The 72,089-nt window shown below is 35.7% G+C and overlaps 2 pseudogenes; both read right to left on the reverse strand.

The window, feature by feature from the left end:
- Positions 1 to 21,345: 21,345 nt before the first annotated feature.
- Positions 21,346 to 21,438, reverse strand: LOC125165062 (uncharacterized; annotated as a pseudogene).
- A 23,668-nt stretch (positions 21,439 to 45,106) lies between these two features.
- LOC125164505 (dnaJ homolog subfamily A member 1-like) lies at positions 45,107 to 46,281 on the reverse strand (annotated as a pseudogene).
- Positions 46,282 to 72,089: the final 25,808 nt, after the last annotated feature.

The following is a 72,089-nucleotide window of genomic DNA, read 5'->3' on the forward strand; positions in this document are numbered from 1 at the left end:
ACCAGTTCATGATGTGGTTCATTGACAGATTGGGAAGAAGACTGGTTTACAGGAGAAGGAAGGGCAGAATTCTGGCCTTCAGTATTTTAAGTTTCTGGAACAAGCATTCACAAAAGAGTGAGAAGCAGAAAAAGAGTGAGAAAGGCCATCTGAACGAGCAGGAAGCCATTTTTCTGGTTTATTTCATAAGCAATGCACAAAGACTGGAGAAGTGATAGCATCATCAATAGGAAAAACAGCTTTTGATGTTCTTGTTTTCGTTTTGTATTGCTGCCCTGTTTCAGTAGTGTGGTTAGTTTTAAAATGTACAACATAACTTCTACTAGATTCTTTCAGAGAATGGCATTTGAATCATTTTTACCCTCTAATAAAAGACATTTGCAATGTCATCTGCCCCAGACCCTATATAGGTTTCAATATAGAATAGTTTAAGATGACTAATTTTTATTTCCCCCAGATCTCCATGTCTCTGTTTCCCTAGTGCAACTCCCTAGTGTGAGTTCTGCCTGGTGACATAGCTTTTCTATTATCTCATCATGAGGCATTGTCTGTCCTCTGCCACTTGGCTAATGTTATTGTCTCTTGCTGTGGAATTGCTTATGCCTGGGAAACTTGCCTCCCAGAAAACTTTGCCCCCAGTACTCATAACTGTTTCTGCTGTGGAATTTCTCCCAGAAGATCCCTAAATTGAGAGAACTCTTAATCCGTCCAAAGGTGTTCCACTAGGGCCCAGCAGTGAACAATAGCTTTATCATGTATGTCTCAAGACACTGTCTTTTCCCAGCTTTGGATGAGGTGGACCTTGTTTAGAATTCCAATCTATACCATTATTCAGTAGTAGAATATGCCTCTAGTCCGGTGCCTCTGGACTCTGTCCTTGGAAAACAGTAGGCTAGCTCTTTAAAAAAAAGCCTCACTTCCCGTTTTTAAAACAATAGATCTGAGCTAGCATAGGAGCCTTAATTATTATTTAAAGTACCCTAGGTACATGAGTATGTGCAGTGTTAAAAACCACTTCCCTACTCCTTTAGGAAGGATCAAATGATTGTTCTTAACATCTTAACCGGCTCCTTAGGTTGATTCTTTTCCTTTTCTTAACACATGCAAGGATATTGTTTACTGGAATTGTGTGCCTACTTTTGATTTACATTTTCTTCACTGTATGTTGGTTTGTTTTAACATACTTTTCTAGATTGTTAAAGTCTCTTTTAGTGAGAAATATAGGCCTGTGAAATATATCCACTGCTCAAAAAGTCTTGTTTCTCTGACTCACCCTAAATTGGTTAATCCTATCTGTAAGCTATTTTCCCATCAAACTAACATCTACTTCAAGCTTGAATTCTATTTACTATAGTTCTTCCTGACTTCTTTTTGGTATGGCTAATTTCAGAACTGTTATGTTTATTTTTTTACATGGTGAGCTGCAAAAGGAGGTATTCAGTCGGCATCCCCATCAGAAAGCCGTGTGCCCTTATATGGTACTGTCTAGCTGAAACACAGAGCAACATATTTTAGTTGCACAATTTTGCCTTATGGGATAGTAATGGCCCTGCTTAAAGTTTTCTCTACCTTTGACTGGGGTTCTAATTCAATACACTTTTCAGTTATGTGTCCAGGGCACAGGTAATCCTGTACTTCACCCACTAGTAAAGGAATCACTTTAGAACCCACTCAGTTATTCTTGTAGCATATTATAGTAATCTTTCTGGTCGTCTCTAAAATCTCCTCAAGTTTTCTGCAAACACATTGTATCCCTGTAGCAATCCTTAGGTGCAGGTTTTTAGTTACTCTTATCTCAGCCAATTTAACTGCATGTAATGGTGGCAAATTTCAGTGTTTCCCTGGACCCTGAATCTTGTCTGGTAAGTCATTCTAGTGTTTCTGTGATTTTTAACATTTAGGGGCCAAAACCTTACTGCCTGGTTGATCACAACTTAGAACAACATTTCTCTCTCCTGATCCTCTCTTCAAGAGCAGTTACATTCAGCTATACCTCATTTTTCCTTTTGCATCTCTCTATCCTGGCCTAGCAGATCATTTTCCAATTTATATCTGTTTAATATCTTTCTGAGATTGTTTTTTTCCCTGGAGGAAATTTCTCTTTTCAGAACAATTGGTGTTTCTTATGCTTTAATTATTTTGCTTTTTTTTTTGTTTACCTAATGAGAGAATTAAACTGTGATTTTCCAATCATCCAGTTTCTCATTGATCCTCTGAACAAGTATTATTTCTAAACTCGAAAATCCCAAGCACAGATTTTGTAGGAACTTCCTCAGTGTTTGGATTTCCAATCATTTCATTGAGTTGTTTATCTACTAAAATACAAGTAGGTAGGATATTCTTATAGGTCCCCTTCTTTATTATTTATTAAGAAAAGTATGGCACTCATTTGAGAATGAAGCTATATTTTACTACTGAAAAACTAATGCTATGATCAGAGCATATTTAACCAAATTTAATGATCAATTGAGATGAAGGACAAAGGGCAGGACTTCTGCTGCCACGCAGATCCCAGATATGGAGAAACTAGATGTTATAGGTTTATCAAATTCCCTGAAGTCCTGTAATCAGATAGGTCAGATATTTGGAGAAAAAGTGAGTATATACGTGGCTAGAGACTGTTTCTGTAATGGATGATCATTTTATGTGGAAAAAAACTTTAGGAAAGAAACAAATGTGTTTCCACTTCCTGATGCCTAGTACTAAGTCAGTGGGGTTTCTTCCAAATGAATGGGATGAGGAGTACATGGTTAGGGGAGGGCAGTGCACCATATTATTAAATGTCTCAAAGTTATTCTGAAAATGATCCAGAAAGATTGCTTTGTCAGAGATTAATGAAAGGAGGATCATATATATGACTGTTGGTTAATTGGGTTTTTCTTCTGTCGGACAGTTCACAGTTATCTCAATTGTTATGATAAGGAAGATTGATAGCAAATCAAGTATATGCTGAATATGATAATATTTACAAATATACTAGAATGCATGTCCTTTAATTGTATTTCAAATTACTAAATATGTATAGAAAATGTTTAGTAATATTGAAAACTGGAAATAATATCCAATCCTAGAAAAAATTAGAATAATGCAGTTGATAAGGTCCAAAACAGAGTGAGTTAACTGTGAAAAAGTGTTGGCAGAATGTAGGGATATAGGAATCCATGTGCAGCTGATAGGGTAGGGTTTACACAAAGCAACGTGCTAAATATTTAAAGCATATTTCTGAATGAAGCATGTAAAAACTGACTTATTTTTGTAGCATAGCACTAAGTATATAAATGAATACAAATACACATGAAGCAGCCATACATAAAAGCATATACTCCAGAAGACTTATAATATGCCAGAATAAAATGGTGCAAATAAATAAGTCCAAAGACAATTCTTGAACTCCCAATAGAGGTTAATGAACAAAGAATGTGTGATTAATGCAATTTCTTTTATAAAATCCCTAATAAATAAAATAAATAAATAAATAAAATAAAACATATTAACCATGTATTTTCATTTGTTTTTAAATTTTTTTTCTGATAATAAGAGTAATAATTTCTTTTAACTGAAAATGGATAGATGTTTTGAGAATTGGGGCACCTGGGTGGCTCAGTTGGTTAAGCAAAGGACTTCAGCTCAGGTCATGATCTCATGGCTCGTGAGTTTGAGCACCGCATGGGGCTCTGTGCTGACAGCTCAGAGCCTGGAACCTACTTCAGATTCTGTGTCTTCCTCTCTCTCTGCCCCCCACCCCTGCTTGTGCTCTGTCTCTCTCTCTCTTTCTCTCTCAAAAATAAACATTTAACAAAAAAAGTTTTGAGAATCAGAAAAGAAAACTGTAGTCCCCTACTGCTTCCACATCCTTGCAATTTTGGTATATTTTCATTCAGGTTTTCTTATAGATATTATTCTATGCTTTTCCCATAATATTAAATATTCTCCAACATTAAAAAAATACTCAACATTAAAAATAGTCTCTAGAAATACATAATTCAATAGCTACATGATATCATAGCTTCAATTACTAGTCTCGGATCAACCTCTGTATAGTCCAAATAGAAGTTACCTGTTAATTTTTCTAAGAAGCTGGTGATTCATAATTTTGAGTTTGGACGTCATATGATCATATATCTGTGGCAAAGGAGAATGTGACTTTATAATGTAAAGTACAATTACATAAAAAAGGAGGCTTATGAACAGGTATAATAAAAATGGAATTTTTCTATTCTTTCCAGTGTGGTTAGCATGTGAGATTTGTTCACAGTTGCAAGTGCCCCTGCCTTTTACACACACACACACACACACACACTCCAACCAGAAATGCCTACTTCCTTTGAACCAGAAGGAAAAAAAAAAAGAGCTGTAAGAACTCAGGCACAAAATATCTGTTGAGATATTAATTTTAATCCTGAATGCACTGTTAAGCTAGTGACTAGAGTATACCAGATACTAAAATAGTGGAAAAATTGCTCTCTACTGACAGGAATGTGATTACTTGGAAAGAAATTCAGTTTGTGTAGGTGGGAAATGACAAGAGGAAGTTGAAATAGATTTTTTAAAAGATGATTTGTGAATCATCTACTTAGTGGTAACCACTAAGAAGATAGAATCAATGACTCATAGAGAAAGTCCTGAGAAAAAAGAGATATTATAAAACAGATAATGGCTTTGGTGAGAACTAGGTGTTCCTTTAGTTAAATTTCAGAATGAAGAAAAGAAAAGGAAGCATTAAAAACAAGAAAAATGACCTAATACCGGAGCAGATGCAGTAACGTGTAGCAGCATAAAATCAAAGACGATGTTGTCAAGGCTGTCAAATATCAAGGAGAAATCAGAGAGTGACTTAAGTAATGTTCCCTGTATTTTAAGATCAGTTTTGAAAATGCATGGACTCTGATGCTTAACATTGTAGAATACAGCAAAATAAATTATACTGGGAATTGGGACCCAGATTCTACTATTAAAACGCCCAGATTTCTGAGACTTGGGGAAAAAAGTCCCATAGCCTGGCTATGTATCTTTGCTTTTCATTTGTAAAATAAAGAGTTTAAAATATTGATTTCCAAAACTCTTTTCAGTTGTACAATGTTAGAATTCTGAGTGTGAAAAATACAGGAGAGAAAAAATTATATATGGTAATATAAATGAAATAACTTTGACTCCTTATGCACATTAGATTGAAAAAAATACAGAATATGATTTATGATTTTATTAAGGCATTTATATTTACGTTTACTTATGTTATTAAATATATTGTTTATGATTTTATTAATATTATCCCATTTCATATATAAATATAGACTTATACATATTCTATAAAATTATCTATTTATACCTTTGTATCTTTTACCTATAATTAAAGAATACCTTAGAATGTAGACCAAATTAAAGGGAGAGACTTTTTAGTGCTGCATACTTTATCTATTGAGAAGTAGCCAAGGCATAGAATAGGGACATTGTCCTGGGATGAAGCCAGAGGATATGATTGCAAAGGGCCCTAAGTCTCTCCTAAGGTCAGACATACATAAGACATGTCCTTCTTCCATACATTTCTATCAAAATCTGGGGAAAGAGGTAGATAGTTGAGATATTCTTGAGCGACTGAGCAGTTTTTCTAGTGAGAAGACTATTATCTAAATGCAGTCTTTAAATCATGGATTTGAATTTAAATTATTTAAATTATTAAATAGACTCTAACTTATTGAATTGGATTAAGTTTTTTTTGTTAAAAATTTTTTTAATGTTTATTTATTTTTGAGAGAGAGAGACAGAGTGTGAGCAGGGGAGGGGCAGAGAGAGGGAGATGCAGAATCTGAAGCAGGCTCCAGGCTCTGAGTTGTCAGCACAGAGCCCATCACGGGGCTCAAACTCGCAAACCATGAGGTCATGACCTGAGCTGAAGTTGGACGCTTAACTCACTGAGCCACCCAGGCATGCCGAATTGGATTAAGTTTTAAACCAAAAACATCCAGAGTGAAAGTGTATCCTCATACATGTGAATGGAATCTCAGGGAATAAAAATCATAGATTATAGGCAAACTAAATTAGGCATATTTTTCTTGGTACATGTGAAATACTGTGTTAAATTTTGACATCCACATGTGCCATTTTATATATCATAAATCTCAGACTGTATTCTTTTCCTGTTGTGTACAGGTATATTGCTGCCTTCTAGAATACAGGTTGTGTAAACAGAAATTGTTTCTTATATTTGTCCAAGCTGTGAAGTTCAAGGGAAGGGACCTCAGTGACATCAATCAAAGATTCATTAATTAAGATTCACAAACAGGCAGTTTGAACAACATGGCAGTGCATTCTGATAGCTTATATAGCTGCTTCATTTTATGCTGAGAAACTTTTTCTTAAATTCTTTCCTTCATTTATTTTTGGTTAGACACTCTCCATTTCCTAAGAACCACCCTAGTAATAGAAGATAGGAATCCAAGGAGGTGAAGGTATAGACAACAAGGTATAAGTAAGTCACGTGTAACCCTCTATCAAAAAAAAAATATATATATTGGTCACCTACCAGATGTCAGGTATTGCTCTGGGTGGTGGGGATAAAAGAATGAACAAGAGAAATACTGCAATGAGGGGAAATAGAGGCAAATAAGATAATTTCAGATTGCAGTAAGTGCTGTAAAGAAAATAAATTCATATGACCAGGAGTCTGTGGGGTATGGGGGTATGGAAACTTCTTTGGAACTAGTGATGAAGAAAGGACTCTGTGAAAAGAAACCATTTTATTTTAAATGAGAATCATACAATAGATTCAGTCTAGGACAAGGGGGTCAAAGAATTCAGGCAACAGAAATAAAGCCATATGGATCAAACTTGGCTGTAGGTTAGTTTGGCTATGGTGAGGGTTGGGGAGGAGAGCCATATAAGATGAGGTTGCAGAAATAGGGCTAAATCTCAATAAGCCATGGTAAGTAGTTTGGATTCTTTTGTAAGTGAGAATAGTATAATGGAAAATATTGGTCTCAAATTCCCTGGGATCTGTCTGACCATTTTTGGGCATATTTCAACTTCAGTATGCTTTTCTTCTAAGAGCCAGTGCCTGCCACTCCTTTTTGGAGGAATGCCTTTCACTGGCTGGAGCCCGCCTTGTCCCTACAGCAGAGAAATATCTGACAATTTATGTCTATTACCCCTCAGCCAATAATTAGGTAATTCATGAGTGCAGCTTCAAGTTGAGGAAACCCTGAGAGGTAATTTCCTCTCCAGAGTTTTTCTGTTGAGATTAGGTTGAAACAACCCTCAGCCCTCTCTGGGATTTAGCCTGTGATCACATCCTTGCCTGTATCTCTCTTTTTCTGTTCTGGTCTCCCAATTTCCCCTGGGAACACTTCCTCATTAGTTCCCCTAGGAATTTTTTCTTACAAAATCACTTGCATACCAAACCTCATCTTACACTCTACATCTGGGAAACTGAAACTCTGACAGTTGGAAGATTTGGGAGGAATCTATAAAGGAGGACAAAAACTGACTAATGTTTCAAAAATATCACTGTGGCTGCTGTGTGAGGAAAGATAGTGGAGGATGGGGCGAGGGGCTGGAGAGTGAGGGACAAAGGTAAGCAGGTTATTTCAATAATCTGGACTAGATAGCAAGCTATAATTTGCCTATACAAAAATTCTCTAAACAAATGTATGTCCATTGGAGGAATGGTCATAAGTGATGCATTGAGGTATAAAAAGAACATAATAAATCCTATTTGTGTTGGTCTAGAAAAAAAAATGTGCCTCGCTATTGTTTATCAGTTGACAGAGGTACATATGCTTATACTTTGAAAGAAGTTTATATATGTGCTTAAGATTTTGTACTGAGGATATAGGCCATCAAAAATGTTTAGAGAATGCTGGTTTTAGACACCAGCCAAATTTATGGTCTCTATTAACATGCTGTTTATTCTGGGTAATCTTACGGAATGCTTTTCTTGTGTATGTGTCTCTTGTGAAATGTCTTTGCCTTTAATTTTTCATTTTTAGGGAGGAGGTTTAATTATTTGGGCACTTCTCTAGCTTGGCTATTATGAAGAATGAGACTATTCAATTTCTTCTGAAGAAATGCATAACTAGTTGTAGGGGCAAGTCTGGTAATTCTCTATTATTTTCTGAGTATAAGAAAATTAAAAGTGCTCCAGATGCTTTAAGTGTAATTTTCTATCTACCATAAATTCACTTCAAAATGCTTTCTTCAAACAAGGTCAGGGCATTAGTGCTCATTAAGGACTATATACATGCACAGCTTGAGAATTCATCAGAAAACCAATCAGTTGTTTGAACTCAAAGAAATTCTATAAAAAATTGTGAGCTTCTTTTCCACTCACTCAGCAATCTACTGCCACCTCTTACATCAGATACCACAATTCTAAAACGTAGATGTTATTAATCAGGTATTATCAGGCCAACAGATCAGGAGGCAACTGCCACTGAAGAGATAGTTTGCTACCCACAGGTACCAAAAGGAAAGACACTCCATGCTATACAGGACCACATGGGGAAACACCCGGGTCAGGCAGGAGGCTGAAGGGGCAGGAAGAAGATGTAACAGTGGCCTTTCTTGTGGTTTCTTCAGGAAAAGCAAGGGAAGACAAGTCAATAGGTTTAGGATTGACAAGTTTGAATAATTTCACCAGGTTCTGAGGCATAAAGACTGTCTCTAGGTGTCTGTCACCTGTCCTGAGGTGATTAGGACAGGGAGATAATGTCCTTCAATATTGGAGCTCTGTGAGAACTAGACAAATGAGATGGTTAGGATACAGGCTTTGGACTTGTTGATTTGCAAGTGAAAGACCCTCTCCCAGGCAAGTCCATTGCTAGCTGTAGAAATTGACTAGACTCAAGAATGTCAGTTTCTTTGTGTCAGCAAGGGCCCAAGATGTCAAAACATCAGAAAATACAGAACATAAAAAGCATGACCAATGTAATTACAAAGAAGGAAAATGTTTCTATGATAGAATAAAAGAAGCAAAGAAAGAAGAAATAAGTGAGAGAGAAATAAAAGGCAGTAAATGAAAGAGGAAAAGAAAAAGAGGTAATTGGAGAGAAGGAACAGGGAAAACAGGATAGAGGAAGAATGGAGAATATAAAGAAAAATTGTTTCCTTTAAACTAATTCTTAAGCCGGAATGATTTTAACATGATATTCCAATAACAGTTATAAAAGTTTCTTAACTACTTTTATTATATATTGACTCATTGAACAGTAAAGAAAAATGCAGCTAAGTTGGTTTGAGACAACTGAATGACTACATATTTCATAAAATAACTTCATATTAGAAATCTATTGAATGTATTTCAACTTAAGTTTTTACATAATATTTTTTTTGTAAATCGTGTACACTTGAAGATTTATTCCTTAAATTAATAGTGGGAATTTCTAGTAGTCAGAAATTGAGAACTTGACAGGTATTTGAATGGGAAGCTGGAATTCTTGCTTCTAATAAAATATGGATAACTTATAAAAGCCATATATTTTCTTGCTGATACTATTTTTTCCCTTTTTTCTTGTTAGACCAAGACCGTGTACTTTGGTTTTAATAAAGCATTATTTAATTATAAATATTCTAGGTATTATAGGCATCACAATTGGCTTTTGAGGTCACCTTGGAATTTGGATCTTATTGAAACTTTTCCCACTACATAAAAAACTTGTAGTGTGCTCACTTTCTCACATTTATTCTCATGTGAAATCTCTATTTTCCATATAATTGTGAGGATGAGTATACAACAGACCATATGTGACAGTTGAACTTGAACCTATAATGTCATAGTCCAAGACGCCAAATCACAGCCTTTGAAACAGGACAGAATATTCAGGACTTAGTGACTGACATCTCCCCCAGTTTTTGTGTCTCAGGATCAACCAAAAAAAGCTGTGTATGCTCCCAAACTAATCACATAGGAACATGCAATGCCCCACTTCTAGGTAGCCCTCATCAAGTTTCCTATGCCAACAACTTTCATTCACAAAACACCTTGAGCCTTATTCTTTTTTCTTTTCTTTTTGTCACTCTAAAGCTTTTCCACTCTCTTCCCTGAATTTGAGTCTCTGTCAAAAGTAAGTGACAGTGGCTGACTCTCTTCTACAGCAAGCTCTGAAAATCTAGCCTCTGTTTGTTCTCATTTGAATGGTGTTCATTGTTTCCACAGGCTTTTTACTTCTTTTCCTGAGACTGATTTGTTTTCCTTTCACTAGTCTTTATAATTTTCCTTATGATAAGGAAAGTGATTTTGTATTTCTTCAGTAATAAGTATTTTTTCTTGTCTTAATTAAAACATAATTGACATATGCTAATTTCAGGTGTATGCCATATTGAATTGATAATTGTATATTTTGCAAAATGATCATCACAATAAGTCTAACATTTATCATTATATGTAGTATGTTGCAATTTTTTTTCTTGTGATGAAAACTTTTAAGATGTACTCTTTTAGCAATTTTCAAATACACAATTCAGTATTAACTATTGTCACCATGTGACACCATACTTTCTATATTACATCTCCAGGATTTATCTATGTTATAACTGGAATTTTGTATTTTTTGACCCACTTCACCCATTGGGCCCCCACTTCTGGCAATAACCAATCTGTTCACTGTATCAACAAGCTTTTTGTTGTTGTCATTTAAAAATTCCACATATGAATGATAATCATACAGTATTGGTTTTTCTCTGACTTATTTCACGTAACATAATGCCCTCGAGATCCATCCATGTTGTCACAAATAGCGAGATTTTGTTATTTTTTATGGCTGAATAATATTCCACTGTGTGTGTTTGTGTGCGTGTGTGAAACACGTTTTCTTCTTTTTTTTCTTTTTTTAAATTTTTTTATATGAAGTTTATTGTCAAACTGGTTTCCATACAACACCCAGTGCTCATCCCAAAAGGTGCCCTCCTCAATACCCATCACCCACCCTCTCCTCCCTCCCACCCCCCATCAACCCTCAGTTTGTTCTCAGTTTTTAACAGTCTCTTATGCTTTGGCTCTCTCCCATTCTAACCTCTTTTTTTTTTTTTCCTTCCCCTCCCCCATGGGTTCCTGGTAAGTTTCTCAGGATCCACATAAGAGTGAAACCATATGGTGTCTGTCTTTCTCTGTATGGCTTATTTCACTTAGCATCACACTCTCCAGTTCCATCCACGTTGCTACAAAAGGCCATATTTCATTTTTTCTCATTGCCACGTAGAATTCCATTGTGTATATAAACCACAATTTCTTTATCCATTCATCAGTTGATGGACATTTAGGCTCTTTCCATAATTTGGCTATTGTGGAGAGTGCTGCTATGAACATTGGGGTACAAGTGCCCCTATGCATCAGTACTCCTGTATCCCTTGGCTAAATTCCTAGCAGTGCTATTGCTGGGTCATAGGGTAGGTCTATTTTTAATTTTCTGAGGAACCTCCACACTGTTTTCCAGAGTGGCTGCACCAATTTGCATTCCCACCAACAGTGCAAGAGGGTTCCCGTTTCTCCACATCCTCTCCAGCATCTAGAGTCTCCTGATTTGTTCATTTTGGCCACTCTGACTGGCGTGAGGTGATACCTGAGTGTGGTTTTGATTTGTATTTCCCTGATAAGGAGCGACGCTGAACATCTTTTCATGTGCCTGTTGGCCATCCGGATGTCTTCTTTAGAGAAGTGTCTATTCATGTTTTCTGTCCATTTCTTCACTGGGTTATTTGTTTTTCGGGTGTGAAGTTTGGTGAGCTCTTTATAGATTTTGGATACTAGCCCTTTGTCCGATATGTCATTTGCGAATATCTTTTCCCATTCCGTTGGTTGCCTTTTAGTTTTGTTGGTTGTTTCCTTTGCTGTGCAGAAGCTTTTTATCTTCATAAGGTCCCAGTAATTCACTTTTGCTTTTAATTCCCTTACCTTTGGGGATGTGTTGAGTAAGAGATTGCTACGGCTGAGGTCAGAGAAGTCTTTTTCTGCTTTCTCCTCTAAGGTTTTGATGGTTTCCTGTCTCACATTTAGGTCCTTTATCCATTTTGAGTTTATTTTTGTGAATGGTGTGAGAAAGTGGTCTAGTGTCAACCTTCTGCATGTTGCTGTCCAGTTCTCCCAGCACCATTTGTTAAAGAGGCTGTCTTTTTTCCACTGAATGTTCTTTCCTGCTTTGTCAAAGATGAGTTGGCCATACGTTTGTGGGTCTAGTTCTGGGGTTTCTATTCTATTCCATTGGTCTATGTGTCTGTTTTTGTGCCAATACCATGCTGTCTTGATGATGACAGCTTTGTAGTAGAGGCTAAAGTCTGGGATTGTGATGCCTCCTGCTTTGGTGGTCTTCTTCAAAATTACTTTGGCTATTCGGGGCCTTTTGTGGTTCCATATGAATTTTAGGATTGCTTGTTCTAGTTTCAAGAAGAATGCTGGTGCAATTTTGATTGGGATTGCATTGAATGTGTAGATAGCTTTGGGTAGTATTGACATTTTGACAATATTTATTCTTCCAATCCATGAGCAGGGAATGTCTTTCCATTTCTTTAAATCTTCTTCAATTACCTTCATAAGCTTTCTATAGTTTTCAGCATACAGATCCTTTACAGCTTTGGTTAGATTTATTCCTAGGTATTTTATGCTTCTTGGTGCAATTGTGAATGGGATCAGTTTCTTTATTTGTCTTTCTGTTGCTTCATTGTTAGTGTATAAGAATGCAACTGATTTCTGTACATTGATTTTGTATCCTGCACCTTTGCTGAAGTCCTGTATCAGTTCTAGCAGACTTTTGGTGGAGTCTATCGGATTTTCCATGTATAATATCATGTCATCTGCAAAAAGTGAAAGCTTGACTTCATCTTTGCCAATTTTGATGCCTTTGATTTCCTTTTGTTGTCTGAAGTGAAACACATTTTCTATATCCATTCATCCATCGATGGATGCTTAGGTTATTTCCATACTTTGGCTATTATAAATGATGCTGCAGTGAACTTGGTGGTACATGTATCTTTTTGCATTAGTGTTTTTGTTTTCTTTGGGTAAATACCTAGAAGTGCAAATCCTGAACGATATGGTACTTCTATGTTTAATTTTTTGAGGAACTGCCATTTGCTTTCTGTGGTGGCCGCACCGATTTACATTCCCACTCCCAGTGTATGAGAGGTCACTTTTCTCCACATTCTCACCAATACTTGTTATTTCCCGTCTTTTTTATAGTAGTTATTTTAACAAGTGTGAGATGATCTCTCATTGTGGTTTTGATTAACATTTTCAGATGATTAGTGATGTTGAGCACTTTTTCATGTACCTGTTGGCCATTAGTATGTCTTCTTTGTAAACATGTCTATTCAGAACTTCTGCCCATTTTTTAATTGGGTTGTTATTGAATTGTATGAGTTTTTATATGTTTTGGATTTTAACCCCTTATCAGGTATATGATTTACAACCATGTTCTCCCATTCAGTAGGTTGTGTTTTCATTTTGTTGATCAATTCCTTTGCTGTGCACACACCTTTTAGTTTGATGCAGTCCCACTTACTTACTTTTGCTTTTGTTGCTTTTGCTTTTGGTGTTAAATCCAAAAATTTATTGCCAAGACCTATGTCAAAGAGCTTATTGCCTATGTTTTATTCTATGTGTTTTATGGTTTAAGGTCTTATGCTCAAGTCTTGAATCCATTTTGAGTTAGTTTTGTGTATGATGAAAAAAATTGTTCCAGTTTCATTCTTTTGCATATGGCTGTCCAGTTTTCCCAACACTGTTTACTGAAGAAACTATCCTTTTCCATTGTGTCTTCTTGTCTCCTTTGTCATTAATTAATCCTATATACATAGGATTATTGCTGGGCTCTCTATTCTATTCCATTGGTCTATGTGCTGTTTTTATGCCAATACCATACTGTTCTTATTACTGTGGCTTTGTAATATAGTTTGAAATAAGGGACCATAATGCCTCCAGCTTTGTTCTTTTTCCTCAAGATTGGTTTGGGTATTGGGGTCAGCACTAGACATTGTTTTTTTTAAAAATTAATGTTTATTTTTGAGAGAGAGACAGAGACAGAGCATGGGCAGAGGAGGATCAGACAGAGAGGGAGACCCAGAATCTGTGAAACAGGCTCCAGGCGTGGTGCTGTCAGCACAGAGCCTGAAGTGGGGCTCAAGCTCACAAACCGTGAAATCATGACCTGAGCTGAAGTCAGACACTCAACCAACTGAGCCACCCAGGCACTTCCTAGACAATTTTTTTTTTAAATGGGATTATATTATATCAGGCAGGGAGGAGCACATGTAAAAGTATGACCTTAAATGGATGAATTTGTTTTCAAGACCCCCAGACTTACAATTATTCATTCTTACCTGAATTTTAACATTTTAATCTTTTCTTTCTTTCTTTCTTTCTTTCTTTCTTTCTTTCTTTCTTTCTTCCTTCTTTCCTTTCCTTTCCTTTCCTTTTTTTTTTTTTTTGCTTTCTAACTCTTAATCAATGGTAAAACCTTCCCCTACCCTCTCCTCAAACCAAAATATGTTTCCAGAACTTTTTTACGATAGTAGAAACAACACATAATTATATATGAAAGATCCTGGAAAAAATGGAGTTTTTCCATTTAAAAATCGACTTTACTTCAGGCAATTTATTTAACTGCTCTGAGTTTCAGTATTTAATCTGTTAATGAGACTAGTATTACCTTCTTTGTAAGATCAAATATAAAAAGCAATGCATAGAAGTGTTTTGTAAATTAAGTGACTCACAAATATCTCCCCTTTTTTGATTAAAAAATTTTAATTCTGGTAAAATAAACATAACATAAAATTTACTATCTTACCTTTTTTTTCAAAAAAAAAATACAGTTAAGTAGTGTCAAGTACATTCACACTGTTGTGAGGTAATCTCTAGAACACTTTTTATCCTGGAACAAAACTATATATTTATTAAGCCACAACTCTTATACTTCCTATATTTGTATATTAGTGTATGCTAAGTCCTTAAAGTCAAAGGATGCTCTTTTGACTGTAGATTCAAAATTCAATCTGTAGGAAGATTTTGATTGCTATGAAATAACTTTATATTGGTCCAAAAAATGGCCTAATCTGGCTTTATTTATTATTCATTTGGACTATTACTGTCTCACAACTACTCTTGTCCTATTACACTAAAACCAAAATGACATTTCCAAAACTAAACTGAGATCATGTGTCTCTCAGTCTGAAATCTTTTGGTGGCTTCCTGATATTCTGAGAATAATACAAAAATCTTTAATACAGGCATATCTCATTTTATTGTGTTTCACTTTGTTGTGCTTTGTAAATATTGTGTTTTTTTTAAACAATGAAGTTATGTGCCAACCCTGCATTGAGCAACTGTGTTAGCATGATTTTTCCAATAGCATTTGCTCTTTCATGTCTCTGTGGCACATTTTGTTAGTTCTCACAATATCTCAATGTTTTTTTTTCTCTTTATCCTCCTTGCTAATTTATTGGGAGCAGTGTTTCTTTTTCTTTATAGGGAAAGAGACAGTATTTCAAACTTTTTAATAGTTACTATATTTTTATGGTGAGCTGTATCGGTGATCTTATATGTTACTATGTTAACTGTTTTGGGGTACAATGAACTGCACCCATATAAAACAGTGAAATTAATCAACGGGGTGTGTTCTGACTGCTCCATCAACTGGCTATTCCCACATCTCATTCCTTCTCCTCAGGCCTCCGTAATTCCTGAGGTACAACAATATTAAAGTGAGACTAATTAAAAACCCTACAGTGGTCCCTAAGTGTTCAAGTGAAAGGAGCCACACATCTCTCACTCTAAATCAACATGTAGAAATTATTAAGCTTAGTGAGGAAGGCACGTCGAAAGACAAGATAATGCCAAAAACCTAGCCTTTTGTGCACTTACCCAAGTTGTGAATGCAAAGGAAAAGTTCTTGAAGGAAATGAAAAGTGCTGTTCCAGTGGACACATGTATGATAAGAAAGTGAAACAACTATATTCTTGATATGGAAAAAAATATTTTGGGAATCTGGACAGAAGATCAAGCCGGTCACAACATTCCCTAAACCAAAGTCTAATCCAGAGCAAGGCCCTAACTTTCTTCAATTTTATAAAGGCTGAGAGACTTAAGGAAGAAACTACAGAAGAAAAGTATGAAGCTAGTAGAGGTTGGTTCATGAAGTTTAAGGGAAAAATCCACCTCCCTAACAAAAAAGTATGAGATCAAGCAACAAATGCTGATGTAGAAGGTATAGTAGGTTGTGCAGAAGATCTAGCTAAGGCAACTAATCAAGGTGGCTCTACTAAACAACAGATTTTCAATGTAAACAAAATAGCCTTCTATTGGAAGATGCCATCTAGGACTTTCATATCTAGAGAGAAGTCAATTCCTGGTTTCAAAGCTTCAAGGGACTCTCAAGGCTTCAAGGCTGACTGTCTTGTTAGGGGCTAATGCAGCTGGTGACCTGCAGTTGAAGCCAGTGCTCATTTACCATTCCAAAAATGCTGGGGTCCTTAAGAATTATGCTGAATGTCCTCTGTCTGTGCTCTATAAATGGAACAACAAAGCCTGGGTGATAGCATATCTCTTTACAACATGGTTTACTGAATGTTTTAAGCCCACTGTTGAGACCTATTGCTCAGGTAAAACAAGAAGTCTGTCAAAATATTACTAGCTGTTGACAATGTACCTGGGCACTCAAGAACTCTGGTGGAGAGGTACACCGAGATTAATGTTGTTTCATACCTAACAAAACATCCATTTTGCAGTCCATAGATCAAGGAGTCCTTTTGACTTTCAAATATTGTAATTTAAGAAATGTATTTCATGAAGCTATAACTCCAATAGATAGTTATTCCTCTGATGGATATGGCCAAAGTAAATTGAAAACCATCTGGAAAGGATTCACCATTTTAGGTGCCATTAAGAACATTCTTAATTCCTAGAAAAAAAGTAAAAATATCAACATTAACAGGAGTTTGGAAGAAGTTGATTCCAACCCTCATGGATGTCTTTGAGAGGTTAGAGAGTTCTGTGACAAAAGTAACTGCAGATGTGGTGAAAATAACAAGATAACTAGAATTAGAAGCAGAGCCTGAAGATGTTACTGAATAGCTAGCTGCAAACTCATGACAAAACTTGAACATATGAGGCGTTGCTTCTCATGGATGAGCAAAGAAAGGGGTTTCTTGAAATGTAATCTGTTCCTACTGAAGATTCTGTGAGGATTATTGAAATGACAATGAAGGATTAATATATCCCCTAAACTTGGATGATAAAAGTAGTGGCAGGGTTTGAGAGGATTGACTCCAATTTTCACAGAAGTTCTACTATGGGTGAAAGAACAGCATCTCATGCTACAGATAAATCATTTGTTAAATAAATAATCAATCAATGTGGCAAGCTTCATTGTCTTATTTTAAGAAATAGCTACAGCCACTCCAGCCTTCAGCAACTACTACTTTGATCACTCAGTGGCCATTGATGTTGAGGCAAGGTCCTCCACCAGCAAAAAGATTACAACTTGCTAAAAGCTCAGATGATGGTTAGCCTTTCTTAGCAATAAAGTATGTTTTTAAAATAATGTTTGTATATTGTGTTTTAGGCATAATGCTGTTGCATATTTAATAGACTACAATATAGTGTAAATGTAACTTTTGTATTTACTGGGAAACCAAAAAATTCATTTGACTCACTTTATTGTGTAATTTGCTTTATTGCAGTGGTCTAGGACCAAATCCTGACATCTGAGGTTTCCTTGTATGCACTGTTAGATCTTGCAAGCTCTGATTCCAGCTTATTTCTTTAGTTTCATCTTATAATAATCTCTGTCATATACTGGTTCAGCCTCATAAACTTTTGGTTCCTGGGAGAGAGGTCATGCTTTCTTCACACATCCTTCTTTTGTACCTGTATATGCTGTGAGGGGTTTTGCCAGTCCCCTTCACTTAGGGGCATTTCCAGAGAACCCAAGAGATGGATTAGAGCATGTCATGATGCCACTTTGAGATCATTTTGTAACAATAACACTCCAGTGTTCCATATTCCATTATGAGTTGGGTTCAAAATAGCTAATAAAACTTCCATGGAATGAGGTGTTAATGGAGGAGAGAGAGACAATACGACCTATTACAAAGCTTAAAAGTATCAAATGACAAGAATGAAAATAACACCTAAAATATGAAATAGCTTTATATTTTAGCATAGGCTAATGCCTCAGACTTTATCAGAACTGGAGAGTTAGCTGCAAGTCCATAACACTGTGCTAAAATAATAGCGATACAGGTGATCAGCTGAGGAAAACTTTCAGTGTACAACAGAACAATGAACAATTATTTTAACTCTCTCCTTTGTTAACAGACTTGACTTTTTCATGTTAATAAGTATCCCAGAAGCCAAGCTTCTTAAGTCATAAATAATACCACTTATTTTGCGATTCCTTTTTTTAAGTGTAGAAGACAGCTGACCAAACCAAAGCAAACAACACTAAAGTATTTCATAAAGTGTAACACACAGAGGCCAAAATAGAGGTTTGCTATTATACCAATCCATGACATGGAAGACTTAAGTTCATTTGGACAGCAAAAGAGAGTGGTACAGTGTATCAATAGCATGAGAATGGTGAATTATTTCTTTATACTCTGGAAAAACAGCTGTGCTGAGACTTAGCAACAATCTTAAAATAGATGGAATGTGTGAAAATCTGGTCATTGTTGTCAACTATTTTCATGTTCTTTACTGTGATTTCCTTATATAAGGAGTATCCACTCCAAAGAAATTATGTGCTGCTTGTCAGAAAAATTTAAAGTTATGGAGATACAGAGAAAGAGAGAAAAGAGTCAAATATTTTCTTCAAGCAACTAGTTGTAACTTTTTGACTTATATTAGCAGACTCGGTTGCCAGTTACCATGGTAGTTAAACCATACTCAAAGTTTTGACAGATTCCTGGAAAGTTAAAACAGATTCTATGTTTAAACATAAAAAAGTTGAAACTGGTAGACTTTTAAGGACTATAATTTATGTATTAATCCACAACAATTAATTATTGACCTTTGAAATACTAAAGAAAGGAACTAGAGGTAATTTTTCTTCAGTAAATTATATCAATCCAAGGATAAAAAAAAATGAAGCTTAAATTGGGCAACAAATGGCAATATTTGTAATAGTTGTGATTCGTTTTGGTAAGTTCTAAAGTGATTTTTTTGTTGTAATATACATAGCTTTAAATAATTAACTCATTTTTTTGTGATTTCTCCTAGTCTGTCAAGCAGTTAGCAATTTCAAGACTTTTGACCTTAATATATACCACAAAAGATTTTGGTTTTGAGAGAATAACTGGTGCAAAGGCCAAGTCTATGTTTCTCATTATGGTGGACAAATCTCTCCCAGAGGCCCCAGCCTATCTTTTCAGAGTTTACCACGTAACTCACTCTGTACACTTCAGAAACAACAACGTACAGATCATTATCTGTCTACTTCTTATGCCTCTTGGATCTGAATTTCTGTTTATAATCTCACCTGGTTTTGAGTTTCCCCATTCTTACTACCACCTCATGACATCATTGAAAATGAGGTTGAAAACAGTATCAGCAAAGTGAAAATAACATTTAAAATACAGTAACAGTTTTATCACTCCTCATAATATCAAGAATGTGGAGTAAACACAAAATGAAACAAACAACTCATGCTTTGTGTGATGCACAAAAACTAAAGTTCTCTGAAATCTTTCCTAATTTGCAAAATGGGCGTAATGTGACTGAATCTGATGGGCTATTTTAACATTGGGATAAGTATGTAAATCAAGTCTATTCCTTAGTATATTATAAAACTTGGAGTTTTAGGAAATTGGGGATTTGTCAGGTTTTTTATTTTCAACCATGTATCTTATCCAATAGCAAAGCAAGTTGATTCTCGTTTCAGAATATACCTTTGAAATTATTTCTCAGTACCTTCCCCAATATTACTCTAGTCAAAATAACACAGTGAGAGACTTCTAACTCTATGCCCTCTTGCCCTTTACACCACTCCCATAATACTTAAAAAAAAAAAGGAAAGTTGGTTTACATTATTCAACTTTTCAAAGACCTGCAGTGATTTCTTTCTACTTTTAATAAAAAGCAGTGTAAATATTCCTTTTCAGGCTACATTAGGTTCCTAGCTTACTAGCTAATCTCAAAAACAAACCAAAACAAGAAAACCCAGAACTCCAAACCAAAACCAAAAACCAACCAAACAACAGAAACAACATCCACCTCAGGGCTTTTTCATTGTCATCTCTGAATGAAACATTCTATGCAGATATCCCAGTGGCTTATTGCCTCAACTTGTTGAGGTATTTATACAAATATTACCTCCACAACAGTTTTTTGATTATCCAAACTAAAATGATAATCCCTCTCACTTTTTAATTTTATTCCCACTGCTTATTTTTTCTCCATGGCACTTAATGCTACCTACCATTATGTTATCTATTTATTTATTTATTTTTAATTTTTTCCCCAACTCTAGAATCTAGGCTCTCAAAGGGCATTAGGCTCATTTTGTTTTCTAATAATCAGTAATATGTGGTATATAGTAAGTACTCAATACTTAGGGAAGTAATAGAAAAACATGATTTAATGAATAGACTATAACTAAGAGCTATCAGTACAACAAAAATATAATACAAATTACCTTATATACACCTCCAAACAATGAGGTGGACATTGAATATATTTTAGATTTTATAGATAAAAATTGAGACCAAAAAAGCTTAAATTACTTGCCCAATATCTAAAATTACTCGTTCAATATCTTCTATCAAGTAGTTTTTTCAAACGTAGCTCTTTTGTCTCTCAAAGATCCTTTATCATTATCAAGAATACCACTTTTCTTTGGAGAGTAGAGATGGAGCATGAGCTGATCAGTGATTTTTAGAGCAGGTTTCACATTAGAATTACCTGGGGAACTTAACTACTGAAGGTTAGACATCATTTCAAGACAACTGAATCAGAATATTGAGAGTAGGGCCTGGGCATTATATGGTTCTAATTCTGACACCCTAGGTGTATTAAATCCAAACTTCTATTTGTAATGTCAAATCTAGTTGGTAGTTGATTTTTTCTTTCTCTTTTGTCTTTGTGTCATTGAAAAACAAACAAAAAACATTAGGGCAAATATTAAGTAAATTCATAAAATTAAATCAGACACACACAAAAAGTACTTTTTATGTCATTGATAAAGGTAAAAAGAAAGCTTTGCAGAATTGTAAAAGCAAAATAAATTCAAAATAACACCTCAATGTGATACTCCTACATGGACCCTCAAAGGATAAATGAAAGACCAGTTTGAATCTATTAAAAGCCTTAAGTATATATATATACCCTATCACCCACAATTTTTTCTTTCTTTTTAAAAATTTATGTCTTATAAAAAATATAGACAGTTCACGAGTTTGTGTGGGGGCATGCTAATCTTCTCCATATCCTTCCAATTTTAGTATATGTACTGGTGAAGGGAGCACCCACAATTTTCTCAAAATTATCCTATAGAAATGCTCACACAAATGTGCAAAATATATATGTAATATTTATTTCAGCATTTTTATAATCTAAATCAATATAAACAAACATGGATAAGGAATAAAAGGACATTGTCTAGGTAGGAAAAAAGGACAAAAGAGCATCATCTTCCATCTCTGACACATATTCACAAAACACCTTTAGATATAGAAAACTATTATTTCACAGGGATGTTTTAACATTGCAGTTTTGATTGACTACCTTCACTAGAAAAGTGACATGAGAGAAGGGCTCTGTCCTGTGCTGAGGTGCCAAGTTTTTGTTTTTGTTTCAATTAAAATATATGTGATGTATGACCTTGTATACATTTAAGGTGTACAACATGTTGACCTGAGACATTTACATAGTGTCATATGATTGTTAATGTAGCAATAATTAGTATTTCAGTCACATCTTGATTTTTTTTCTTTTCAGTCATTGGAAATATTGAGATTTAGTCCCAGCAAGTCTAATGATTATAATTCAAAATTGTAGTCTGTTTTCACTACTAATGCATTAGGTCTGTAGAATTTCTTTACTCATTGCAAGTTCGTTTCCTTAAGCAACATCTCTCCAATTCTGTCACACACCCAAGACCCTGGTAACCTCATTTCAATTTCTGTTCTTACAAGTTTAGCTTTTTTAGGCCTCATTTATAAGTAATATCAGATAGTATTTGTCTTTCTCTGTTCCACTCATCTCACTTCTCATAAGGTCTTCAGGATCCATCTATGTTGGCACAAATGGCTGGATCTCCATTCTCATGGCTAAAAAATATTCCATTGTGGATATATATAGCACAATTCTTTATCCATTCACACAGTGATGGGTCCTTAGGTTTTTTCCACATCTTGGTTATGGTGAATAAGTCTGAAATCAACAAAGAAGGTGTATATATCCCTTTCATGTCCTGTTTTCATTTTCTTTTCATGTATAACCAGAAGTGAAATTGCTAGATTGCATGATAGTTTCTTTTTTTTCTTAATGTTTTGAGGAATCTCCATATTTTTTTCCATAATGGCTGTACCAGTTTACATTCCCATAGTGCACAAGCAAAAAGTTCCCTTTTTGTCCATCCTCACTTCATGCTATCTTGAGTATAGCCATTCTAACAGTGTAACATAATGTTTCACTGTGATTTTGATTGGCGTTTTCCTGGTGATTAGTGAATTTGAGCACCTTTTCATGTACCTGTTGGTCATTTGGGGAAAAAAATGTTTAGGTCTTCTGCCCATTTTTTTCATCAGGTTTTTGTTTTTGTTTTATGTTATTGAGTTGTATGAGTTCTTTATATATTTTGGATATTAATCCCTTAACTGATACATGGTTTCCAAATATTTTCTCCCACTTCATAGGTTGCCATTTCATTATGTTGATCATATCTTTTGATGTGCAGAAGCTTTTTATTTATTGTAGTCCCATTTGTTGATATTTGCTTTTGTTGTGTGTGCTTTTAGTGTCATATCCAAAAAAACGATTGCCAAGACTAATGCCAAGGAGCCTCTTTTCTGTGCTTGCTTCTAGGCATTTTATGGTGTCATATCTTATGTTTAAGTCTTTCGTTCGTTTTGAGTTAATTTTTATGAGTAGTGTAAGATAAGGATTCAAATTTATTTTCTGCATGTGCTAGTCTTCTCAGCACCATTTGTTGAAGAGACTATCCTTTCCCCATTGGTTGATCTTATCTCTCTTGTCATATATTAGTTGACATTATATATGGGAGTTTAATTCTGGATCTCTCTTCTGTTCCATTGACTTACATGTCTATTTTTATGCCAGTACCATATTGTTTTAATTAGTATAGCTTTGTGGCATAGTTTGAAATTAGAAAGTGTGATGCCTCCTGGTTTGTTATTCTTTCTCAGAATTACTTTGGGTATTGAGGGTCTTTGGTTATTCCATACCCATGTGAGGATTGGTTGTTCTATCTCTGTGAAGAGCGTTGTTGGAATTCGTGTTTGAGTTGTAGATGGCTTTGGGTAGTATGAGCATTTTAACAATATTAATTCTTTAGATACATGAACATGGAATGTCCTTTCATTTGTTTGTGTTGTCTTTGATTTATTTCAAAAAATCTTGTAGTTTTTGTCATAGAGAGCATTTTCTTTCTTGGTTAAATTTATTCCTAAGTATTTAATTGTTTTTGATGCTATAATGAAAAAAAAGTTCCTTTTTCAGATATTATTAACATAGAGAATTGCAAATGATTTCTGTATGTTGATTTTATATACTGTAACTCTATAAAATTCATCGATTAGATCTACCAGGTTTTGGCTTAGACTTTGGATTTTCTATGTAAAAGTCATATTATCCTCAAATAATGACAATTTTGCCCCAATTCCTCTAGCTAGTTTTCTAGTACTTTACTGAATAAAAGTGTTGAGAGTGGGAATCCTTGTCTTGGACCTTGATCACAGAGGAAAAGCTTTCAATTTTTTACCATTGTATATGCTGTGGGTTTGTCACATATGGCTTTTATTATGTTGAATTATGTTCCTTCTAATAACCAATTTGTTCCTGTTTTTTTTAATCATGAAAGGATGTTGTATTTTATTACATGCATTTTTTGTACCTATTGAGATGATCATGTGATTTTTATCTTTCTATTGATATGATGTATCACATTTATTAATTTTTTATATGTGAATCCTCCTTGCATCCCAGGGATAAATTCCATGAGGTCATAGTATATAATCCTTTTAATGTGTGGGTTTGCTAATACTTTGAGAATTTTCATGTCTCTATCCATCAAGAATACTAGTCTATAGTTTTCTTATACTGTCCTTATCTTTCTTTGTTATCAGGGTAAGCTGGTCTGATAGAATGAGTTTGGAAGTATTTCTTTTTCAATTTTGGGAGGAGAGTTTGAAAATTATTAGTGTTAATTCTTCTTTAAATGTTTGATAGCTGTTGTGAAGCTGTCTGGCCCTGCAGTTCTGGGCTCTGATGTTTCAATTACCAATTCAGTCTTTTAACTTATTATTGGTCTGTTCAGATTTTCTATCTCTTCCTGATGTAATCTTGGTATATCGTGCATTTCTAGGAATTTATGTCTAATTTGTTGGCATATGATTATTCACAGTAGATTCTTATCATCCTATAGATTTCTCATTACAGCATGTCTCCTCTTTCCAATTTTATGTGTTTGAATCTTCTTCTTCTTCTTTTTTTTTTAGTTTGTTAAAGGATCATCAATTTTATCTTTTTGAAAAATCAGCCCGTAGTTTCATTGATACTTTATTTTGTTTTTCTTATTTCTCCCTCTTTACTTCCATTTGGATCTTTATTATTTCCTTCTTTCTGCTAACTTTGGACTTAAATTGTTCTCCCCACCTCCCCCACTTCCTTGAGGGGTAAAGCTGGGGTATTCATTTGGGATCTTTCTAATTTCTTAATATAAACATTTATAGCTTAAACTCTTCTCTCAAAACTCTTACAACATCACTTTTTCAGATATTTGATTTTTTTTAATTTTTTATTTGACCCATTGGTTTTTCAGATGTGTAATGTTCAGTTTCCACATATTTATAGATTTTCCAGCTTTTCTCTTGCTGTTCATTTCTAGTTTCATACTGTTGTGTTCATAATGAGTTATTGGTTTGATTCAATATTCTTAAATTTACTAAGACTTGTTTTGTATCCTATCATATAATCTATCCTAAAGAATATTTTTTTTGCCCTTAAAAAGAATGTGTATTTTGCTGCTGTTGCATGGAATGTTCTGTAAATATCTAAGCCCATTTTGTCTAAAGTATGATTCAATCCAGCATTTCCTTGTTGTTTTGCTGGGTGATCTATCCATTGCTGAGGTCGCTTCTTCTTCTTATTGTCTATTTTTCCTTTATATCTGTTAGCATTTGCTTAATACACTTACGTGCTCTGATGTTGGGTATGTATATATTAACAGTTATTATATCCTGATGTATTGATTCATTTATCATTATGTAATGACCTCCTTTGTCTCTTGCTGCTATTTTTGGTGTAAAGTCTAGTAAAGTCTATTTTGTTTAAGTATGACTACCTCTTTTGGTTCCATTTGCATGGAATATCTTCTTCTATTCCTTCACTTAGAAACTATGTGTGTCTTTAAAGCTGAAATGAGTCTCTTGTAGGTAGCATATATTGGGCCCTTTTTTTCTTAATTCATCTAGTTACTCTGTGCCTTTTGATTGGTGAATTCAATACATTTACTTTAGAATAATTATTGATATGTAAGGACTTACTAATGCCATCTTATTAATTTCTGATTATTTTGTATTTCCATTGTTTCTTTTTCCTCTGTCTTTGCCTACTTGTGTAAATTGGTTATTTTTTGTGGAGGTGTGTTCTACTTTGTTTCTTTGTCTTTTGTGGCTCTACTCTCAGTTTTTGCTCTCTGGTTACCTTGTGGATTGCATAAAACATTTTATAGATAAAACAGTCCATTTTAGTCTGGTAGCAACATATCTTCAAACAGCTATAAAGATGCCACCCTTTTACTTCTCCCTTTTATATTATTTATGTTACAGTTCACCTATTTTATGTTGTACATTCATTAATAATTTATACTATCTATAGTTATTTTTACTACTCTTTAACTTTTATACTATTGTTGAGCAATTAACATGCCATCCAAATATAGTGTTACAGTTTTTTGACTGTCTATTCACCTTATTGTGCACTTTCACATATTTACGTGTCAGTGATTAGTGTCTTTTCATTTCAGCTTAAAAAACACCTTTCAGCATTTCTTGCAAGGCAGGTCCAGTGTTGGCAACTTTTTTTTCCTCTATCGGAGGGAATAATTGAGAAGGTGTGACTATTCCTTAACCTCTGAGCTGGACCTGGGCAATTGGAAGCTCCTTATCTCCCCTGTCCTTAGAATGTATGCTCTGCCCGCTGTTCCCACAGAGGGAACCATTTTTCAAGGACACACCCTTGAGAGAGCATTATGTTTGGAGACCCTCTGGATGGTATATGTGACTGAACTCAGTTAAGGCTTCTATATAAACTTAAAAGATTCTGGTAGGCAGGTGTGCAGATCTACTCATCTTGCAGACACCTAAGACACATAAGTTTCCTTGCATATTAAATCTGTCACCTACCAATCTGGAGTGGTTTGCATTTCTTAAGTCTCTCCCTCTGTGTACAGGAACCAGTTTGCAAACCAACATCTTTGAACATTTTGAATATGTCATTCTACTCTCTCCTAGCGGGTAGAGTTTCTGCGGAGAAATCTGCTGATAGACTAATTGGGTTCCTTTGTAGGTTACTTTCTTTTTTTCTTCCCCTGGCTGCCTTTAAGATTCTTTCTTTAAAATTGATTTTTGACAGTTTCATTGTAATGTCTCTTGGGGAAGATGTTTTTGCATCAAAATAATGAGGTGCTCTTTAGCTTAGAGGACTTGTATGTACAAGTGCTTCCCCCAGATTTGGGATGTACTATCTATTATTTCTTTAAATTATGTCTTCTCCCTCTCTTCTTTTTCTGGAATTCCAATTATTGTGATATGTTCTTTTTGATTGAATCTGATAGTATTCATAGGCTTTTAAAAATCTTAGTTCCCGTTCTTCTTTTGACTGAATTGTCTTTATTCCTATACTCCAAGTCATTTATTCTTTCTTCCATCTGGTCTGCCTTGATACAGATGCAATCTTTCTCATTCTCCATTTCATTCATTGATTTTTTTCTGCTCCAGTATCCATATGGCTCTTTCTTACCATTTCAATCTCTTTGATAATGAATGGTTTCTATTCATTAATTTTATTCCTGATTTCATTGAATTGTTTTTCTGAGTTTTCATGTAGCTTTTTGAATTTTTTTCATAACCACTATTTTGAATTCTTTATTAGTCTGTGTATGTGTTTGCGATCCATGTTGAATTATCATATTCTTTTTGTGATACCATATTTTCTTGATTTTTAAATATTGTTTGTCACTATGTGCTCTGGCTTTTGCATTTGAAATAGATATTTTCTTTTTTTTTTAAAGATTTTAAAAAATGTTCTTATTTATTTTTGAGACAGAGAGAGACAGAGCATGAGCAGGGGAGGGGCAGAGAGAGAGGGAGACACAGAATCCGAAGCAGGCTCCAGGCTCTGAGCTGTCAGCACAGAGCCTGACGCGGGGCTCGAACTCACACACTGTGAGGTCATGACCTGAGCCAAAGTTGGATGCTCAACCAACTGAGCCACCCAGGCGCCCCTGGAATAGATATTTTCTTGAATAAACTTTTGTTTTGTTTCTTATAATTCATCAGGCTGGCTATAAGAATCCTTTCTTTTGTATTCCAAAAGGTAGCACTATAGCTCAGGTTTGTGGCTTCTTCCTTGGCCACTGATCATTGCTTATTTTCTGAATAAGCTCCCTGTCTACCAACACTCCCTCTCCTGAATGCATTGGGTAGAATACATAAGGAGCTGTCCCCAGAGTGTAGGGAGATGTGCATTTATTATGTGGAACTTTAGGAGTGCCAACAGACCTGGTGAGGAGATCTTCTAGTGGGGCATTCCCAGAGGTTTGTGAGCAGACTTCCTGTTGAAGTCTTGAAGCAGACAGCAGAAAATGGGTTCCTTTAATATCCTTTGATACTTTTCTCTACTTCTTTCTCTTTATTCTCCTATCCCCCAATTACAGTGGTTGCTCTTCAGAAATCAGGGTGTTGCTAAAGAGAAATGTTTTTTTTTTTCCCAGCCACAATCCACACAACTTGGATAACCAAGCAGTTACCAATTCACTTTCCACCTCCTCTATGGGAGAGGTTGCTGCTACCTGCCAAACAACTTCGTCCTTGAAATGTCACCCTGGGCAAGGGTAGCTCTGGAGAGTTCATCTCTCTCCTCTGTATCCAGACTTTTTTTTTTTTTTTTTCATCACACCAGTGTCATGTTGGAATCTCTTCTCAGGCAATATGAACTTCTAAAATTTCTCTTTCACCTATGGGTGTCTGTCCAGGTTTTTTTCCCCTGATTGCTGCAAGTAGGGGTGGGGCAGGTTTGTCAACTCCCTTGGGTCCACAGCCCTTACTGAGGTCTTATTTATTTTCAGATTCACAGGTGAGCAAGACTACTGTTAAGTCCCTTAGTGTAATTTGCTGAGGCAGTTTTGTTCAGTTATGGTAATTGTTAACAAAAAAAGGGGAGAGAAAAAAGGAATGACTTACGATTCCATGACGCTAAAGTCACTCTTTGTGAAGTACCATGTTTAACAGTCTCACTTTGGTTATGTTGGTACCATTCTTCTGGCTTGATGAAATAAGACTGAAAGCAGTATCATGAAATATTCTGAATTCCTAGCCAAAGAATTAGTTCAATTCCAGTTGCCTATTCCAAATTGTTGGGAAAAAAAAAGATTCTAAGTAGAAAGCAGAAAACAAAGAAAGTAAAAGGACAAGATATTGTAATCTCTTATTAAGAAATGTAGTCTAAAGATCTCACTGAGATCTGACTCCAGAGCAATGTTTTGTTTGGTTATGTGTTTGTGGGTAGGCTAGTGAATGGATACTTAAATTGGCAGTTGAGTGAGTATTTAAAATAAAGATAAAGGGGTTGAAGGAAAAGACTGTTCAGATTATGTTAAGAATGAGACACAGGGGTGCCTGCGTGGCTCAGTTAGTTAAGCATCTGACTCTTGATTTTGTCTCAGTGTAGAGCCTGCTTGATATTCTCTCTCCCTCTCTGTTCATTCCCCCTCTCAAAATAAATAAACATTAAAAAATGACAGACACATAAACAAATGAACATAGAAAACTTAAAGGAACAAAATAATAATAAGCAAACATTCATGCTTAAAGCAACAGGATCAACATTTGTATCTGATAAAGTATTTGAGAAAGAAAGAAATCGACAACACAAAGAGGGTTATTTTATGATAATAAATGGAATAGTCTATACTGGAGATATTAGTGGTCAGTGTGCTAAATGACATATCAAAGCATGTTAAGTAAAAACTCTTAACACTACAAAAAAGAAGTGATTATATACACTAGCAGTAGGGGCCTGACTACCAGCATTCCTGCAACATAAAACAAGTAGACAAAAAAAAATTATAGTTTTAAATAGCATCTTGTAGGCTTTAGTCAAGTGTGGCATGGCTGTCCAAAATGGAAGCTATTCTACTGCAAGTTTATATGGTTACACATTCTTATCAACACTTGTTATTGTCAACCTTTAATTTTTGGTATTTGGGAGTGTGTAGGAGTATCACACTGAGGTTTAGAAACTTTATTTTTCATTTCTCTCATGATTGACACTGAACACTAGTCATATAATTATTAGCTATTTGGGAATATTCTTTTTGGAAGTTTTTGTTCAAGTATTTCACCCACTTTTAATTTAGTGTTTTCTTTTCCTGACTGATTTGTAAGAATTCTTTATGTTTTCTAGATGTGAGTTATTTAGAAACAAACATACACATTAAAGGAACTGGAGAGTAAATAGATAACAGAGACAGCAAAAGAACTTCAGAATATAAAGAAAAAAATCCATTTGAGGAGATAGAGAATTAGACTTTCACCCATAAATGACTTACACATTATAAAATGGAATCAAAACAGGAAAGAGCAATTTGAAAAAAAATAGTGAAAATCAAGCATTTAGTAATAGTTTTGAATGAAGATGCATTAGTTTTGAATAAAAATGCACTAGATGAAATAGAAACAAATTCAAGAAAAGATAGAAAAATTAAATGATCAATTCAGAATATTATATGTTCAAGTTTTAAGAGTTCTAGAAAATGAGATCATGGAAAATTGGTAAAAATCTTTTTGAATTGTAGAAAGTAGAGCCTGGGGAGAAGATTCTAAATGTTTTCAGGAAGAAAAAAAAACTGGTTCATATAAATTATCATGAACCTGATACTAGAAATTCTCAGCTGCTATATCTAGAAATTAGAAATACAGGGAGCATCAGTGTCAGAATTATGGGGAAAATATTACCTAACCAAAATATCAATCAATACTTCCATAGTCAAAGAATGTAAATATTAACCAACAATTTAACATAATTTTGTCATATATTTATGTAGATATTTATATATACACATTTGAAGAATGCAAAGAAGAGTACTGAGGGAGTGTTTGTAAGAGAGCTAATTTGTCTCTACCATTAAGGAAACAAATGACATTTTAAAACTGAGCAATCCTTGAGGCACCTGGGTGGCTCAGTTGGTGAACTGTCACAGACTCTTGGTTTTGGCTCAGGTGGTGATCTCACAGTTTTGTGAGCTTGAGCCCTGTGTCTGGCTCTGTGCTGGCAGCATGGAACCTGTTTCTCTCTTTCTCTCCCTCCCTCTCGCTGCCCCTCCCTCCCTCCTTCTCTCTCAAAATAAAAAAAATAAACTTTAAAAGAATTCATAAAAAAATAAAATTGAGCAATCCTCAACATCAGCATATTGTTTAGATTGTATAAATATTAGGCAATTAAGATAGCTGACAATTGAAAGTGGTTGTTGAATTGTATAGGGTTAGATTACTGGGGATCTAGTGCCCTAAATTTCACCCAAAATAATTTGGAGCTACATATATATTTGGTGGGAAAATCACCCACTGAAATATCAATAGGGAAATATTTACTAGAGGCTTTGTATAGCAGGTCTCATTAACTTAGATATTTGCATATTTTTTGTACCTGAATCTAATTAGTATTTATACAAAAAGTGATTGGTACCAGAAATGAAGACTGAGGAAATTGCAATGAGTGATAGGTATATTAATATTGGGAACATCGTTCTGACTAATGTCCTTTTGCAATACTTAAGGGAATTGGAAAAATGAAGAATGTGAGTAATTAAAGTCATTTCTCAGATAAATCTAGAAGACTGCAGAACTCACATAAATGGAAAGATTCCTTTGAGTTTGCTGTTGCAAGCTAAGAAATAGCCCTACTAATTATTATAAATAAGAGAGACTGTGAGGAGATAATATAATGATTTATGGGCTTTCCTAATAATTTGGCAGAAACATGACCCAAATGCAGAACACTCATTTACAGGCCTTGGGTTCATGAGATTTGATAATTTTTGATACCAAAGAGTTAAATGGATAAACTTCAAGAGACTTCTTAGAAAATATCTGATGTTTGATATGTAATCCTGAGCTATCCTGTGACAAAGAAAAAAGTTTTTATTTTAATGGAGGAATACTGTTTTTGTTTGTTTGTTTGTTTCAGCTTAATAAATTCTGTTCAGTAAATTAGATTCTTAAATATGTGCTTATATACTGGGCATCAAATAGTTCTTTAATAAAGCAGACATTAATATTCTTCATTTTTTCCCCCTTCCTTATTAGTTGCCATATTGAGCACCTCCTGGATGGCGAGAATTGTGCTAGTGTTTTAAAATAACTAAAAATATCACAACAACTCAAGGAGTTTCAGGAATATTCTGCACATGAGGAAATATTTGTTTGGAGATATTAAATAAATTGTTCGATATCACAACACTAGCAAAGGGAAAAATATAGCAAATGTATTATTTTTCTATTACATCATGCTGTATCATTTTAAACATATATATCTTTTTAGTCAACAAGTGTTCATTGAGTGCTTAGTGCCTATCATGCTCTATTCTTGACAATGAGAGAGAAATAAAATGCAGTCCCTTTCTTTATGATTCTCATAGTCTAGTGAGAGAGTATTTGCATAAATATGTATTTGTGGAAGCATGAAAATTTTGCTTTGGCTTTAGTATTCCTTTTTGGGAATTCTATACAAGTTGAGAAAATGAATTAAGAGCAGAATGCCACTATAAAATATCATGAGGAAGAAAGATTCCAAAACATCTATGATAAATCATCTGATACAAAAGATAGTAAGAAGAAAATTTAAATTAGAGAAAAATGATGTACTAAAAAACATATTTTGTTTTCACTTATCAAACTTGAAACTTTTTCCACAAGTGATTTAGAAATATTTTTTTCTGATGTTTTTAAGCCTATCAAGTCAAATATTTTGAACAAAATCTTATTGAACTGAGTGCAGTAGAATGTCAATCATTTTCTGTGGATGAATTTCAAAGAATTTTTAGTTTAACCCAAGCTATAAATTCCAAGTAACAGAACTCTATCTTTGAAACTGGTACAGAAACACTAGTTCTTGATTCACATTCTGCTGTATGTACCAACAAAGTGTGAGAAATATTATTGAATTGGTATTTTTCTTATTTTCCTAATAACAAATTTAGACATAAAGATACAACCATACATATGTTTTAAGTTTTATTATGCTGAGTTGTGAAGTATTTAATTCTTCTCGTTTACTTGGTAAGAAACTTTTAGGTCTCACATAGCTAACAACTGCGTGAATCTGATTGATGAACTATTTATCGAATGGAAAATCAGTGAAACAAATGTCATACAACTGTGACTGACAATGAAGTAAATGTGGTAAAACCTAGGAGTGACATGTAAATAAACAGATGATGAGTATTTTTTCACATTCTTCAATTGTATGTTAGAGTAATTATAACACATTCTCATGTAACAAAAGTACTGCCCTTAAGCAGGAAAATACTTAGCACTACTTAATCCAGACACATTTATAAGATATAAAATAGATGATGGAACTGCTTTGTCAGATATCAGATGTTCAAACAAGATGGAATAGAAGTGATCACATTTTTTAACGAAGAGTGAATTAAAGATTTAACACCATACTCTGCCAATAACAATGCCAACTTTCAAGACAGCTTGCTTATAGAGAACATAGTTTATTTGTTGGAATCTGCTAAAGAAATAACCAAATGAGTGTGACTTGAGACCAAAAGTATTTCTTACATTCTGTCTGCTATAAGGAGTGTCCCAAAAGTTTGCTTCACAGAACATGCTAAATTAATGTGCATGGAATGAAAGCTGAGATGCATGTGGGAATTTGGAGGTTTGTTATATTGAAACCAATTAAATTTCTCCATTGCTATATTTTTAGATCCAAGATTAAAAGAAATTTTATCTCAGGCAGTAAGTGTAAAACAACAGCTAAGCAAAAATATTCCTGATAAAATAATATGTGAAGACATTTTTAAGTCTTCTGAAAATAGGCAGAATCTTCTTTAAGCAGTGCAAACAACACCAATTTGAGATATTGACTTGATGAAATTACAGGAATTGAAGAGCTGATAAATCTCTACCTAGATGATAAAAGACTTTCAAAGTTAGTGGCAAACATTATCATCAACAGTATACTACATTGACAGAATTATCCCCAAAACAATTGCACACCTACCAACCACACTGAAAGTGAGTGAAGTTTTCCAAATTAAAATTTCAAACTATTTGAATTGAAATTTACATGGTTAGGAGTGAAATTATAATTATCACTTAGGGAAATTTGAAAAAATTTTAAAGTCTCATCACTTCATTCTATGATGGTATTAGTTGGCCTCCCCTAAATATTGATTTTAACATTCAACTATTTGGCACTCAGTCAAAAAGTGTATTGAGGGCATATCTATAATTTCAATGTGGTACACTAATCTGCATTAGTGTATTTATTACTAAAATTATCGGGTAATAAATAGAGTGGGCAGTGGATTCTGTGGTAGGAAATCAAGAAAAGCTCTATACCAGTGTTTTGAATAACAGTTTCTCAAACAGCAGTCACTTTTATAATAGTATTGAGAAAGAAACAAAGAATAGTGATAACCAATTTGACATAAAATTAAGAGTTACTACAGTTATATTTACAACTGTAATAAAACTGTATTATTTTTGTATAGGTATCATTATGTCTTCTGTGTTGATTGTACAACCAGTCAAATATGTGTTATAAAATGTGCATATTTAGTATAATATATGTAATGCATTGCATTTGAATATTTATGTGAATGTTTAGTTTTACCATTAAAGGAAAGAGGACAGTTTTATTTATACCAATTGTGAATTATCAAAGATTATATACATACTTTCATATTCTGGGAAATACTAATAGTTTTTTCTTTTTAGGCTCAAGAAATAAGTTTGCCTCTCCTGTGATCATTGGAATTTATGAGAGTTGTCAGGGTCTACGAATTAAAACTAGGTAAAATAGTACTGTTATAGTTTCTCTTTATTAAAGGAGAAATTTCTAGTTGTTTTCCTCTATAGACAGGGCAGATAGAATAAGGGGGAAAAAAAAGAAAGATGAATATAATTTTTACCAGTTGACTTCCAGTTCTAATCACACAGTCCTCTCTAGTATGAAAATAGGCAGAAAGAAGACTGGAATCAGCATTCCATACCCCATCCAAAGGAAGCCAATGGGGCTTCTGCTCTCGACTGGTACAAGGAAATGTTCAGGTAGTGTTAGCACTGGTGAAACAGTGTAGAGGTCCATTATATGATTTGCTACCTAAAGTGACTTTAGAGTGTCATTCAGAGAAAACAACTTGTGTGGCTCTAACCTAGTTCTTCCAGTGTGAAGTTCTGTTTTTGTAGTTTTTATTTATCCTTTAAAATTCTAGCATAATTAACATAGTGTTAAATTAGTTTTCAGGTGTAAAATATAATGATTCAACAGCTCTCTAAAATATTTGGCACACATCGTAAGGATACTATGATTTTTTTTTAAGTTTGTTGATTAGTTTTTTAAGATTTTATTTTAATTCCACTTAGTTAACATAGAATATTATTAGTGTTATTAGTTCCAGGCATACAATACAGTGATTCGACACCCTGTACTCATCATGACAAGGGCACTCCTTCATCCCCATCACCTGTTTCTTTTCTTTTTTTTTTTTTCCCCATCACCTGTTTAATCCATCACCCTACCCCCTTCCCCTCTGGTAAACATCAGTTCTCAGTAAATAAGAGTGTGATTCTTGAATTGTGTCTCTTTCACTCTGTTATTTTTTTCCCCTTTGCTATTTGTTTTGTTCTTTTAAGTTCCACATATGAGTGAAATCATGTGGTATTTGTCTTTCTCTGACTTTTTACACCTAGCATTATGTCTTTGTAAATGGCAAGATTTTGTTTTTATGGCTGGATAATATTCCATTGTATATATAGTGGAATATATATATATATATATATATATATATATATATATATATATAGCACACCTACCTATAGATACACACACACACACACACACACACACACATACATACATACACCCCATCTTCTTTATCCATTCATCAGTCAATAGACTCTTGGCTAGTGTCGATAATGTTGCTATAAACACAGGGTGCACATATCCCTTGAAATTAGTGTTTTTGTATTTTTGGGTAAATACTCAGTAGTAGTATTGCTGGATCATTAGGTAGTTGTATTTGTAATTTTCTGAGGAGCTTCAGTACCATTTTCCAGAGTGTCTGCACCAGTTTGCATTCCCACCAACAGTGTAAGATGACTCCTTTTTCTCCGTATCCTCATCAACACCTGTGGTTTCTTGATTTTACCCATTCTGACAGGTGTGAGGTGCTATATCATTGTGGTTTTGATTTGCATTTTCCTTATGATAAGTGATTTTGAGCATCTTTTCATGTGTCTGTTGGCCATTTGGATGTCTTCTTTGGAAAAATGTCTGTTCATGACTTCTGCACATTTTTTAGTGAGTGTTGAGCTTTATAAACTCTTTGTATGTTTTGGATACTAACTCTTCATAGGATAGGTTATTTGCAAATATCTTCTCCCATAAGTTGTCTTTAGTTTTGTTGATTGTTTTCCTCCCTGTGCAGAAGCTTTTTATTTTTAAATAGTCCCAATACTTTATTTTTTCTTTTGTTTCCCTTGCTTCAAGAGACATATCTAGAAAGAAGTTACTATAGCAAATGTCAAATTACTGCCTGTGTTCTCTTATAGGACTTTTATGGTGTTAGGCCTCACATTTAGGTATTTAATCCATTTTGAGTTTATTCTTGTGATGGTGTGAGAAAGTGGTCAAGTGTCATTCTTTTGCATATTGCTGTTGAGTTTTCCAAATTCCATTTGTTAAAGAGACTGTCTCTTTCCTATTGGATTTCTTTCCTGCTTTGTTGAAGATTAATTGACCTTGTAGTTGTGGAATTCTTTTTTAATATTCTGTTCTATTGATGTACGGGTCTATTTACTTGTTTTACTATGGGTACTTACCAGTACTCTATTTACATACTTTACTATGGGTACTTACCAGTACCATACTGTTTGATTATTATAGCTTTGTAATATACCTTAAAGTCCAGAATTGTGATGCCTTCAGCTTTGTTCTTTTTCAAGATAGCTGTGTCTACTCAGGGTCTTTTGTGGTTCCATACAAATTTGAGGATTGTTTATTCTAGCTCTGTGAAAAATGCTGGTGGTATTTTGCCAAGGATTGCATTAAATCTGTAGGTTGCTTTGGGTGCTATAGACATTTTTTAAAAATTTAATGTTTATTTACTTTTGAGAGATAGACACAGACAGAGTGTGAGTGAGGGAGGGGCAGAGAGAGAGAGAGGGAGACATAGAATCCAAAGCAGGCTCCAGGCTCTGAACTGTCAGCAGAGAGCCTGACGTGGGGCTCGAACTCACAAACTGCGAGATCATGACCTGAGCCAGTCACACGCATAACTGACTGAGCCACCCAGATGCCCCAGACGTTTTAACAATATTCTTACAATCCATAAACATGGAATGTCTCTCCATTCATTAGTGTCATCTTCAATTTCTTTCATCAAGATACTATAGTTTTCAAAGTAGAGGTCTTTCACCTCTGTGATTAGATTTTTCCTAGGGATTTGTTATTTTGGGTCTAATTATAAATGGGATTGTTTTCTTAATTTCTCTTTCTACTTCATTATTGGTATATAAAATGCAACATATTACTGTACATTATATTTGTATCCTGAAACTTTACTGAATTCATTTATCAGTTCTAGCAGTTTTTTGGTGGGGTCTATAGGGTTTTCTATATACAGTATCATATCATCTGGAAATAGTGAAAGTTTTACTTTTTATTTATTTATTTGGTTGCTTTTTATTTCCTTTTGTTGTTTCATTGCTGTGGCTAGGATTTCTAGTACTATGTTGAATAAAAGTGTTGAGGATAGACATCCTTGTCTTATTTATGATTTTAGGGGAAATGCTCTCAGTTTTTCCCCATTAAGGATTATTTTACTTAAGGGTTTTTCATATATGGATTTTAGAATGTTGAGGTATGTTCCCTTTAAACCTGTCTATTTTTTTTATATATGAAATTTATTGTCAAATTGGTTTCCATACAACACCCAGTGCTCATCCCAAAAGGTGCCCTCCTCAATACCCATCACCCACCCTCCCCTCCCTCCCACCCCCATCAACCCTCAATTTGTTCTCACTTTTTAACAGTCTCTTATGCTTTGGCTGTCTCCCATTCTAACCTCTTTTTTTTTCTTTTTCTTTCCCCTCCCCCATGGGTTCCTGTTAAGTTTATCAGGATCCACATAAGAGTGAAAGCATATGGTATCTGTCTTTCTCTGTATGGCTTATTTCACTTAGCATCACACTCTCCAGTTCCATCCACGTTGCTACAAAAGGCCATATTTCATTCTTTCTCATTGCCAGGTAGTACTCCATTGTGTATATAAACCACAATTTCTTTATCCATTCATCAGTTGATGGACATTTATTTAGGCTCTTTCCATAATTTGGCTATTGTTGAGAGTGCTGCTATGAACATTGGGGTACAAGTGGCCCTATGCATCAGTACTCCTGTATCCCTTGGATAAAATCCTAGCAGTGCTATTGCTGGGTCATAGGGTAGGTCTATTTTTAATTTTCTGAGGAACCTCCACACTATTTTCCAGAGTGGCTGCACCAGTTTGCATTCCCACCAACAGTGCAAGAGGGTTCCCATTTCTCCACATCCTCTCCAGCATCTATAGTCTCCTGATTTGTTCATTTTAGCCACTCTGACTGGCGTGAGGTGATACCTGAGTGTGGTTTTGATTTGTATTTCCCTGATAAGGAGGGACGCTGAACATCTTTTCATGTGCCTGTTGGCCATCCGGATGTCTTCTTTAGAGAAGTGTCTATTCATGTTTTCTGCCCATTTCTTCACTGGGTTATTTGTTATTCGGGTGTGGAGTTTGGTGAGCTCTTTATAGATTTTGGATACTAGCCCTTTGTCCGATATGTCATTTGCAAATATCTTTTCCCATTCCGTTGGTTGCCTTTTAGTTTTGTTGGTTGTTTCCTTTGCTGTGCAGAAGCTTTTTATCTTCATAAGGTCCCAGTAATTCACTTTTGCTTTTAATTCCCTTGCCTTTGGGGATGTGTCGAGTAAGAGATTGCTACGGCTGAGGTCAGAGAGGTCTTTTCCTGCTTCCTCCTCTAAGGTTTTGATGGTTTCCTGTCTCACATTTAGGTCCTTTATCCATTTTGAGTTTATTTTTGTGAATGGTGTGAGAAAGTGGTCTAGTGTCAACCTTCTGCATGTTGCTGTCCAGTTCTCCCAGCACCATTTGTTAAAGAGGCTGTCTTTTTTCCATTGGATGTTCTTTCCTGCTTTGTCAAAGATGAGTTGGCCATACGTTTGTGGGTCTAGTTCTGGGGTTTCTATTCTATTCCATTGCTCTATGTGTCTGTTTTTATGCCAATACCATGCTGTCTTGAGGATGACAGCTTTGTAGTAGAGGCTAAAGTCTGGGATTATGATGCCTCCTGCTTTGGTCTTCTTGTTCAAAATTACTTTGGCTATTCGGGGCCTTTTGTGGTTCCATATGAATTTTAGGATTGCTTGTTCTAGTTTCAAGAAGAATGCTGGTGCAATTTTGATTGGGATTGCATTGAATGTGTAGATAGCTTTGGGTAGTATTGACATTTTGACAATATTTATTCTTCTAATCCATGAGCAGGGAATGTCTTTCCATTTTTTAAATCTTCTTCAATTACCTTCATAAGCTTTCTATGGTTTTCAGCATACAGATCCTTTACATCTTTGGTTAGATTTATCCCTAGGTATTTTATGCTTCTTGGTGCAATTGTGAATGGGATCAGTTTCTTTATTTGTCTTTCTGTTGCTTCATTGTTAGTGTATAAGAATGCAACTGATTTCTGTACATTGATTTTGTATCCTGCAACTTTGCTGAATTCATGTATCAGTTCTAGCAGACTTTTGGTGGAGTCTATCGGATTTTCCATGTATAATATCATGTCATCTGCAAAAAGCGAAAGCTTGACTTCATCTTTGCCAATTTTGATGCCTTTGATTTCCTTTTGTTGTCTGATTGCTGATGCTAGAACTTCCAGCACTATGTTAAACAGCAGCGGTGAGAGTGGGCATCCCTGTCGTGTTCCTGATCTCAGGGAAAAAGCTCTCAGTTTTTCCCCGTTGAGGATGATGTTAGCTGTGGGCTTTTCATAAATGGCTTTTATGATCTTTAAGTATGTTCCTTCTATCCCGACTTTCGCAAGGATTTTTATTAAGAAAAGGTGCTGGATTTTGTCAAAGGCCTTTTCTGCATCGATTGACAGGATCATATGGTTCTTCTCTTTTTTGTTGTTAATGTGATGTATCACGTTGATTGATTTGCGAATGTTGAACCAGCCCTGCATCCCAGGAATGAATCCCACTTGATCATGGTGAATAATTGTTTTTTTATGCCGTTGAATTCGATTTGCTAGTATCTTCTTGAGAATTTTTGCATCCATATTCATCAGGGATATTGGCCTGTAGTTCTCTTTTTTTACTGGGTCTCTGTCTGGTTTAGGAATCAAAGTAATACTGGCTTCATAGAATGAGTCTGGAAGTTTTCCTTCCCTTTCTATTTCTTGGAATAGCTTGAGAAGGATAGGTATTATCTCTGCTTTAAACATCTGGTAGAACTCCCCTGGGAAGCCATCTGGTCCTGGACTCTTATTTGTTGGGAGATTTTTGATAACCGATTCAATTTTTTCACTGGTTATGGGTCTGTTCAAGCTTTCTATTTCCTCCTGATTGAGTTTTGGAAGAGTGTGGGTGTTCAGGAATTTGTCCATTTCTTCCAGGTTGTCCAATTTGTTGGCATATAATTTTTCATAGTATTCCCTGATAATTGTTTGTATCTCTGAGGGATTGGTTGTAATCATTCCATTTTCATTCATGATTTTATCTATTTGGGTCATCTCCCTTTTCTTTTTGAGAAGCCTGGCTAGAGGTTTGTCAATTTTGTTTATTTTTGCAAAAAACCAACTCTTGGTTTCGTTGATCTGCTCTACAGTTTTTTTAGATTCTATATTGTTTATTTCTGCTCTGATCTTTATTATTTCTCTTCTTCTGCTGGGTTTAGGCTGTCTTTGCTGTTCTGCTTCTATTTCCTTTAGGTGTGCTGTTAGATTTGTATTTGGGATTTTTCTTGTTTCTTGAGATAGGCCTGGATTGCAATGTATTTTCCTCTCAGGACTGCCTTCACTGCGTCCCAAAGCGTTTGGATTGTTGTATTTTCATTTTCGTTTGTTTCCGTATATTTTTTAATTTCTTCTCTAATTGCCTGGTTGACCCACTCATTCGTTAGTAGGGTGTTCTTTAACCTCCATGCTTTTGGAGGTTTTCCAGACTTTTTCCTGTGGTTGATTTCAAGCTTCATAGCATTGTGGTCTGAAAGTATGCATGGTATAATTTCAATTCTGGTAAACTTATGAAGGGCTGTTTTGTGACCCAGTATATGATCTATCTTGGAGAATGTTGCATGTGCACTCGAGAAGAAAGTATATTCTGTTGCTTTGGGATGCAGAGTTCTAAATATATCTGTCAAGTCCATCTGATCCAATGTCTCATTCAGGGCCCTTGTGTCTTTATTGACCATGTGTCTAGATGATCTATCCATTTCTGTATGTGGGGTGTTAAAGTCCCCTGCAATTATCACATTCTTATCAATAAGGTTGCTTATGTATATGAGTAATTGTTTTATATATTTGGGGGCTCCGGTATTCGGCGCATAGACATTTATAATTGTTAGCTCTTCCTGATGGATAGACCCTGTAACTATTATATAATGTCCTTCTTCATCTCTTGTTACAGCCTTTAATTTAAAGTCTAGTTTGTCTGATATAAGTATGGGTACTCCAGCTTTCTTTTGGCTTCCAGTAGCATGATAAATAGTTCTCCATCCCCTCACTCTCAATCTAAAGGTGTCCTCAGGTCTAAAATGAGTCTCTTGTAGACAGCAAATAGATGGGTCTTGTTTTTTTATCCATTCTGATACCCTATGCCTTTTGGTTGGCGAATTAAATCCATTTACATTCAGTGTTATTATAGAAAGATACGGGTTTAGAGTCATTGTGATGTCTGTATGTTTTATGCTTGTAGTGATGTCTCTGATACTTTGTCTCACAGGGTCCCCCTTAGGATCTCTTGTAGGGCTGGTTTAGTGGTGACAAATTCCTTCAGTTTTTGTTTGTTTGGGAAGACCTTTATCTCTCCTTCTATTCTAAATGACAGACTTGCTGGATAAAGGATTCTCGGCTGCATATTTTTTCTGTCTAGCACCCTGAAAATCTCGTGCCAATTCTTTCTGGCCTGCCAAGTTTCAAAAGAGAGATCAGTCACGAGTCTTATAGGTCTCCCTTTATATGTGAGGGCACGTTTACCCTTTGCTGCTTTCAGAATTTTCTCTTTATCCTTGTATTTTGCCAGTTTCACTATGATATGTCGTGCAGAAGATCGTTTCAAGTTACGTCTGAAGGAAGTTCTCTGTGCCTCTTGGATTTCAATGCCTTTTTCCTTCCCCAGTTCAGGGAAGTTCTCAGCTATGATTTCTTCAAGTACCCCTTCAGCACCTTTCCCTCTCTCTTCCTCCTCTGGGATACCAATTATGCATATATTATTTCTTTTTAGTGTATCACTTAGTTCTCTAATTTTCCCCTCATACTCCTGGATTTTTTTATCTCTCTTATCTCAGCTTCCTCTTTTTCCATAACTTTATCTTCTAGTTCACCTATTCTCTCCTCTGCCTCTTCAAGCCAAGCCGTGGTGGTTTCCATTTTGTTATGCATTTCATTTAAAGCGTTTTTCAGCTCCTCGTGACTGTTCCTTAGTCCCTTGATCTCTGTAGCAAGAGATTCTCTGCTGTCCTGTATACTGTTTTCAAGCCCAGTGATTAATTTTATGACTATTATTCTAAATTCACTTTCTGTTATATTATTTAAATCCTTTTTGATCAGCTCATTAGCTGTTGTTATTTCCTGGAGATTCTTCTGAGGGGAATTCTTCCGCTTGGTCATTTTGGATAGTCCCTGGCATGGTGAGGACCTGCAGGGCACTTCTCCTGTGCTGTGGTGTATAACTGGAGTTGGTGGGCGGAGCTGCAGTCAGACCTGATGTCTGCCCCCTGCCCATCGCTGGGGCCACAGTCAGACTGGTGTGTGCCTTCTCTTCCCCTCTCCTAGGGGCGGGATTCACTGTGGGGTGGCGTGGCCTGTCTGGGCTACTTGCACACTACCAGGCTTGTGATGCTGGGGATCTGGCGTATTAGCTGGGGTGGGTAGACAAGGTGCACAGGGGCAGGAGGGGCAGGCTTAGCTCGCTTCTCCTTAGGTGATCCACTTCAGGAGGGGCCCTGTGGCAGCGGGAGGGAGTCAGATACGCTGCCGGAGGTTTGGCTCCGCAGAAGCGCAGAGTTGGGTGTTTGCTCGGAGCGAGCAAGTTCCCTGGCAGGAACTGGTTCTCTTTGGGATTTTGGTTGGGGGATGGGCGGGGGAGATGGCGCTGCCGAGCGCCTTTGTTCCCCGCCAAACTGAGCTCTGTTGTCAGGGGGCTCAGCAGCTCTCCCTCCCTTTGTCCTCCAGCCTTCGCACTTTCTGAGCAGAGCTGTTAACTTTTGACCTCCCAGACGCTAAGTTGTGCTTGCTGTGGGAACACAGTCCGTCAGGCCCCTCCGCTTTTGCAAGCCAGACTCTGCTTGGCTGGTGAGCCGCCCCTCCGCCCCGGCTCCCTCCCGCCAGTCCGTGGAGCGCGCACCTCCTCGCCGCCCTTCCTACCCTCTTCTGTGGGCCTCTCGTCTGCGCTTGGCTCCGGCGACTCCGTTCTGCTAATCCTCTGGCGGTTTTCTGGGTTATTTAGGCAGGTGTAGGTGGAATCTAAGTGATCAGCAGGACGCGCGGTGAGCCCAGCGTCCTCCTACGCCGCCATCTTCAGCTGCCTAAACCTGTCTATTTTGTTGAGGGTTTTTATCATGAATGGATGTTATACTTTGTCAGAAGCGTTTTCTACATCTATTGAAATGATCGTATGGTTCTTATCCTTTCTTTTATTGATGTGACATATCACATTGATTGATTTTCAAATACTGAACCACCCTATAACAGAAGAATAAATCCCACCTGATCATGGTGAATTATTTTTCAATGTATTGTTCAAGTCAGTTTGCTAATATTCTGTTCAGAATATTTGTATCTGTGTTCATTAGGGATATTAGCCTGTACTTTTTTAGTGGTATCTTTGTCTGGTTTTGGTATCAGGATATTGTTGGCCTCATAGAATGAATTTGGAAGTGTTCCCTCTTTTCTATTCTTTTCCAATAGTTTGAGAAGAATAGGTATTAACTCTTCTTTAAATGTTTAGTAGAATTCACCTGTGAAGTCATTTGATACTGGACTTTTGTTTGTTGGGAGTGCTTTGATAACTGATTCAATCTCCTTGCTGGTAATCAGTCTATTCAAATTTTTTATTTTTTCCTGTTTCAGTTTTGGTATTTTCTATTTTTCCAGGCATTATCCATTTATTTTAGGTTGTTCAATTTGTTGGCATATAGTATTTCATAATATTCTATTATAATTGTATTTGTGTGGCGTCAGTGTTATCTCATTTGAGTCCTTTCTATATTTTGTCTTGATAAATCTGGGTAGAGGTTTATCAAATTTTTTGTTATATTTTGTTTCAAAGAGATGGCTTCTAGTTTCATTGATCTGTCCTATTTTTGTTGTTGTTGTTTTCTTTTTTGTTTGTTTCTATACCATTTATTTCTGCTCAAATCTTTATAATTTTCTTCCTTCTGGTGTTTTTAGGTTTTTTTTTGTTCTTTTTCTAGTTCCTTTAGGTGTAAGGTTAGGTTGTTTATTTGAGCTTTTTCTTGTTTCTTGTGGTAGGCCTGCATTGCTATAAACTTCCATCTTAGAACTGCTTTTGCTGTATCCCAGAGGTTTTGGAGTGTTGTGTTTTCATTTTGATTTGTCTTATATCTTCTTTTATTTCCTGGTTGGCCCATTCATTGTTTAGTAGCATGCCATTTAACCTCCATGTATTTGTGATCTTTCTAGATTCATTCTTGTGGTTGAGTTCTAGTTTCATAGTGTTGTGGTCAGAAAATATGCATGTTATGATTTTTATTTACTTAAATTTGTCAAGATTTGTTTTGTGGACTATTATGTGATCTATTCTGGAGAGTGGCCCATGTCCATTTGAAAAAAAATGTTTATTCTACTTCTTTAGAATGGAATTTTCTGAATATATATGTTAAAACCATTCTTCCCAGTGTGTCAATGAAAGCCATTTTTTTCTTGTTGATGTTCTGTTTAGATGATCTGCCCATTGATGTATGTGGGGTGTTAAAATCTACTATTATTGTATCATGATCAATTAGTTCCTTTATGTGTTTATTAATTTTTAATTTTTAAAATTTTTTAGCTTATATATTTGAGTTTTTTCTTCATTTAACTTAAAAACTATAGTTGAATATTGAAAATTATAACAAATAGTGAGCTATGATTATAATCCTTTACTCATTCACCACTACATATAAAATGCCAGCAGTGGTATTCACTGGCCTCATTAAGAGGTCTGACACTGAACACCACCCCTAGAATGATGTTCATCATCTTCATATGATTTTCCATTGTGATGGCACTTCCTTTCTTGATTTGGATCATAGTTCACCAGTTCCACCTTCTCCGTTTCATCGATCTCTTTTACTTCCTTCATCTCGAGTAGGAGTTTTTCCAGATAAGGGAGTTTATCAGGAGACAGAGTTATTCTCAGGAAAGTTTACCTTAAATTGCATGATTAGGCAACCCTTTTCATATGGTCTATGATAAATTGGCATTCCTTCATTTAGCATATCCTTGATGTTTCCATACTCGAAAGTCTGACCAGGATGAGAGGTGGTGAGGATGGTTCAGTTGTCAAGAGTAGATATTGGCTTTTGAAAGTCACACAGTGTTTCAACCAGTTGTATATCCATACACATGAAAAGGTCTTCTTGCTCAATAAAAACATCATGGTCCATCCGGTCTAAAATAATGATAATATTCCTTGGTTCCCGTGCTTCTTCTTGGTCTCCTTCACTATGGAATGTTATCTTCTGGCCATCTTTCATGCCTTTGTTAATAGGAATTTCTAAATCTTCTCTTGAACTGCAGCTTTTTTTTTTCCTTCCACTGCAGCTTTTACATCTATCTTTACAAGTGATCCATTCTCGATGGCCTGGTACTCCATGAACACAGATTGGATTTCCTGAACCATTCCAGGTCCTATTTGTTGAATTCTTATTTGCATTCCAGTACTTTGGTAATTGGGACAACATCATTACCACCTCAGTCCTCACATTTGTCCCAAATCATGTTCTTTTGCAGAGCTAGTTTTCTTGTTGCACCATTATATAAATATAAGGTTATTGAGAATGATATACAACATTTTTACCTCTCCTTTCTCTCTGCATCCTTCCTCCTCCTCCAAAAAATGTATTAAAGTTCTCCATGGGGGAGCCAAAACTACCACCAGCTCCACCTTCTTTAATTACCTGTTCTCCTCCTTTGTCATTTAATTCCCTTTTCTTTGCATCAAACAGCACTTCATAAGCTTGAATCTCTTTAAACTTCTTTCCATCATTTGGATTTTTATCAGGGTGGTACATCAAGGCCAGTTTCCTGTAAGCCTTTTTTAATTCTTCCTAGGTGGCATTGGGTTTGACTCCCAAAAACATCACACTAAGTGGTTTCTTTCACCATTTTCTACAGCTGGTGAGTGGGCTGAGGCCAGTGTGGGGGAGGAGGAAGGATGCAGACAACTCTGGCAGCCACCACTCTTCCCCTTCTCCCTGAACATTCTGCGAAGTTCCCTGTTAATAATTGTTTAATGTATTTGAGTGCTTCTATGTTGGTGCATAAATATTTACAATGCTTATATCATCTGTTGGATTGTCCCCTTTATTATTATAGAGTGTCTTTTTTTTGTCTCTTGTTACAGTCTTTGTTTTAAAATCTGTTTTTTCTGATATAAATATTGCTACTCTGGGTTTCTTTTGACATCCATTTGCATGATAGATGTTTCCCCATCCTCTCACTTTCAATCTGCAGGTGTCTTTAGGTCTAAAATGAGTCTTTTGTAGGCAGCATATAGATGGGTCTTATATTTATTCACTCTGTCACCCCATGTCTTTTTATTGGAACATTTATTCCATTTATATTAAGTACTTATTGATAGATATGTATTTATGGCCATTTTATTATTAGTTTTGTGGTTGTTTCCAAAGATATTTCTGATTGTTTCTTGTCTTTCTTTCATATTTTGCTGATTTTCTTTAGTGACATATTTGGATTTCTTTCCTTTTATTCTTTGAATGTTTATTAATGTTTTTTCATATATAGTTACCACCAGGTTTGTATATAAACTCTTCTGCATATGGCAGTCTCTATTAAGTTGGTGGTCATTTAAGTGTGTACCCACTCTGTTTTCCTCTCCTCCCCACATTTTAGGGTTAGGTTATTATATTTTTATATCCTGTTTTGTGAAATCCTTGACTGAATTTTTACAGAAATATTCATTTCTATAGATTTTGTGTTTCCTACCTCTATCATGTCACTTTTGGTGTGTCCTTTACACTCTAAGTGTCCCCTTTAATATGTTTTGCAGGGCAGGTTTAGGGTCATGAAGTCTTGTCATTTTTATTTGTTTGGGAAACTCTATCTCTCCTTCTGTTCTGAATGATAGTCCTGATGGATAGACCATTCTTGGCTGCAGATATTTCCCATTCAGCATTTTAAATATATCATGCCACTTGCTTGCTAAGATATTGTTGAAAAATCTCCTGCTAGCCTTATGGGTTTTCCTGTGTAAGTTACTTTGTAAGTTACTGACTTCTTTTGTCTTGCTGCTTTTAAATTTTTTATCACTATACTTTGCCAGTTTAATTACAATATGTCTTGGTGTGGTTCTGCTTTTGTTGATTTTGATAAGAGTTCTGTACATCCTGGATTGGGATATCTATTTCCAGATTAGGGAAGTTATCAGCTATTTCTTCAAATAGATTTTCTGCCCTCTTTTCTCTGTCTTCTTCTTCTAGGACTCCTATAATATGAATGTTATTAGATTCAATTGAATCACTGAAATCCCTAAGTCTGTTTTCATTTTGTATAATTCTCTCTCTCTCTCTTTAGCTTGATAACTTTCTATTACTCTGTCTTCTAGGTCACTACTTCAATCCTGTACTACTTCCAGCTTGCTGTTCATTCCATTGAGCATGTTTCTCATTTCGTTTATTGAACCCTTTACCTCTGCTATGTTATTCCTTATCTGTGTGTTAAGGGTCTGACTCATGTCTTCTACTCTTTTGTCAAGTACAGTGAGTGTCCTCATAATCAATGCTTTAAATTCTCTATCAGACATGTTACTTATATCTGTTTTACTTAGATCTCTGACTGTGGCCTGGTCCTGTTTGTTCATTTGGAATAAATTTCCCTGTCTCCTCATTTTGTCTGCCTCTATGCCTGTGTCTCTGTGTTAAAAAAGCCAGTTGTGTCTTCTGCTCTTGAAAGTAGTGACTTCATGAAGAAGAGGTCCTGGAGTTCCCTTCAGTACAGAGTCCCCTATTCACCAGAACCTGGCACTTCAGGGGAATATTCTATGTATGTTGCTTATATCCTGTTGTTGTGTCTGAGTCACTTTTCTCTTCAGTGCAGTTGCCTGCACTTACTCTCTGCCTATTGTGGGCTATGGTTGCTCTCTGTGATATCAGGCAGTGGGACCCAGGAAGGCTGGCTCTGAGGGCCATGCCTGCTGCAAAACTTGGGAGCAGGGAAGCAATATTAGAAAAATTTGTACTGGGCCACCAGTCCTCTGCCAGATTTCCAAAGTGCTATGATGTTTGGTAACTGTGTGCCAGTCTGGCGAGTGGTGCAAAGCCAGGCATGATACATGCTGGTGGTTGGAGGTGTGTGGCTGGCATGGTGTGATGGCTGGGCATAGCACTGTAGCATGGTGTGGTGCATGGCAACAGCTGTGGCATGCGGCAGCTTGGCATGGCATGAAGGTGTTTGGGGGAACATGGCTTGGTGTGGTGCGTGATGATAAATATACTCAATATCCTTCACCAATTTAACACATCTTCTAACCCTCTCCCTTCCATCAACCACCAGTTTGTTCACTATATTTAAGAGTCCATTTTTTGTTTGTCTCTGTTTTTATTTCTTAAATTCCATGTTTAAGTGAAATTATATGGTATTTTTCCTTTTCTAACTGACTTATCTCACTTAGCATTGCACCCTCCAGATCTATCATCATGTTGCAGATGGCAAAAATGTCATCCTTTTTTATGGCTGCATAAAATTCCATTGTACACGTGTGTGTGTATCTTTATTATCCACTCATCTGTGGATGGACACTTGGGTTACTTCCATGTCTTGGCTATTGTAAATAATGCTGCAGCTAACATGAAGGTGCATACATCCTTTTGAATTAATGTTTTCATTTTCTTTAGGTAAATACCCAGTAGTGGAATTATTGGATCATATGGTAATTCTATTTTTAATTTTTTGAGGAATCTCCATACTGTTTCCCATAGTGTTTCCATCAGCTTGCCTTTGTACCAACAGTGTAAGAGGGTTCCTTTTTCTCCACATCCTTGTCAACACTTGATGTTTCTTGTGTTTTAACTTTAGCCATTCTCACAAGTGTGAGGCGTATCTCATTGTGGTTTTGATTTGCATTTCCCTGATGATGAGTGTATTGAGCATCTCTTTATGTGTTCTGTGGAAAAATGGCTATTTAGATCTTCTACCAATTTTTTAACTATTTGCCGTTTTGATGGTGAGTTGTATAAGTAGTTTATGTATTTGGATATTAACCCCTTATTGGATATATCATTTGCAAATATCTTCTCTCATTCAGTAGGTTGTCATTCAGTTTTGTTGATGATTTCCCTCACTGTGTAAAAGTGTTTTATTTTGATGTAGTCTCAACAGTTTAATTTTGCTTTTGTTTCCCTTGACTCAGGAGACATATCTAGAAAAATGTCACTAAGGCCTATGTCAGATAGATTACTGCCTATGTTTTCTTCTAGAAATGTTATGGTTTCAGGTCTCACATTTAGGTCTTAATCCATTTTGAATTTATTTTTGTGTATAGTGTAAGATATTTGTCCAATTTCATTCTTTTGCATGTAGATATTTAGTTCTCATGACACCATTTATTAAAGAGACTGTCTTTTTCCTCATTGTATATTCTTGCCTCTTGTTATAGTTTAATTGACCATATCATTGTGTTTATCTTTCTATCCTGTTGATCTACATGTATATTTTTGTGCAAGTATCATACTGTTTTGATTACTACAGCTGTAATATACCTTGAAATATGTGATTATGATACTTCTAGTTTTGTTGTTGTTTTTTCAAGATTTATTTGGCTATTTGGGGTCTTTTGTGGTTCCATACAAATTTTAGATTATTTGCCCTGGTTCTGTGAGATTGCTTTGGGTAATATGGGCATTTTAACAATATTTGTTCTGCCAATCAATGAGCATAGATATCTTTCTATTTATTTGTATCATCTTCAATTTCTTTCATCAGTGTTTTATAGTTTTTGGTGTATAGATCTTTACACTCCATGTTATTTTTGCTGTAATAGTAAATGGGATTGTTTTCTTAATTTCTCTTTCTGCTACTTCATTATTAGTATATAAAAATGCAATAGATTTGTGTATATTGATTTTGTATACTATAACGTTAATAAATTTATCAGTTCTAGTAGTTTTTTGATGGAGTCTTTAGGGCTTTTAATATATACTATCATGTCATCTACAAATAATGGAAGTTTTACTTCTTCCTTACAAATTGAATGCCGTTTATGTCTTTTTCTTGTCTGATTGCTGTGGCTAGGACTTCAGAATTATGATGAATAAAAGTTGTAACAGTGGAAATGCTTATCTTGGTTCTTAGGGAAAAAGCTTTCAGTTTTTTACCATTGAATATGATATTAGCTATGGGTTTTTCATATATGGCATTTAGAATGTTGAGGTATATTCCCTCTAAACCTACTTTATGAGAGTTCTTATCATGAATTGTTGTTGTACTTTGTCAAATTCTTATTCTGCAAGTATAAGGATTATCATATGGTTTCTTTTGTCATTTCTCTTGTTAATGTGATATATCATATTGTTTGCTTTGCCAGTATTGAACTACCCTCACATCCCTGGAATAAGTCTCACTTGATTGTGGTGAATAATTTTTTACTGTGTAGATGGATTCAGTTTTCTAATATTTTGTTGAAAAATTTTGCATCTTTGTTCATCAGAGCTAATGACCTGTAGTTTCCTTCCTTCCCTTGTTTTCCTCTCTCCTTTTCTTCTCTTTTCTTTCTTTCTTTCTTTCTTTCTTTCTTCCTTCCTTCCTTCCTTCCTTCCTTCCTTCCTTTCACCTGGCTAAAGATTTATCAATTTTGTTGGTGTTTTTAAAGAACAGCTCCTGGTTTCATCAATTTGTTCTATTGTTTTGAAATCTCCATTTTATTTATTTCTTCTCTATTCTTTATTATTTCCTTTTGTGTACTGGCTTTGGACTTTGTTTTATTTTTTCTTATTCCTTTAGATGTCAGATTAGGTTGTTTGAGATTTTTCTTGCTTCTTCAGGTAGGCCTCTATTGCACAATCTTACCTATTAGAACAACTTTTGCTGCATCTGAAAGATCTTGGACTGTTGTGTTTTCATTTTCATTCATCTCTATGTATTATTTCATCTTTGATTTCTTGGTTCTCCCATTCATTGTTTAGTAGCATGTACTATAACCTCCATGTATTTGTGTTCCTTACAGACTTTTTCTTGTGGTTGATTTCTAGCTTTATACCATTATGGTCAGAAAAGATACATGATATGATTTCAATCTTTTTCAATTTATTGACACTTGTTTTGTGGGCTAACATGTGATCTCTTCTGGATCATGTTACATACACACTTGAAACAATGTATATTCCCTCTGTTTTTGGATGGAATGTTCTAGATGGAATGTTCTATATTAGACCCATACATTTTGGTCTAATGTGTCATTTGAAGCCAGTGTTGCTTTGTTGATTTTTCTGTCTGGCTCATCTATCCATTGGTATAAGTGGGATGTTTAAGTTCCCTACTATTATTATATTACTATTGATTTCTTCCTTTTTGTCTATTAATAGTTGCTTTATATATTTGGCTACTCCCAAGTTAGATGCATAAATATTTATGATCATTACATTTTCTTTTGGATTGTTCCCTTTATGATTGTGTAATGTCCATCTTTTCTCTTGTTACAGTCTGTTTTAAAGTCTCTTTTTGTCTGATGTAAGTATTGCTATTCTGGCTTTCTTTTCACTTTAATTTGCATGATAAGTATTTTCCCATCTCTTTACTGCCAATTTGCATGTATCATTAGGTCTGAAGTGAGTGTCTTGTAGGCAATATATAGATGGGTGTTATTTTTTTTTAAATCCATTCAGTTACCCTATGTATTTTAATTGGAGTATGTAGTCCAGTTACATCCAGTAATTATTGATAGGTATGTACTTATTGCCATTTTGTTACTCGTTTTATAGTTGTTTCCGTAGTTCTTCTCTCTTCCTTCTCTTGCTCTCCTCCCTTGTGGTTTGATGGGTATGTTTGGTGATCTTTGATTCTTTTTCCTTATTTTTTGCATATCTATTACCAGTTTTTAATCTGTGGTTACTATTAGGTGTATATATAACACCCTATGCATGCAACAGTCTATATTAGGTTGATGGTTGCAGAAGTATAAACTCATTCTAAAAGTGCTAAATTTTTACTACCTGCCCAATTTTTATGTATATGATGTTATACTTGACATCCATTTATTTTATGTATCCCTTTACTGATTTTTATACATACAATGTAGTTTACTGTTTTTATTCTTTAATTTTCATTCTGGTTTTATAAGTCATTAATCTACTACTTTTATTATGTTTGCATGAACCTATGCAATTTTATTTCTTTCCTGATGTTCTAACTCCTGATTATGTCCTTTCCTTTCCACTCAAGAATTCACTTTAATGTTTCTTATAAGGCTAGTTTAGTGGTGGTGAATTTCTTTATTTCTTTTTTTTTTTTTGACTAAGAATCTCTATCTCTTTTTCTGTTCTGAATAATAGCTTTGATGGATAAGGTATTCTTGGCTACAGTTTTGTATTTTTTTCTTTCGGCACTTTGAATATATTATACCATTCCCTTTTGGCCTTCAAAGTTCCTGCTGAAAACTCCGCTCATAACTATATGGGTTCTCCCTTGTACGTAACTGTTTCCTTTTTCTTGTTGTCTTAGAAATTCTCTTTTTATCCCTAATTTTTACCACTTTAATTATTAAATGTCTTGGTATGGCCCTCTTTGGGTTGATTTTGTTGGGGGTTCTCTGTGCCTCCTGGATCTCGATTTCTGTTTCCTTCCCCACATATGAGAAGTTTCAGCTATTATTTCTTATTGTTTATTATATTTAAAATTTATGCCCCCTTTCTCATCTTCTGGGATCTATATAATGTGAATGTTATTATGCCTGATAATATTGCTGAATTTCCATAACCTATTGTTATTTTTTATTATTACTTTTTCTTTTTGCTTCTCAGCTTGGTTGCTTTCCATTATTTTGTCCTCCAGCTTCTTGATCCATTCTTCTGCTTCCTCTGGTCTATATTTATTCTGTCTAGTATCTTTTTAATTATACTTACTGAGTTCCTCATCTCTGATGGGTTCTTTTTTATATTTTCTATTTTTTGTTGTTGTTGAAGGTCTCACTGAGATTGTCTACTCTTTTCTGAAGTCCAGTGAGGTTTTGTTTTTTTTTTTAAGACAGAAAAGCAGGGCTCACCCGAAGTGGGACTCATGTTTTTACCCAATGACGGGCTTGTGCTCATCTGAAGTGGGGCTTGAGCTCACTGATATGGGACTGGAAATCACGAACTGTGAGATCATAATCTGAGTCGAAGTCAGACACTTTACAAATGAGCCACCTATGCACCCTGAAGTCCAGTATCTTTATGATCACTACTTTGAATTGTCTGTCAGACATATTACTTATCTCCATTTTATTATCTCTTTTTCTCATTTTGTTTCATTCTTTGTGTCTGTTCCTTGTATAGGAAAGTTATGTATGTCTCCTGCTCTTGAAATTAGTGTCCTTATGAAGAAGAGATCCTGTAGTGCTCTGCAGTTCAGTGTCCCTCATTCACCAGAACCTGGCATTTTAGGTATGTCTCCTACGTGTCATGCACATGCCCTACTATTTTGGTTTAGTTCAGTTGGCTGCAGTGGCCCTCTTTGCTTGTTTTGGTCAAGGTTTGGTCCATGTGCTGTTAAGGGGCCAATCTGAGGCTCTCTTGGGCTTGTGTTAGGTTATACCAAATGCTTGCCCTCAGTCCAGGCATCAGAACTATGGTCACATCGGGGCGCCTGGGTGTCTTGGTGGGTTAAGCAAGGTCATGATCTCAGGGTCGTGAATTTGAGCCGGTGTCGGGCTCTGTGCTGACTGCTCAGAGCCTGGAGCCTGTTTCAGATTCTGTGTCTCCCTCTCTCTCTGCCCCTCCCCTGTTCATGCTCTGTCTCTCTCTGTCTCCAAAATAAATAAACGTTAAGAAAAAAAAACAACTATGGTCACATCAAACTGCAGGGTGTTCTCTTTGCATTGTTCCCTAAGATGTTTCCTTGGTGGGCAGGGCCTCCAGTCAGGCCACATGCCTGCCCCCAATCTGTCTATTGGTGTTGCAGTAACCTTGAACTACAGGGTTCTTTGTGTTGCCCCCTGTGAGGTTTTTTGTTGGTGGTCAGTATCAGCAGTCAGATCAAATGTCTGCCCCCAGCCTACTGCTGGGACTACATTCAAACTGGTGTATGTGTCTATATTATCTTCCCCTCACCCCAGGGCGAGAGTCACTTTGGAGTGGTGCTGGGCAATATTGGGCCTGCTTGTAAAATGATAGATGTCTGGCACTGCTTTATTTGAATTCCTGCAGAGTAGGGCATGTTGGATGGGGCAGTCCTTAGGAGAATACAGGGGTAGGACACAGTGCTAGCAAGCTAGGTGTGGAGTGTATGTGTGCTGGTTCTAGCAACTGTCTGGTATCTAGCCTGGGGGTTCGGGCAGAGAAATGATGCAGCCAGTTCTTTTGTTCTTGAAAAAGTCTCCTAAAGATCCCTGCCCCTCCTGTGCACAAGTTCTGAGATTAGTCAATAAATCTATTCATATACCCCAAGTACATTTCCAACTGCTGCTTTTATGCTGTATCTTTGCAGGATTATTTGTTATGCTGTCTCCGTAAGGGTGGGAACTATTTCCTATCAGTCTTGAGCCCTCACTGCCCAGAGCTAAACCAGGTGATTTTTAAAGTTCTGGGTGTGGGGTGCCTGGGTGACTCAGTCGGTTGAGCATCCGACTTCAGCTCAGGTCATGATCTCACAGTCTGTGGGTTCGAGCCCTGCGTGTCAGGCTCTGTGCTTGATAACTCAGAGCCTGGAGCCCGCTTTGGATTCTGTGTCTCCCTTTCTCTCTGCCCCTCCCCTGTTCATGCTCTGTCTCTCTCTGTCTCAAAAATAAAAAATAATTAAAAAAAACACATTAAAAAATAAGATAAAATTAAAAAAATATAATAAAAATAAATAAATAAATAAAGTTCCTGGTGTTAAGCCCCACTGATTGTAAGAACTCAAAAGTTTAAGACTTTCTGGTTTTCATAACTATATATTATGGGACCATGTCTTCCCTGTATGAGTCCCTTGTGTCTGGGGAGCCTGGTGTGGCATCTGTTTCTCTCTCTTCTTTGTGCTTATGGTGTCCCTCCCACTTGTGGTTAGTCTCAAAGGTGCCTTTAGTTCCTGACCATGTGTCTTAACCTTCCTACCATTTTCAATGTGGTCTCTGTTCTATGATTAAATGTGGAGAGTCTGTTTTACCAGTCTTTGGGTGGTTTTCTGGGTTCATTACACAGATGTGGCTGTTATCTGGGTATATCTGAAGGATAAAATGAGTATAGGATCCTCCTACTCTGGCAACTTCCCAGTCTCCTCCTAGTGTGAGGATTTACAAAAAACATTTTGCATACAATCCAATTTGTTTTCCTCTTCACTTTAGCTTTTCAATGCAATATAATTTACTTCCAGACCCTTTCAGACTTCATCCAAAGTAGAGCAAACTGAACCACTAGACTAAGTTTCCATCTCTAACTTCTCTTTACTAATTTTCATATGATTATTTTTTAGCAGTGAGAGAGGACTCCATAATAAAGGCTACTGGGAGCTGCTCTTCTCCAGTATTTGGTCAAACTCCCACTGTGTCCTTGATTTCTCTCACTTTTGTGGTCATAAGATGTAATAATTTTATAGATAGCCTTCCTTTGTATTTTGGCTATTTTTTGCTGAGGTCTTATGACCTCTGTGTTTCCAGAATGCACTGAGTCTGCACATTATATTTCTAATTTAATAGCTTGCTGTCCTTCAAAACAACAGATTTCAATGTTGTCACCACTACCTATTCTACACTAAGCAATAGAGATTTGCAGAATTTCCTTGATTATCAATAAGATCAGTAAACAATTGTAACAAGACAGGCTTCATTGGAAAACATTTTCATTATCCATTATGCATATTTTATTAAGAAAACAATTATTTTGTGGCAAATTAAGACAGTGATAATAAATGGGATTAATAAACAACTTACCCTATGCTTTATCATGTTATTTTCTTTCCTCATTTCTGAAGTGTCCATCTCCTCTTCACACATACAATCCCCTATAGTTTTCAAGCCTCTCTTCAAGTATGTTTAGATAACTTAACATGAAGCTAACTAATGGTATTGATATTTAGCCCACAGAGACCTTTTTGTTTAGCACTGATTTTGAAGAAAAAAAAAAGTGATGGTGCATTAGTTCAAATGCAAAAGTTTTATCATTAAAAAAGTGTGATATTTAATTTTAAAAATATTCACTATTCCAAAAGGCCTCTACTGCATAAATGCTTTTCTCTAAATCACTGTGCCATTATTTTCCAGAGAGCCTAGTCTGAGGTAATTAGTTTTGCTTCTCTTTGTGAAATCCATTGAGAACAGGTCAGTGGATAATGAATGTGAATCAGAAAATCTTCAGCACATTCATTTTTAAACAATTCTTCACAATGACTAGTTGTTTCTGGCATAGTCCCCACTGAACAAGAGCAGCACAGGGGGCTAGGATGCCTGACCCAAGGTCCCTAGCACTGGATGATGTGAATCAGGTTGTGTCACATTGTTTTAATATTTTAGATTTTTTTCTAGTTAGGCACACATAAGGCATTTTCTCTTCATTAATTTAATTTAAGTCTTATGAAAACAGACAAGATTAAAATCAAATAATTTAGGAAGTTTGTTGGAAACATAACTCTTTGAAATCATTTTGGGACCTGGAGACTTGAATTGTACATCTAAATTGAACAGTATGGAAAATGGTCTTAAGGGGTAAACAAGAAGATAAAGTGGGTTAGATGGCACAATTTGTGCCTTAAAATAATATTGATTTGGTTTCATTGGCTCCAGAGAGTAAAAATTATAGTGAAGATCATTTTTAAAAAAGCTAGTAATAATCTGGTTATTTTCTCAAAATAATTTTCAGCTTTTCCATAACAATTCTTCATACAAAAAATTTGACAAATTTTAGATCATTTTACAAATAATTATGGGTGGATTCATCAATTTTAATATAATTGTATTATATTACAAACAATATAACTTCAGTAGTTATAGTTAAATAACTAGTAATTTATATTTCATTTGAGATTACTTATGTGACATTTAATTTAAACAAATTAATGTAAATAATTTCACTAGTAAGGAATACATTTCTGATCCTAGAAGGCCATAAGAAATATACTAAATAACATATGAGAGAATTCTATAAATGAGGACTTCTAGGAAGACATATCTTATCTCATATAATGTTATTACTTGCTTATATGATCCTCTAATTAGCCACATAACATATACTATTGTAAAATGGCATGAAGTCTTCAAAGTATAAATTATGTTCCAGTTTTCTTGTTTTTGGAGTACTATTTGTACATCAGTTTGTATACTTTATTTTGAACTCTAGGTAAAATATCTTTTAAAAAGTGAGTTGAGGATTAATAGAATCCAAAGGGAGAAATAAAATGTTATCTACAACTGTGTGTTTATAACAGTTTTTAAAGGAATGCTGAATAGATATGTCTGAACAGAGGATTTATAAAATAATTTCATATTTTTAATTTATGGCCTAGTTTAATGCTTTAATGGATGTGCCATGGAAATGAATATAAATTCATCATAATGAAAGAATTGATAGATTTCTGACAATGCTGTGACAGCTGAATTAATGTGTGTGAAGTGTCAATATTAATGATAAACATTAACAAATACTGCATATAATTGGATTAACAATGGTGTAAAACAATCTTTTGCTCTTATGCAAAACTCATTTAACCAGGCAGAGAGATTTTCTTATGCTTAATATGAATACTTAATTCAAAATAGAGCACTTAGTATAGAATTCTCAAGGAGATTCCATTTATATATATTTTTTAAGTTTATTCTTGAGAGATAGAGACAGAGCATGAGACTGGGGAGAGAGAGCGGGGGGTACAGAATTCGAAGCAGGCTCCAGGGTCTGAGCTGTCAGCAAAGAGCTTAATGCAGGGCTCTAGTCCACGAACTGCGAGATCATGACCTGAGCCGAAGTCGGACGCTTAACCGACTGAGCCACCCAGGTGCCCCTCAAGGAGATTCCATTTATATTGCCGAAGCTTATATTCATAAAATCTGTTTTTGCGGGGCGCCTGGGTGGCGCAGTCGGTTAAGCGTCCGACTTCAGCCAGGTCACGATCTCGCGGTCCGTGAGTTCGAGCCCCGCGTCGGGCTCTGGGCTGATGGCTCGGAGCCTGGAGCCTGTTTCCGATTCTGTGCCTCCCTCTCTCTCTGCCCCTCCCCCGTTCATGCTCTGTCTCTCTCTGTCCCAAAGTAAATAAACGTTGAAAAAAAAAAAAAAAAAAAAATTAAAAAAAAAAAAAATCTGTTTTTGCTTTTGTGACTTCTTCAGGAATCACAGCTTTGGTGCTAAGAACTCAAATTTATTTATAAGTTATTATTTTTGAAAATAAATTGAGTACTCAAAGTATTAAGAATATGAAAAATCTATAATACCTACCAATCCACAATTCATTTTCTTTTTTTTTTCTTTTCTCTTTTTTTCTTTTTTTTAAGTGGTAGAACGCTCATAATCTCCCCCTGCCAGCCAAGTCTACATTTCAGTATGGGCCTACATTGTATATTAGTTTTTGAGATGTTTCAAAGCAAAGATACTTTGGATTATTCCAGTATCATATTAATTTTGTGACTGATGAAAAGACATTGACAAAAATAAGGCATACCTGCCATTCTCTTTAATCCTTTGGTCAATTATGTACCATGGAAAGCAGGTGGTATAGCTAAAACATTGTTTAATTCAGAAGAGCTGAATCTTGACTATGGGTATAAGGAAAAGTGAACCTGATACATATACATTTTTTTTTTAATTTAAAGAATCATATGGTAATAGTTTACCTCACCCCTTATTTGATAGTAGATCTACCTACAAAGGCCAAGGTATGACTGGGAGCTGATGCTGTGCAGGACTTTTGATTTTTAATAGATTTTAAATTTGAAGTTTGCTGAAGTATACATTCCCTTAAAATGAGTCATACCATTGCTTTTGGCTCAAGGTTGAGTTTGTCTTATCTTACTGGTTTTGTTTTTGTTTTTGTTTTTCTGTTTTATTTTTCCCCAGCATTCTACTACTATGCTTCATTGCTTATAGCAACTATTATAAAAAAATATTTGGGAAAATCATAAGGTATTGTTAGATAAAATGGGTAATAGTTTCATGCACATGCAAATTAGAGGCTAATATGTATATAGGTGAGAAACTTAGTCTCATCTAGAGTCTACTGAAAAATATTACATGTTATAAATTAAATTCATGTGCTCCATTAAAATCTAAATAACATTTTTTCTTAGATGTGATGTGACTATGTAACTTTTTTCTAGCATTTTAATTCTTACTACAACTCACCCTAGAAGACTTAATTTTAATGATTTTATTACAGAAATTTTAAAACAATCCCTAAATGAGAAAGAATAGAATGAATATAATCATGACTTAGAATGTACCCATGACTGAGTTTTAGTAAGAAACTGATCATTCAGGTTTAGTCTGAACAAGTATGTACTGAATACGTAATAATGCATGATTCTTTTTTCCCCAGATGTTTTTATTTTTTTTAATTTTTTTAATTTTTATTTTTTTTTCTGTTCTCAAAATCTTTTTTTTTTTATGAAATTTATTGACAAATTGGTTTCCATACAACACCCAGTGCTCATCCCAAAAGGTGCCCACCTCAATACCCATCACCCACCCTCCCCTGCCTCCCACCCCCCATCAACCCTCAGTTTGTTCTCAGTTTTTAACAGTCTCTTATGCTTTGGCTCTCTCCCATTCTAACCTCTTTTTTTTTTTTTCCTTCCCCCTTTTTTTTTTTTTCCTTCCCCTTTTATGATCTTTAAGTATGTTCCTTCTATCCCGACTTTCGCAAGGATTTTTATTAAGAAAGGGTGCTGGATTTTGTCAAAGGCCTTTTCTGCATCGATTGACAGGATCATATGGTTCTTCTCTTTTTTGTTGTTAATGTGATGTATCACGTTGATTGATTTGCGAATGTTGAACCAGCCCTGCATCCCAGGAATGAATCCCACTTGATCATGGTGAGTAATTCTTTTTATATGCCGTTGAATTCGATTTGCTAGTATCTTCTTGAGAATTTTTGCATCCATATTCATCAGGGATATTGGCCTGTAGTTCTCTTTTTTTATTGGGTCTCTGTCTGGTTTGGGAATCAAAGTAATACTGGCTTCATAGAATGAGTCTGGAAGTTTTCCTTCCCGTTCTATTTTTTGGAATAGTTTGAGAAGGTTAGGTATTATCTCTGCTTTAAACGTATGGTAGAACTCCCCTGGGAAGCCATCTGGTCCTGGACTCTTATTTGTTGGGAAATTTTTGATAAGTGATTCAATTTCTTTGCTGATTATGGGTCTGTTCAAGCTTTCTATTTCCTGCTGTTTGAGTTTTGGAAGTGTGTGGGTGTTTAGGAATTTGTCCATTTCTTCCAGGTTGTCCGGTTTGTTGTCATATAATGTTTCATAGTATTCCCTGATAATTGTTTGTATCTGAGGGATTGGTAGTAATCATTCTATTTTCATTCATGATTTTATCTATTTGGGTTATATCCCTTTTCTTTTTGAGAAGCATGGCTAGAGGTTCATCAATTTTGTTTATTTTTTCAAAGAGGCAACTCTTGGTTTCATTGATCTGCTCTACAGTTTTTTTTATATTCTATATTGTTTATTTCTGCTCTGATCTTTATTATTTCTCTTCTGCTGGGTTTGGGGTGTCTTTGTTGCTCTGCTTCTATTTCCTTTACGTGCGCTGTTAGATTTTGTATTTGGGATTTTTCTTGTTTCTTGAGATAGGCCTGGATTGCAATGTATTTTCCTCTCAGGACTGCCTTTGCTGCACCCCAAAGTGTTTGGATTGTTGTATTTTCATTTTCGTTTGTTTCCATATATTTTTTAATTTCTTCTCTAATTGCCTGGTTGACCCACTCATTCGTTAGTAGGGTGTTCTTTAACCTCCATGCTTTTGGAGGTTTTCCAGACTTTTTTCAGTGGTTGATTTCAAGCTTCATAGGTTGTGGTCTGAAAGTAAGCATGGTATAATTTCAATTCTCGTAAACTTATGAAGTGCTGTTTTGTGACCCAGTATATGATCTATCTTGGAGAATGTTCCATGTGCACTTGAGAAGAAAGTATATTCTGTTGCTTTGGGATGCAGAGTTCTAAATATATCTGTCAAGTCCATCTGATCCAATGTCTCATTCAGGGCCCTTGTGTCTTTATTGACCGTGTGTCTAGATGATCTATCCATTTCTGTAAGTGGGGTGTTAAAGTCCCCTGCAATTACCACATTCTTATCAATAAGGTTGCTTATGTTTATGAGTAATTGTTTTATATATTTGGGGGCTCTGGTATTCGGCGCATAGACATTTATAATTGTTAGCTCTTCCTGATGGATAGACCCTGTAACTATTATATAATGTCCTTCTTCATCTCTTGTTACAGCCTTTAATTTAAAGTCTAGTTTGTCTGATATAAGTATGGCTACTCCAGCTTTCTTTTGGCTTCCAGTCGCATGATAAATAGTTCTCCATCCCCTCACTCTCAATCTAAAGGTGTCCACAGGTCTAAAATGAGTCTCTTGTAGACAGCAAATAGATGGGTCTTGTTTTTTTATCCATTCTGATACCCTATGTCTTTTGGTTGGCGCATTTAATCCATTTACATTCAGTGTTATTATAGAAAGATACAGGTTTAGAGTCATTGTGATCTCTGTATGTTTTATGCTTGTAGTGATGTCTCTGGTACTTTATCTCACAGGGTCCCCCTTAGGATCTCTTGTAGGGCTGGTTTAGTGGTGACAAATTCCTTCAGTTTTTGTTTGGGAAGACCTTTATCTCTCCTTCTATTCTAAATGACAGACTTGCTGGATAAAGGATTCTTGGCTGCATATTTTTTCTGTCTAGCACCCTGAAAATCTCGTGCCAATTCTTTCTGGCCTGCCAAGTTTCAAAAGAGAGATCTGTCACAAGTCTTATAGGTCTCCCTTTATATGTGAGGGCACGTTTACCCCTTGCTGCTTTCAGAATTTTCTCTTTATCCTTGTATTTTGCCAGTTTCACTATGATATGTTGTGCAGAAGATCGATTCAAGTTACATCTGAAGGGAGTTCTCTGTGCCTCTTGGATTTCAATGCCTTTTTCCTTCCCCAGTTCAGGGAAGTTCTCAGCTATGATTTCTTCAAGTACCCCTTCAGCACCTTTCCCTCTCTCTTCCTCCTCTGGGATACCAATTATGCGTATATTATTTCTTTTTAGTGTATCACTTAGTTCTCTAATTTTCCCCTCATACTCCTGGATTTTTTTGTCTCTCTTTTTCTCAGCTTCCTCTTTTTCCATAACTTTATCTTCTAGTTCACCTATTCTCTCCTCTGCCTCTTCAAGCCGAGCTGTGGTGGTTTCCATTTTGTTATGCATTTCGTTTAAAGCATTTTTCAGCTCCTCGTGACTGTTTCTTAGTCCCTTGATCTCTGTAGCAAGAGATTCTCTGCTGTCCTGTATACTGTTTTCAAGCCCAGCGATTAATTTTATGACTATTAATCTAAATTCACTTTCTGTTATATTATTTAAATCCTTTTTGATCAGCTCATTAGCTGTTGTTATTTCCTGGAGATTCTTCTGAGGGGAATTCTTCCGCTTGGTCATTTTGGATAGTCCCTGGCGTGGTGAGGACCTGCAGGGCACTTCTCCTGTGCTGTGGTGTATAACTGGAGTTGGTGGGCGGGGCCGCAGTCAGACCTGATGTCTGCACCCAGCCCACTGCTGGGGCCACAGTCAGACTGGTGTGTGCCTTCTCTTCCCCTCTCCTAGGGGTGGGATTCACTGTGGGGTGGTGTGGCTCGTCTGGGCTACTTGCACCCTGCCAGGCTTGTGAAGCTGGGGATCTGGCGTATTAGCTGGGGTGGGTAGGCAAGGTGCACGGGGGCAGGAGGGGCAGGCTTAGATCGCTTCTCCTTAGGTGATCCACTTCAGGAGGGGCCCTGTGGCAGCGGGAGGGAGTCAGATCCGCTGCCGGAGGTTTGGCTCCGCAGAAGCGCAGAGTTGGGTGTTTGCGCAGAGCGAGCAAGTTCTCTGGCAGGAACTGGTTCTCTTTGGGATTTTGGTTGGGGGATGGGCGGGGGAGATGGCGCTGGCGAGCGCCTTTGTTCCCCACCAAACTGAGCTCTGTTGTCAGGGGACTCAGCAGCTCTCCCTCCCTTTGTCCTCCAGCCTTCCCGCTTTCTGAGCAGAGCTGTTAACTTATGACCTCCCAGACGGTAATCGCGCTTGTTGTGGGAACACAGTCCGTCAGGCCCCTCCGCTTTTGCAAGCCAGACTCGGGGGCTCTGCTTGGCCGGAGAGCCGCCCCTCCGCCCCGGCTCCCTCCCACCTGTCTGTGGAGCGCGCACCGCCTTGCCGCCCTTCCTACCCTCTTCCGTGGGCCTCTTGTCTGAGCTTGGCTCTGGCGACTCCGTTCTGCTAATCCTCTGGCGGTTTTCTGGGTTATTTAGGCAGGTGTAGATGGAATCTAAGTGATCAGCAGGACGTGCGGTGAGCCCAGCGTCCTCCTAAGCCGCCATCCAGCAAAGAAAACAAACAAACAAACAAAAAAAAAAACAAAACAAAAAACAAAAACAACCCCAGAAGTTTTTATATATCCATTTGCATTTATCTTCTCCAAAGCATATAAGGTAGATATTATTATGCTCTGATTGTAATAAACATGAAAAGTATGTACAAAGAAGTGAACCACTAATGGACACACTGAATCTTTCATAATATGTATATGGCACCTGACCCTCTAATTTATAGGTCTAAGCATCCCAAAGATGCTTTTTCAAAGCACCCTAAAGAGTCAGATTTTTCTGTGAGATCAAGGATGAAGCAGGAGGTTGAGGACAGAGGTTAAAGCAATGCTCGGAGACCATAGAAGAGGAATAAGACTGTCTTGCCATTCTCATTCTCCTTCCCTGAGAAAGAGATAGTGAATCAAAAGGAGATAAATATTCTTGGGATCCACGATTCTAAGCTGTCTTGTCTGACACCGACTTGAGAAAATGGTGACTGTGGTAGACAGTTGCTATATGAAACTGTTATAAATCTGATTGGGAAAACAGAGCAAGTTGATCTTCTTAGACAACGATGCATCTAAAATGTGTCTGAACTATAAATTATCCTAGATATTACTAAAATAGATATCTGTTTTTAAGTAAGAGTGGCAAGGTGTCAATAGTCATATTTTATTGTTTTAATGATGTTACGTTTTATACATTAATTTTTAATAAGGAAAATAACGTTCTATTAGGTTGGGAAATTCCATGTAATATAGTAATAAGCCTTTAGTGGGTCAGAGACCAAGTGAATTGTGGAAAAGTACTTTTAACGCTCTCTCTCTTCATTGGGACCTTTTTTTTTTATGAGGTTAAAAGTTCAAATACTTGACATTTTAGATGTTTAGCTTGTCTTCTAATTTTAGAAGTATCTAAATTTTATTGTGTCATAAAACTATCAAACAGTGGATCTTAAAATTACAGAAGTTGATTTTTTTAACGTTTATTTATTTAGAGACAGAAAGAGAGAAAGAGAGAGAGTGAGCCTGAGCAGGGGAGGGGCAGAGAGAGAGAGAGCAAGACAGAGAAAGAATCCCAAGCAGACTCTTCACTAACTGCAGAGCTTGCCAAGGAGCAGGATCTCCCAGAACCCTGAGATAATAACCTCAGTCAAAATCAAGAGTCTGACACTTAGCTGACTGAACAAACCAGGCACACCTTTCCCCTTCTTTTCCTTTCCTTTCCCTCCCCTTCCCTTCCCTCCCCTCCCCTTCCCTCTTTCCTTCTCTCCATTGATCTAGACAGACAAATTCATGGAGTCTTATGGTGGGAAATCACCTTATAAGTTTTCTCTTTTCTAACAATCTTGGGCAAGTTTTCATTAAGCCAGCTGAATGTCTCCAATGCTAAGAAACTTATCATGTACTAAAGTTAGTATAAACTGCTGGTTAAGTGCAAAGACTCTGAAGTCAGATTTTTTTGTTTGAATGCCAGTTCTGCCATTTACTACACCTCATAAAATTATGAAGATTTAATGTGTTAATAAATCAAAATTATTCACAATAGGGTGTCACATAATAAAGGCCATAAATAAAATAGTAATAAAGTATTACTATTATATCACAAGGACACTCATTTTATTTCTGAACTAATATACTTTTAAATATTTAATTTAGGATATGGGTTGCCAAACTTTTCTTATAAAGGACCAAGTAGTAAATATTTTCAGCTTTGCAAGCCATAGGGTTTCTGTTGCAACTACTCAACACTGCCATGAAAAGCAAAAAAGCAGTCTTTGACAGTACGTAAATGAATGGGTGTGGATGTATTTGAATAAACTTTTATTTACAAAACAGGTGATGGGTCAGATCTGGCCCACAGGCCAGTTTGGCAACCTCTTATTTAAAAGATTTTAAGTCTTTTATAAAAATAGCATTCAGAGAAAAAGCATACCTTAAAGCCATGATGAGGAAAATATTCCTTATAGAAGGGAGTCATGAACTCCATACTTCCTTGACAATTTGTCTGGGCCGCCCACCTGATCATGATTGTCTACACAGTGGTTGAATGATGGAATTTAATTAATGAGAGTGAAAATTTGAAAAGGAATATCAAGTTTGAGTTTATGACTAAAATATTCGTCTACCAAAAGAATATGTTAAACAAATTTTCAGCTAGCTTTTAAATGAAGACGTGACACCTGCTGTATTATATTACCATTTTGAATAGTAAAAACCATACATATTTATATGGTGTTTGAAGACCTTGTCTGACAGTGTATTAGAAGATCTCATTAGTATAGATTCATAGCACTTTAATTAAGATAATAATATTTTATATAAATAGAGCCTTAAAACACAGCATACAATAATTTGGAACTTAAATTAAAAATGTAAACTATTTAGACAATTTTTTACATAGCAAGTATATGTACTATTTCAAAATTATGCATAGGGCAGCAAAAACCAAAAAAAAATTAGTTAATAATTTGAAATAGTATTCTAATAAAAATAAGTGGTCAAATGCATTTTTAAACTGAAAATTAGAAATAGCACAAAATATCAAAACTGAACAATTTTTAAATAGATAAGAATAGTATTCTAAGAAACTTTTACTTTTAATAACTATATGTTCAAAGTGCTTTTAACAGATGATAAGTTTAAATAAGGTTTTGAGGTCTCTGTATACAATGAAAAACTTAAATCTAAAAGATGGTAAGATACATTGCAATTATACTCATTTTTGTAAATATAAACAAAACTTTAATAATATCTAATGCAGATTAATAGAACTGGCAGTGATATTAAAATATATTGTACTTGTCTTTCTCTGTAAAATGTATCAGACTTTTTATAAGGCTATCCAGGTACCTATCTGTGAGAATAAGTACATGGATAGCGAGACAGCAAGAAGAGATTAGAATTTGTAAAAGAAGAAATGTAGAAAGAAAGAAATATGTTAGTAATATTTAACAATCAGCTTCTGACATTCAAAACAAGGATCATGTAATTGGACAATAACCTTTCAAGCTAGATATTATCCTAAGGGAAGATTTCTCAAATTTCTTTTACCCTCATTTGTACTTCAGTTATCACCTAGTTTGCAGTATTAAGCACCCAAAGGTCAGTAACATAGTGGAATGCTCAAGTACACACTTAGAATTTAGCTAAGGCATGGAAAAATGGGGACAATATACAATATAAGGGATTCAAATTTCAATTCTCTCTGCCTGTATGGAATGACAATAAGGATAAAGACAAATAGAAGATTGGAACAACCAGGTCGATACTCGGTTTCCATTTTTTTTACTCTGGGTTGAGAGAAAAAGTGTATTAAATGAAATGAGGGGTGTGAGGGCCAAAAGTGGTATAGAACTTACCTCTGGTTTCTCTTTGGAACTCTGGAGAGAATCTGAATTCCAAGCTTCTTTGTGTTAACCTGGGATGCAGGCCCAGAAGTCAGGTGGAGGTAGGATTTCAGAGTTAGCTCCTCTCAGGCAGACTAAGTGTCTATCAGTGACACTGAGAACTGGGCTAAGAGCTATTAGGACTGCTGTGGGGCCATGTGTGCAGAATGAGGCAACCTTGCAGCAAAGGCTGTGTGGACCTCTGGGCTAGTGGACTGGATAAAAGAAATAGTTGCAAAGTTAGATATCTGGAACCAAAGACTTCAGTTCTGAAAGGGAATATCACAATCCCATTGCCTGGATTAAAAAAAAAAGTTCATTTTTTTTTTTAGATTTCAGCACCAGAAAGTGGCAGGAAAATTAATGATGAATGGACATGTGACATCAGGCAGATGAGCTGATGCAGGCAGCATATGACCAAAGTCCAGGATAAAGTCTCTCTCACTTCTTTTTAGTGATGCACAGTCACACCTCTGCCAGTCCATACTCCCAGAGGCCACTTGAGGAGGATACAGACATAAGGTTGACTATATGATAGACCGAATATTCTTCTACTTAAAAGAGATAGAGCAGTACTTGCAGGTATTCCTACAGTTATCACATTGGCTTAACATTACACCAAATTAGACACTCAAATATGTTTTCCCACCTTAGCAATAGGTAATGCTTAGATGGAACCACCAGGTTAGTTATAGACTAAATAAAGAAATTCTGTACAATTCTGAACTGCAGTGAAATTATAATTTTGTAACCTGCATTCAAGGTCACAACTGCAATTCATAAATGTTTTCTTAATAGACTCACATAAATACTGCAACAGTGTTTTATACGTTAGATAGTAAAAACATACAATTTTAAAAATTATGGTAACTGAAGATGAAGACAGAACATGAAACTTTAACAAATACATAAATAAAACTCACATTAACATATTGCTTAAAAATTTTCTCTGCCAATCATTAACTTAGCTGATGTGAAGTAATTATGTACAATGCCTATGAAGTATATCTTGTGTGTCATAGTGTTTAAAAAGATATAATAAAAAGTTCTCACCCTAGGAGAATTTCTTATTTAAGAAGCTAGAGTTTGAGTACTTATAAAATTTGATATTAACACTTAAAATTTTAGTAGGTAGAATATTGTGCAAATGTAAAAGCTCAGGAGGAAAAATCTCCATTGTTTTACCTTAGAAAATTCCTAGGCTATTTTTAAGTACCCGTAGGGGGAAAAAAAACTTGAGGTCAACATGAGGGGAAAGCAATCGACAGTGACAGAAGTGTAGCATTTAGGAAGGAATGGGGATGGACTTGGTTAAAGAAAAAAATCTGTGTTTAGAATGAATAGCAAGTAAAAAATCATAGCAATATTTGCCTTGTACATATTTAATATTAATGGATCTATTGTTATTTTCTTGTATATAACTTAGTAAGTAGAAGATCCATATAGAAATCAAATTTTTATGTCAGCTAAATGTATATATACCTTGATATTATATCACTTTTCTTTTACTCATCATACCTCATAAATATAAACTCCATGAATGGTTATTGATACGCAGATCTGTTTACATTACCACATTTCTGGAGCTTCTGGAATCATCAGAACTGACCCTGTCTTGTCTTGGTTTGCTGAAGCTGTGTTACATTGATGTTTCTTTCCTAATGTATAGGAATAAATTAGGATCGTCATGATAATATCTTCCTCTAATCATGATACACCATATATTGGAGAATCCCAACATATCAGTACTAAATATATGTGAAAATGTATACATTTGAAGAAATGTTATTAGAATAATTTTCTCAAATTTAAAATAATGTTACTTTGTAGAGCCTTAAGTATACAATTAAATGTGAGGGGCCTGTAAGAAGGGAAGAGAGGGACTCAGGGCTGTTTACTTCAAGATTATCCATCTCTCCACTCCAAAAGTATGAAATAGTGATAGTACGACTTCAGAACACTGAGGGACTAAGTGCTCTATTATTGATAAGTTGAGAATTAGAAGAATTTTTGCAGGTGATATTTCACTAAGAATAAGGCTTGTGATTCAAGGTAGTATAAGAATAGTTGGCACAGTGTATAAAACCACCCACCTCACTAGTTGAGTCATGGTCCTAGAACTATAACGCCTGTTTTAGTTATAATTCTGATTGAGTTTATCCCAATCATCTATAACAGAGGAGATTTAAAACTATAGTACTTAACCTCTTGTGGGAAGGCAATAGTAAGATCCAAAAATAAAGAGACCTGGAAAATAAAGGATATTACTGAAGACAAACACCAGCACCCACTTTGCCCTTCCTAAGATACAGCCAAGACTATCTGAACCCTGATAAAGGGGAGTAGAATAAATTAGGGGTAGAGATTGAATGTGCATTTTCAGTAATCAGTGACCACGAAGCAAGACAGTCACAGAGGTATGGAAATTTGGTGGATGCATTAAAACAATCACATCTTTAGATCGCAGCTTTTGATTATAATTTGAAGGCAGAGAGGACTGTCAGAAGTTTGAACGATGTTAATTTGAGTCATTGCACAAATATGGAAATGTGTGACTCTCTTTGGTATCTCTATGTCCATCAGTGGGATAAAAGGAGTTAAAAGGAGTATTTATTAAGAAATTTCAAACAATGGACATATCTTTATGAATCACAAAAGAAGCCTTTTCCCATACTTTATAATTATTTAAGAGAACTTTTCAGAAAAAAAAATTGGGGGCAAGGTTAAGGCCCTTGGAATATGCTGTGGCATATTTTGCAATACACAGCATAAGTTTTCACACTGTCAGTGAAAATTGAATGCCCTTTTATAGGGAGTATTCTGAGAAAATGGTATCTTTCAAGCATCAGGGAGAGAACTGAAATATCATTAAAGTTCTTAAATGGTTGGGCACTTACAGATTAACAGCATAGGCAGAAAGGGTTATATGCCTTGAAAATATTATTTGTAAATCTGATAAATAGTTCATGAAGACTAACATTACCAACAAGCCTTACTAATGTTATCTCATGAAAAATTTATCTAAAGGTTAGACAAGAATTGGATTTCCTGGATTTCATCTTAGCTTAGAATATAGTAGAAACATTGTCATTCAAAATGTATTTTATTTCCAAGTTTTATCATATATATATAGTATTTAATATAGTATATTGCTGTGTGTTATATTAGAAAAATTTGGCATCCTCATATTTTCTTAGGGTTATAACTCTGTATGCCAACATTTCTAATTTTATGTGATTTTTTTTTTCAAAACTTAAATTTGAGGCAATACAACACAGTTTAAGTCCTTTCTGAAATTATACAGTCAACTTTAATATGCTCTTAAACAGAATTAATCTAAAGGAGAAAGAGTAAAGGTAGTGGGTTTGCAGTTAAATCAGAAAATAATAGTTCTGGAAAAAATTGTGAAATATCAAATATGTTTGACTCCACCAGACACTTGAAATCATAAGATGATCTCAATGTTTCTTAATCATTTAAGATCAATGTTAACATTTTGCAACATTTAGTCATCACCATTTTCCCATTCCCCATATTAATACTTCAAAATAGATTTTTAATTAAATGTACTTTAGTAAGCAAATGCCATTGTTAAATTCTTTATTTACTAATCCTAACCTTGTGATTTACTTAACATTTTTAGGATGGCTTTGAAATTTTTGATGTAAACAATCATATTATCTATGAATAAAGACAGTATTACTTCCTCCCACTTTTTATGACATATTTCTGTTTCTTGACCTCAAGAATAAGGTTGAATAGAGGTGATAAAAGTGAACAGTCTTGCCTGCTAAAACAATATTGTATTCCTTGAATAAATCAAATTTTATTATAATGGATACTCATAATTTTAAAAATTGGTGATTTAGTTTGCTTAAAGTTCAATTATGATTTCAGATTGTCTATTCATAAAAAATGGCTATAAGTTTTATTACTAATATCACTTCGCTTGGAGATCATTCCTATGCTGGCTTTATAAAATCAGCTGAAAAAAGTTCGCTTTATTCCTAGTCTTTGGTTATTTAGAGTCTTTAGACTTTGGTTATTTCTTCTTTTTTTTTTGTTTTTTGGTTTTTTTTTTCAATATATGAAATTTATTGTCAAAATGGTTTCCATACAACACCCAGTGCTCATCCCAAAAAGTGCCCTCCTCAATACCCATCACCCACCCTCCCCTCCCTCCCACCCCCCATCAACCCTCAGTTTGTTCTCAGTTTTTAAGAGTCTCTTATGCTTTGGCTCTCTCTCATTCTAACCTCTTTTTTTTTCCTTACCCTGCCCCATGGGTTTCTGTGAAGTTCTCAGGATCCACATAAGAGTGAAAACATATGGTATCTGTCTTTCTCTGTATGGCTTATTTCACTTAGCATCACACTCTCCAGTTCCATCCACGTTGCTACAAAGGGCCATATTTCGTTCTTTCTCATTGCCCTATAGCACTCCATTGTGTATATAAACCACAATTTCTTTATCCATTCATCAGTTGATGGACATTTAGGCTCTTTCCATAATTTGGCTATTGTTGAGAGTGCTGCTATGAACATTGGGGTACAAGTGCCCCTATGCATCAGTACTCCTGTATTCCTTGGCTAAATTCCTAGCAGTGCTACTGCTGGGTCATAGAGTAGGTCTATTTTTAATTTTATGAGGAACCTCATACTGTTTTCCAGAGTGGCTGCACCAATTTGCATTCCCACCAACAGTGCAAGAGGGTTCCTGTTTCTCCACATCCTCTCCAGCATCTATAGTCTCCTGATTTGTTCATTTTGGCCACTCTGACTGCCATGAGGTGATATCTGAGTGTGGTTTTGATTTGTATTTCCCTGATAAGGAGCAACGTTGAGCATCTTTTCATGTGCCTGTTGGCCATCCGG

Source organism: Prionailurus viverrinus, chromosome B1, assembly GCF_022837055.1.
Source record: "Prionailurus viverrinus isolate Anna chromosome B1, UM_Priviv_1.0, whole genome shotgun sequence".
In the NCBI taxonomy this organism is placed as follows: Eukaryota; Metazoa; Chordata; class Mammalia; order Carnivora; family Felidae; genus Prionailurus; species Prionailurus viverrinus.